Source organism: Bubalus kerabau, chromosome 6, assembly GCF_029407905.1.
Source record: "Bubalus kerabau isolate K-KA32 ecotype Philippines breed swamp buffalo chromosome 6, PCC_UOA_SB_1v2, whole genome shotgun sequence".
In the NCBI taxonomy this organism is placed as follows: Eukaryota; Metazoa; Chordata; class Mammalia; order Artiodactyla; family Bovidae; genus Bubalus; species Bubalus kerabau.
Genome location: NC_073629.1, coordinates 12,502,530 through 12,574,618, shown reverse-complemented (window position 1 = coordinate 12,574,618; position 72,089 = coordinate 12,502,530). Strand labels below are relative to the sequence as shown.

At 41.4% G+C, this 72,089-nt stretch overlaps 1 protein-coding gene and 3 pseudogenes across 1 annotated transcript; 2 read left to right on the top strand and 2 right to left on the bottom strand.

Moving 5' to 3' along the window:
• The first annotated feature begins 7,086 nt into the window (after nt 1–7,086).
• Nucleotides 7,087–11,741, top strand: LOC129655987 (antigen-presenting glycoprotein CD1d-like). Its single transcript, XM_055586787.1, has 5 exons — nt 7,087–7,738; nt 8,032–8,310; nt 9,023–9,301; nt 10,059–10,158; nt 10,255–11,741. Exons 1-5 carry the CDS (start codon nt 7,171–7,173, stop codon nt 10,274–10,276), a joined length of 1,248 nt encoding a protein of 415 aa, XP_055442762.1. The 5' UTR covers nt 7,087–7,170; the 3' UTR covers nt 10,277–11,741.
• A 25,665-nt stretch (nt 11,742–37,406) lies between these two features.
• Nucleotides 37,407–37,877, bottom strand: LOC129655889 (deoxycytidylate deaminase-like; annotated as a pseudogene).
• Nucleotides 37,878–43,008: 5,131 nt separating this feature from the next.
• Nucleotides 43,009–59,508, bottom strand: LOC129655888 (phosphatidylinositol-glycan biosynthesis class W protein-like; annotated as a pseudogene).
• Nucleotides 59,509–64,214: 4,706 nt separating this feature from the next.
• LOC129655986 (T-cell surface glycoprotein CD1a-like) lies at nt 64,215–67,126 on the top strand (annotated as a pseudogene).
• Nucleotides 67,127–72,089: the final 4,963 nt, after the last annotated feature.

Sequence of the window (72,089 nt, the reverse complement as noted above, 5' to 3'; positions counted from 1 at the left end):
AACAGAATGGGAAAGACGAGAGATCTCTTCAAGAAAATTAGAGATACCAAGGGAACATTTCATGCAAAGATGGGCTCGATAAAGGACAGAAATGGTATGGACCTAACAGAAGCAGAAGATATTAGGAACAGATGGCAAGAATACACAGAAGAACTGTACAAAAAAAAAAAAGAAGATTTTCACGACCAAGATAATCATGATGGTGTGATCATTCACCTAGAGCCAGACATCCTGGAATGTGAAGTCAAGTGGGCCTTAGGAAGCATCACTATGAACAAAGCTAGTGGAGGTGATGGAATTCCAGTTGAGCTATTTCAAATCCTGAAATATGATGCTGTGAAAGTGCTGCACTCAATATGCCAGCAAATTTGGAAAACTCAGCAGTGGCCACAGGACTGGAAAAGGTCAGTTTTCATTCCAATCCCAAAGAAAGACAATGCCAAAGAATGCTCAAACTACCTCACAATTGCACTCATCTCACATGCTAGTAAAGTAATGCTCAAAATTCTCCAAGCCAGGCTTCAGCAATATGTGAACTGTGAACTACCTGATGCTCAAGCTGGTTTTAGAAAAGGCAGAGGAACCAGATAGATCAAATTGCCAACATCCGCTGGATCATCAAAAAAGCAAGAGAGTTCCAGAAAAACATCTATTTCTGCTTTATTGACTATGCCAAAGCCTTTGACTGTGTGGATCACAATAAACTGTGGAAAATTCTGAAAGAGATGGGAATACCAGACCACCTGACCTGCCTCTTGAGAAACCTATATGCAGGTCAGGAAGCAACAGTTAGAACTGGACATGGAACAACAGACTGGTTCCAAATAGGAAAAGGAGTTCGTCAAGGCTGTATATTGTCACCCTGTTTATTTAACTTCTATGTGGAGTACATCATGAGAAAAGCTGGACTGGAAGAAGCACAACCTGGAATCAAGATTGCCGGGAGAATATCAATAACCTCAGATATGCAGATGACACCAGCCTTATGGCAGAAAGTGAAAAGGAACTCAAAAGCCTCTTGATGAAAGTGATAGAGGAGAGTGAAAAAGTTGGCTTAAAGCTCAACATTCAGGAAACTAAGATCATGGCATCTGGTCCCACCACTTCATGGGAAATAGATGGGGAAACAGTGGAAACAGTGTCAGACTTTAATTACGGGGCTCCTGAATCACTGCAGATGGTGATTGCAGCCATGAAATTAAAAGACACTCCTTGGAAGGAAACCTATGACCAACCTAGATAGCATATTGAAAAGCAGAGACATTGCTTTGCCAACGAAGGTCCATCTAGTCAAGGTTATGGTTTTTCCAGTGGTCGTGTATGGATGTGAGAGTTGGATTGTGAAGAAAGCAGAGTGCTGAAGAATTGATGCTTTTGAACTGTGTGTTGGAGAATACTCTTGAGAGACCCTTGGACTGCAAGGAGATCCAACCAGTCCATTCTAAAGGAGATCAGTCCTGGGGTGTTCTTTGGAAGGACTGATACTGAAGCTGAAACTCCAATACTTTGGCTACCTTGTGTGAAGAGTTGACTCATTGGAAAAGACTGATGCTGGGAGGGATTAGGAGCAGGAGGAGAAGGGGACGACAGAGGATGCTGGATGGCATCACCGACTCAATGGGCATGAGTTTGAGTGAACTCCGGGAGTTGGTGATGGACAGGGAGGCCTGGCATGCTGCAGTTCATGGGGTGGCAACGAGTCGGACAAGACTGAGTGACTGAACTGAACTGAGAGTAGGACATGCAACCTCAGAAAGCAACCATGAGGGACAAAGAACCAGGAGTTAGAAGATTGAGTTCTAGGGCAGAATCTGAATCATTATTGTGCATTGCATCATTCTCTCTTTGACCTGGTTTCTTCATTTACAAAATAAGAGTAACGATCCCTATTTCTCACATTGTTACTGGGATTAAACAAAATGGTATACATGAAAGCTCTTTGGGAGCCAGAAACTCTAGAAATCAGAGACGTGACTAATCTAGGTACATGGATTACAGCCAGTTTCTGGGCAACATGAAACGTACTATGGCTGATTTCTCCCTACCATGGGCTGATTTTGAGGACCTGAGTAAATCACCACCTCACTATGCTCTGGTTTTCTGACCTCTAGTATGTGAGCATAAGTCTTGCCCCCAAAAGGTTCTCCCATGATTCCATGAATCTCTTCCCAGAGGAAAGCAGTGAAACCTGGAATAGATAAAAACTATCTGACTCAACTGACTTTTGGAAAAATATATTTATTTCCAATCCTAACTACTGAATGCCATGCTGTCTGCTTTTTTTTTTATTGTTGTTGTTGATAAAAAACAGTTCTTGTAGTTATTTCTGAAAGGATGATAGCATTTGCAAATTTTAAGATACAGATAAACTAAATAGAACTGTGCAAATTCTAAAAGGGAGGTAGGAAATTTCAAGAATGCAAAGTTGGATATTGTTCCATGATTCATATATAACCATTTTTCCTTTTACTTCCAGTTTCATAGCTTCCCTCCGCTCCAGGCTTCTATCCACTATTTGGACAATTTTGTATCCCGATTTAATCACTTGGCCTCTTACTTCAAATAACAGAAATAATTTTTCCACTTTATTGCAAACAGTTTTGGGGCAACATTAAGTATCGTAAGATAGGCTGGGAAAGGCTAGCTCCAAGACGCCAGCAGAAGCGGGAGCAGAAGTCTATTTTCTCTAGGGTTCTTACTATGGCAGAGTGAAGGAAGATGGAAACGTTACTGTTGGCAGAATGGGGAGAAAACATGATCTTTGAATTCTGGCCACTCTCTAGTGGATTAAGGAAAAGACAGAGAGACAGATGTGTGAACACTTCTATAGTTACAAGCTCTGGTATGTAATGGGAGGAAATGTTTACAAGGCTAGCTGGTGTACAAGGAGTGGAGGTGCAGCTGACCTAGTTCTTCTGCCTTGGTTCACACAGCCTGGGAGGCCTGGGGAACTCCTCTGAGAAAAGAACTTTCCAGCTGAGATCTGAGCAGGAAGGAAAAAAACTAGGCATTGTAAAGGGGTGTGGGGAGGAGGGGGCCAAGAGATTTCCAAGCAGAGAGAACTATTTGTGCAAAGACCTTGGGCAGGAAGAGGCTTTGCATATTAGAGGAAGTGAAAGCATGTCTGCTGGGTTAAGGTCAAAATTAGTGAAACTAGAGTGAGAGATGATGCTGAAAGGCAGAGCAAGGTCAGACTGCACACAATCTTGTATCCTGAGAAAGCTATTTCAGAAGATGAGGCAAAAGAATGGATGGTGGTGGAGGTGGAAATGTAGACAAGTGGGCACATGCAAGAGATATTTCAAAAGAGGTATAGTAGAGGAGATTTGTGATGGACTGGATAAAAGAAGGGGGCAGGAGGTGCCAGGTGCTGTCTTGAAGGCGGGACTTTCTTTTTCACGGTGATCTGAAGTTCTGAACCTCTACGCCTCATTGCTCTTATTTTCAGCGTGATAACTGGAGAGCTGGCTGCTCAGGAACACATCATAATCTTGTCTCTGTTCTTTAAAACAGAAGCTCATAATTGGAGAGTGAAGAGGCAGAGGAGAAAATGAGCAGGCAGAGACCAGGTGGGAGATAGAATGGGAGGAAGAGAGTCTCCCAGAAGGAGGCAGAGAAGACAGAGAGATTGGAGGAGTGGATTCAGGGACCATGACAGGAGGAAAGAGAGGTTGGGGATGGGGACAGTGAGATGGAAGGATCTTGGGATATTAAAGCTTGAAAATTTTTAGCCAACCCAGTCCAGTCCTGTCAATGTAGAGCTGAGACAATTAGGGCTTATGTGAATATTTTATTTGTTTATTTGGCTGTGTGCATTGGATCCTACTTGCAGCACATTGGGTCTTGTGATGTGGGATCTTTCACTGCAGTGCAAGGATTCTCTAGTTGTGTCTTGTGGACTCCAGAGCTCATGTGATTCATTCAGCAGTTGTGGCATGAGGGCTTGTCCCCCTGAGGTAGAGGGTAGATGACCTCCCCCTGCTTGCCAGGGTAAAGTGATTGGAGATTCATTCCTTGTGAATTGAAACTCCAAGACAAAAATAGCAGGTGTTTTGCCGAAAGTTTTCACTTTCATCTAAGGTTCAAAGAATTTGTTAACAAAATCAGCCACTCTTTATATACAAATAAGTAATACAAATATTTATCAGAGAATTATCTAGCTCACTTTCAATATACTAAATTAAGAGAAAACAGAAATAGAAACAGTAGAGGATACATCACCAAATTGGGTTTTGACCAACATCCAGACTCAAACAGTACTGGGGTGTCCCATGACACAGCACAACTGGAGTCCCAGTTGGGAAAAGGTCCCAGGCAAAGAGTCCCCTCCATGGGTGAGACTTCAAAGACTGCAGGTCAGGGTTCCTGTTTATAATCCCAGGATGCAAACTGATACCATCATCAATCTGTAAGCAAATTGCAGCTCTGATTTCATGTGAATGCAGTTTGTTTTGTCATGTAAAACTTGGAATTGTTGTTAAGCCTGGGGCCTGATTGGCCAGGTCCCCTCCAGGGGCTCATAATCTCAAGATTACTCCCCCATTTTATCTATGGTGCTGCAAGACTTGCATTCACAGCAGGCAGTCCCTTCCAGTCACTTCCAGACATACCTAGTTAGGGCAGTGTCCAGGCAGGTTAGAAGCAAGGTCACAGGCCTGCTCTGCTTTGTCTCTGAAGCCTAACTCAGTTTAGTTCAGTTCTGTTTAGTCACTCGGATGTGTCTGACTCTTTGCAACCCCAAGGACTGCAGCACGCCAGGCCTCCCTGTCCATCACTAGCTCCTGGAGTTTACTCAAACTTATGTCCATTGAGTCCGTGATGCCATCCAGCCATCTCATCCTCTGTCGTCCCCTTCTCCTCCTGCCCCCAATCCCTCCCAGCATCAGAGTCTTTTGCAATGAGTCAGTTCTTTGCATCAGGTGGCCAAAGTATTGGAGTTTCAGTTTCAGCATCAGTCCTTCCAATGAATATTCAGGACTGATTTCCTTTAGGATGGATGGGTTGGATCTCCCTGCAGTCCAAGGGACTCTCAAGAGTCTTCTCCAACACCACAGTTCTAAAGCATAAATTCTTCTGTGCTCAGTTTTATTTATAGTCCAACTCTCACGTCCATACATGACCACTGGACAAACCATAGCTTTGATTAGATGGACCTTTGTTGGCAAAGTAATGTCTCTGCTTTTTAATATGCTCTCTAGGTTGGTCATAGATTTTCTTCCTAGCAGCAAGTGTCTTTAAATTTCATGGCTGCAGTCACCATCTGCAATGATTTTGGAGCCTTCCAAAATAAAATCTGTCACTGTTTTCATTGTTTCCCTATCTACTTGCCATGAAGTGATGGGACCAGATACCATGATCTTAGTTTTCTGAATGTTGAAGCCAACTTTTCACTCTCCTCTTTCACTTTCATCAAAAGGCTCTTCAGTTCTTCTTCACTTTCTGTCATAAGTGTGGTGTGATCTGCAAATCTGACGTTATTGTATTTCTCTCGGCAATCTTGATTCCAGCCTGTGCTTCATCCAGTCCAGCATTTCTCATGATGTACTCTAATTTAAGTTAAATAAACTTATATTTAACTTATACAGCCTAACTAAGACCATTTATTTAAGTTCCCTAACAGCAGGACCAGAGAAGGCAATGGCACTCCACTCCAGTACTCTTGCCTGGGAAATCCCATGGACAGAGGAGCCTGGTGGGCTGCAGTCCATGGGGTGGCTAAGAGTTGGACACGGCTGAGCGACTTCACTTTCATTTCACACTTTCATGCATTGGAGAAGGAAATGGCAACCCCTCCAGTGTGCCTGGAGAATCCCAGGGACGGGGGAGCCTGGTGGGCTACTGTCTATGGGGTCGCACAGAGTCGGACACGACTGAAACAACTTAGCAGCAGCAGCAGCAGCAACAGCAGGACAATTAAGAGAGGACTGGGCCCTGTCCAGAGCATATATTTCCCAAAGTTAGGAGACCTCCCAGACCATACATGTGCAGAAAAGGCTCCTTGGAGGACAAAGGAGAGTTATGTCAAAGACTGTTCTACCCAGATGCCTTTCCAGTAAAATCCATCTTGGCTAAGAGATGCATGCTCACACATGGGAGGTTCTTGAAATATACCAAATATGGACTGTGAAACAGGCTAATTAAAATGATTGGCCAAAGGAAAAGTGGAAGAAATGCCCTTTATTATAAAAGTAATTCAAACTGCCAGGAGGGTGAAGACTTAGTGACTCTCTCCTTGAGTCGTATTCTCCCTGTTGTACTGTCCTTTTTTCCTCTCAATAAATACCCTACTTGCTTCACTATATTGTTTCTTTGTGGGAATTCTTTTCTGCAAAGCTGAAGGCCAGGGCCCTTGTCACTGACCACTGGTCTACTAGCTAGGATCTGGTGTTCTCACTGCTGCAACCCAACCTCAGTCTCTGGTTGGGAATCCAAGCCCTTTGGGAGCTGTTGCAGGCTGAGATCACCCTGACCGGGGATCCAACCAACACCCCCTGCATTGCAAGGTGGATTCTTAATCACTAGACCACCAGAGACGTCCCTTATTATTTTATCATTAACATGATGTTTGCACTCCTAGACATTTTGGAAAACAAAAAATGTAAAACAAATTAAATCTACCATAGTCCCTTTCTAGAGACATCCATTGCTTGCCTCCCACTCAAAAAACTTTGTTTTTAAAAACATGGTAGACATTATACCATAGATACAACTTTATGTCCTGTTTTAAAACTTAAATAGTAGTTGTAAAGTTTTTTCCACATACTGTCTGTAACTCTCCGTTGGAAAAAGAGAATTAGACAAGCCGGTTGTTAGAAACATGATACTTAAGTGAGTGGCTGTGACCGCGGCTCTTTGCAGCTCAGATACCTAACGAGAGGGACCATCTGGCAGATGAAAAAGGGATCCCTGGACTGAGGGGGTTGGAATAAGTCCCGGGAGAGTCAGAATGGGAGTCCTGCCTGCCTCCAGGCTTAAGAATTGGCCAGCAACAGGGTCAAGTTCAGGCTTTTGGCAGCCCCGGAAACCGGGGTGTGTGGGCGGTCGTTGGGGAAGGACGGAGGAGGTGGGGGGTGGGGCGGAGATTCGAGGTCCGAGAGCAGAGTTAGGAAGTGGGGTGCTGGCTGTTTCTGTTCTTCTGGGGGCTTCCGCAGATTTGGCGGAGTTTTGAGAATGAGTGGAACCGGGCTGAGGGCGGAGAGAGGGAGCCGAGCAGGGAAAGGGGACGACGCTCGCGGCGGGCGGGCGGAGACTGATGCACCTCGAAAAGCCGGGAGCTTGATCCACCAGCCCGAGAACCTGCTACTCCTTGCCTTCAGCTGCTTGGCCCCTGGAGACCGAGCTCGATTCAGAGCCAGCAGACATCAACCTTTCTTCCCAAACCTAACTGTTTCTTTCTTTCTTTTTTCCTTCCTTCTCCCTTCTGTGCTCTCCCTCCCGTTTCCCCGGCTCCTCGGATCTGTATTCTCTCCAGCCCCGCAAACGCCTTTCTCCTTCCAGGGTCTCCAGATCTCCTCGTTTGCCAACCGCAGCTGGACGCGCACAGACAGCCTTGCGTGGCTGGGGGAGCTTCAGCCCTATACTTGGCGCAATGAATCGAACACCATCCGCTTCCTGAAGCCTTGGTCTCGGGGCACATTCAGCGACCAGCAGTGGGAGCAGCTGCAGCATACACTTCTGGTTTATCGCAGCAGCTTCACCAGGGACATCTGGGAATTCGTCGAAAACCTGCACGTCGAATGTGAGCTGAGGGATGGGATCGTGGACAGCTGCCCAGGGGGAGACAGTGGATGCTGAAGCCCAACCGGGAGGTTCTGGCCCCACGTGATTGTCTCCTCTCTCCCTTTTGAGTCCCACTTCTGCCTGAGAGGTCCCAGCTTGAGTCCTCAAAATACCGCTTGTTCATCCTGCTGCAGGTCACCCATTCTCATTTATATGAACTTTGGGGTGCCCAGTATAACCCTCACACCAATTTCTTCAACTGCTTTCAGTCTTCTAAGCTCTTCATAGATCTCTTACCATTACTCTCCTCAGATCCACTTGAGATCCAGATAGCTACAGGATGTGAGTTGCTCCCGAGTAACATCTCAGAAAGCTTCTTCCGTGCAGCATTTCAAGGAAGGGATGTCCTGAGTTTCCAAGGAATGTCTTGGGTGTCAGCCCCAGATGCCCCGCCTTTGATCGAGGAGGTCATCAAGGTGCTCAATCAGGACCAAGGGACCAAGGAAACAGTGCACTGGCTCCTCCATGACATCTGGCCCGAGTTGGTCAGAGGCCTCTTGCAGACCGGGAAGTCCGAGCTGGAGAAACAAGGTCAGCCTGCCTTTTTTACCTCCTGCCCTCCACTCCACTCTGGGGCTCCATCTAGGGTTTTCATTCCAGGGTTCACATCCCTTTAAGCATCACGGGAAGAAGAGGGGATGGATAAGGTGTGAGGGTATTTAAACACTCCACAGACATTAACTAGGTACCTTTTGGGTTCCATGAATTGAATTAAATAAACCCTGGGGGTCAGTCAGGATCTGTGCTTGAGGAGGGAGAGAAGCAGATGAACAGTTAAAGTGGTGTCCTGGTGGCTCAGATGGTATAGAGTCTGCCCACAATGCAGGAGACCTGGGTTTGACCCCTGAGTTGTGAAGATGCCCTGGAGAAGGAAATGGCAACCCCCTCCAGTATTCTTGCCTGAAAAATTCTGTGGACAGAGGAGCCTGGTGGGCTACAGTCCATGGTGTTGCAAAGAGTGAGGCATGACTGAGTGACTAACACTTAGAAACATGCTACATATGTTACAGCTGAACACAGGGTGCCCTGGGAGTACAGAGTAGGGGCATTTACTGGAGACCGGACCAGGGAAGGGAATGGGGATCGGAGAAGGCTTTCCTGGAGAAGCTAATACAAACGGATTGAAACGGTGGGAGTTCATCTTCAGAGGTAGAAATGTAGGACTGATGAGCCTGCCGTGAAGTCCAGAGCCTCTGATGTGGAGTCTTCACTCTAAGATGTCTCATTCTCCTATCGAATACAGTGAAGCCGGAGGCTTGGCTGTCCAGTGGCCCCAGTCCTGGGCCTGGCCGTCTGCTGCTGGTGTGCCACGTCTCAGGATTCTACCCAAAACCCGTGCGGGTGATGTGGATGAGGGGCGAACAGGAGGAGCGTGGCACTCTGCAAGGAGACGTCATGCCCAATGCCGACTCGACTTGGTATCTGCGAGTAACCCTGAATGTGGCGGCTGGGGAGGCAGCTGGCCTGAGTTGCCGAGTGAGGCACAGCAGTCTAGGAGACCAGGACATCATCCTGTACTGGGGTGAGAAGGAACTGGGGCCCAGCTGGGGATGGGAGGAGGTGGTCCTCAAGCACAGAGGGAGAGCCTAGGGAAGGGGAGGAAAATGACACACCTTGGATGGAGGAAATGAAGCCCCAGCCAGGAGTGATAGAAGGAGGGGATTCTCAAAGGGGAGGAACAAGGGTCTGAACTCAACAAGGATTGAGACAAGGTATTCCCTATTCAGGAAAGAACAGACTAAAATCCCCTCAGATCCAGAAATAGGCGGCAAGTACAGAATGCCAGGAAGATTTGTTTTTCAGAGGCGGCAACTGGGGACTTTGAAAGGCAGGGTAACAAAGATAGCTGTGGTTTGTTGAGTGCTTTCTCGGTGTCAGCTGAACACTCTGCGTACAGCAGAGTATGTATGAACAATCATCCCAGCTCTCCTTTGAGCAGGTACTATTGTTTTCATGTTACAGATGAGAAATTGAGGCGAAGCTAGGTCAACCTGTCTGAGTCTCATCATTAGAAAGTGGAAGAGCTGGATTTAGACTCAGGTTTGGACTAGCTGTGAAACTAGTGCCTTCCTCCATATGAGTACTAGCATATGCTGAAGTGAACCGAATTATAGATGCCCAGACCCCAAGAAAACATGGGGCGTCTAAAAACTTCAGAGGAATACAAGTGGTCACATTAAAGAGGATAACAAATAAGCATCTGGCACACTCACATGTGCTTATAGTAGGGGATATATGTAGATTCCCAGACTGAGACACATCCTGTGTCCCCCACACAGATGGGAACCGTGTCTCCAGGGGCTTGATTGTCGCCCTGGTACTACTGGTGTTCGTCCTTCTGTTTGTTGGAGGCTTAGTCTTCTGGTTTAGGAAGCACCGGTAAGTCTCTCCTTTCCATCTCCTCCCTACCTCAACCCCTCTGCCCAGGTTTTCTCCTCTTCCCTTTTCCTTAATGGTCTCTGTTTTCTCTCACAGCCGCTATCAAGATATCCCGTGACTCTCCTCACCACACCTATCTGTCTGGACTTCAGGATCTCAGGGCTTTAGCCCTCAGAATTTGAGGGTTACCTTGAAGAAGCGGAGAACAGGCAGCTCTTTTCACACACTTTGAACATTTTATCTAAGAAGTGTTAAGTATGTTTTTTTTTTTTTTCTTTTAGTATACTGCAAGTGTATATGTCCAAGTAGCTCTGTAAAAAACAGAAGTGCAAACTCAGATACCTCTCAGGGACAAGCAGTTAAAGGCTGCAATGTAACTGTGTGTGGTCATTGTTTGAATGATGGAATATGCAGTCAACTGGAAGATCCTTTTCCTGTTCCAAGGAAGCAAGTGCAACTGTTCCTTGTGAAGTATAAAGTAAGACTTTTGCTTGGCTGCAACCCAACTTTTTTTCAAGAAAAACAGAGGTCTAGCATTATATGTGAACAAGCCTATATTAATGTGTTGATAGAACTTTACATATGTGGGGTGTTGTTGTTCAGTGGCTCAGTCGTATCTGACTCTGCAACCCTATCAGTTCAGTTCAGTTGCTCAGCATACCAGGCTTCCCTGTCCTTCACCATCTTCTGGAGCTTACTCAAACTCATGTCCATTGAGTCAGTGAAGCCATCCAACCATCTCATCCTCTGTCACCCCCTTCTCCTCCTGCCTTCAATCTTTCCTCGCATCAGGGTTTTTTCTAACGAGTCAGCCAAAATATTGGAGCTGCACCTTCGGCATCAGTCCTTCTAATGAATATTTCAGGTTGATTTCCTTTAGGATTGACTGGTTTGATCTCTTTGCAGTCTAAGGGACTCTCAAGAGTCTCCTCCAACACCACAATTCAAAAACATCAATTCTTTGGCACTTACCCTACTTTATGGTCCAACTCTCACATCCATACATGACTACTGGAAAAACCATAGCTTTGACTAGATGGACCTCTGTTGGCGAAGTAACATCTTTACTTTTTAATACGCTGTCTAGGTTTGTCAGAGCATTTCTTCCAAAGAGCAAGCATCTTTTGATTTCATGGCTGCAGTAACCATCTGCAGTGATTCTGTGTGGGAACCATGTTTTACTGATTTCTCAGTAAACCATGTTTTACTGATTCTCCTGGAATTTAATACTCATTCCCTCTTCCTTGCTTGCTCTCCGCCACCCTTAATTTAGACATTCTGACTGACACGTCAGTGTTAGCTAGATGCTGTTCTGTACACAGAACAAACCCCCTTATCTTCAAAGACCTTTCCTTATGACTCTTATATAATTACCTCCAGACCTCCAGGAGGAAGCCTCTTTGATCCCTGAATTCTAGTCTCTGTCTTGCTTTCCTGAGCTTAAAGATTACAAGATAAGTTACCAATAAAATATGTGCTCTGTAGGTTCTTGGGGAGTTGCTTCTCTGAACGCTCTCCCTGTGCTGTCTGTCATAATACTGTGTGTTTGTATTATTCAGTGCGAAACCACCACAATTTTGGAACCCAAGAAAATAAAGTCTGCTGCCTTTTCCACTGTTTCCTCAAGTTTTTACTTCATGTAACTTGATTAAAAGAGGAGAAATCATAGTGTGGGTGTATAATGTAGAAAAAGCTACTTTTGGTAGTGATATTTCTCTCACGTGGTCAGTTGTTTTTTCAAAGTGGATGGAGACAGATTCTGCCACTTATAGCTATTAAATGAGACTATACATGAGCTGGGCTGAACCCATTTGGACAGGCATGAGCGCTAGTGGAGGCCCAGCTGTCTGCTCTATTCTTAGCCTAGATAAAAGAAGCAGGAAACGTTGAGGAACAGCAGCCCTTCCCGATGTGAAGAAATTTGAAGGTCAAGATAAAATCATCTGTAGCTACCAGGGAAGTAGTCACTTGGCACTCAAGGCCCTTGAACATGCAGAAAAATGACTAAGCTTTTGAAGTCTTTGCTTGAGAAAATTAAGAATTGGCATCTTCTGTGTTGGACTTGCAGATAAAATCTAGGATATGTGTGGAAATGCAGCTAGTTTCTAAATCTATAGTTTCCAAACTGGTTTCCTAACCTGTAGCCTCATCACCTGGAAAGTTGCAAATTATGTTAAGCTACTGCCTGCCAATGAGCCCTACTAAATGAGAAATCTTATGAGTGGGGCCCAGTCATCTGTGTTTTATCAAGCCCTCAGGTGATTCTGGGGGCTTCATAGGTGGTCAGTGGTAAAGAATCTGCCTGCCAGTGCAGGCAGTGCAAGAGACGTGGGTTCGATCCCTGGGTCAGGAAGATCCCCTGGAGTAGGAAATGGCAACCCGCTCCAGTATGCTTGCCTAGAAAATTCATTGGACAGAAGATCCTGGTGGGCTACAGTCCCTGGGTCACAAACAGTCATACGTGACTGAAAGACTTGGCACACACATACACACACACACAGAGTTAATTCTGATGTTCAGTTAAAGTTAGAGAATCACTGTTCGTAAGTACTGTACATTGCTATTCAACAGATTCCTCAGAATGCTAAATGAAATGTTGGCTTGAAGTTAGTTAGGGAAGGCCTCCTTAGAGGGAGGGGAAATTGAAGCAGAAAGTAGAGATCCACTGAGGTGAACCAACAAGTGCACTGGATCAGGAGACAAGGATCTCTTTATTCACTCACTTTATTCCTGTGCCAAAAGGAGATACTAATGTCTGTTTTGATCATGCTACAGATTGAATGTCTATGTCCTGTGTCCTCTGTTGAAAACTGAATACCCAAGGTGATGGTTTTAGATGGTGAGTTCTTTGGGAGGAGATTAGACCATGAGGTCTGAGCTCTCATGAATGGGATTAGTGAGTGAACTTATAAAAAAGGGTCCTTATCTATATATATACAGAGAAGGCAATGGCACCCTACTCCGGTACTCTTGCCTGGAAAATCCCATGGATGGAGGAGCCTGGTAGGCTGCAGTCCATGGGGTCGTGAAGAGTTGGACGTGACTGAGCAACTTCGCTTTCACTTTTCACTTTCATGCATTGGAGAAGGAAATGTCAACCCACTCCAATATCTATATATAGCACACATATATAGTTCCCTATATATATAGGGAACTCTACTCAATACACTGTTGTCATATATATGGGAAAAGATCTCAAAAAGAATAATATGTATATGTATAATTAAATCACTTTTCTGTACACCAGAAACTAATGCAACATTGTAAATCAGCTATAAAAGTGAAGTGGCTCAGTCGTGTCCGACTCTTTGAGACCCCATGGACTGCAGCCTCCCAGACTCCTCTGTCCATGGGATTTTCCAGGCAAGAGTACTGGAGTGGGGTGCCATTTCCTTGTCCAGGGGATCTTCCTGACTCGCGGATTGAACCTGGATCTCCCGCATTGCAGGTGGACTCTTTACCCTCTAAGCCACCAGGAAATCCCCAATCAGCTATACTCCAGTATAAATAATTAAAAAGGTCTTTTTCTCCTCTGCCACTTGTGAAGCAAGACACAGCTAGAATATGTGGTCTACGACCCAGGAAGTGGACTCAGTTGATCTGGTAGTTCTCAGCCTCCAGAACTGTGAGAAAAACATTTCTATCGTTTTTAAGCCACTCAGTTTATGGTATTTTGTTATGGTAGCCAAGTGGACAAAGATAGATCATCTTACAAATGCCATGGGAAGCAATGTGTACAAATGGGTGGCACTCCACAATGCTTTTAAAAATATAGCACCTGTTCACAGTTTTTGGTACTATGCTGACTTCAGGGGATGCTCTTCAGCTTAGCTTCCTTGAGCAGTGTCTAGCTTCTGAACAATCCCATTGGTCTTCTACAGTTTTCAGGCATGTGTGTTAATGTCCTTCCTGAAATCTTTTTTGGAATGTGTCAGCATGAATTTACCATAGCTCTGATTCTCTTTTTTTTTTTTTTTCAATCAGGGCTGCTTTTATTTTTTATTTATTTTTATTTTAATTTAATTTAATTTTATTTTTAAACTTTACATAATTGGTTTGTTTTGGAAGTAAATATTTATTCTCCAGGAAACGTTGTCTCCTTCCTTTAAATACTCAGCTTAAAATATCCCAGAAAATCCTTCGAATTCATTTCAAAATGCTTATTCTCTTTATGGATATTGTGTTCCTTATTGAGTACTGTGCTGAAAGTCAATTTATTGACCTTTAAATCATGCTTCATTTCATACTCTGATAATCGGTGAAATTCTTCTAATTATTTCTTCTTGAGAGTTAGCACAATGTTAAACACTTTTTCAGTAGAGCACCCTGGAGAGGTAGTGTTGGAGGGAGGTGCTCTCCTGTAGGTTCCAACTTTTGCAGGTCAGGTCAGCGGAGTGGGTGAGAAGGCACCCTGTGGGGTGCTGCCCAAGCCATGTGCCCAGAGCTTATGGACACTCGGTAACCTTGCAGCTTCAGCCTGGCAATTACCTTCCCATAGAAACCAGCACTCTGAAGGCTTCCTGCCCCTCCCAGTGCCCCATCCTCTCTTCGGATGCTCACATGGCCTATGCTATTAGGTTCATCTTCTGCCCAGAGCTTTCTGCTGAGTTTCGCTCTCTCTTGCTGCCCTCACCAGTGGTCTGGAGAAAGGCTTTCAGCTTGTCTGGTGACTGCAGACCAGCTATGCCCTGAACAAACCTGTGAACTCTTTTGTTACCCAAGAGGCTAAACTGCACCTTCTTTGTCAGCATTATATTAAGGTAATAAAATCAACAAAGAGTTGAATAGAGGAGTAGAATAGAAAGGTAAGAAATAGATATCAGTTTATATTGAAATATATGAGTTTTATTTTATATCACTGGAAAAAATAATGAGTGGGCTGGCTTCTCATCTACAAAAAACAATATTGGAACTCTCCCTCATAAAATAAATCTAAATAAATTCCAGATGTAGTAAAGCCTGAGGTTTTGAAGATTTTTTAAAACCAAAGTATGAATTCAGAAACTATAAAATATACACGTTACAAAATAAAAGTTTGCATGGCAGTAGATGACATAAATCAATTTTAGGTTGGGGGAATGTCTAAACTGCAGAATACAAGTAATGTTAGCTAACATAAATACTGAGAAAAGTATAAATTTATGAGAAAACGTGTAACACTCAAACAATAAATTGGCAAAGACTGAATAGATAAATCATAAAGAGCAAATCTAAAATGGCTAGTAAACATAAGAAAAGATAATCATCCTTATTAATAGTCACAGAAAAGGAAATTAAAGTAAAAATGAAATATGCATTCTATCACAGCAGACTGACAACAATGAAGGAGAGTACCACATATATGATTTTTAAAAGCAGCCTTTTGGGAAGCTATTTGATAAAATCTCTTCACATAAAAAATTTGCAGACTTCTCAATTCAGAAATGCTACTCTTGACACTGTATTTTATTAAAATAAGAGCATCAGAATGTGAGGCTGTATGTTCAAGAATGATTGTTGCTGCTCTTTCATAGGCATGTAGGCGTATATGCATTTTGTTTTGGCAAAACACAGAAGCATACGTTAATTAGGATTAGGTGTACTTGGTTAAAGCATAAACAACTCAAATAAAGGGAGCCAAAACAAAGTAAAAGTTTATTTCTCTTTATATGTATTTTGTTGCAGTAAAAACCTGAAGCTAGCATGAATTAGGATTTGGTACAGTTGCTTAAAGCATAAACAACTCGAATAATGGAGACTGAAACAAAGGAAAAGTTTATTTCTCTTTCACATAATACAAGTCCAGAAGTAGGCACTCAAAGGTTAACATGAAGTTAACAGAAACTCAGGCTTCTTCCACCTCATTGCTCTACTTACTGTCAGGCTTCAACATGAAATGCTACTGTTTTATCAGGATACATTTCTGGGTAGCCTCCTGGAGGAAGGGAAAGACCTCTTCCCTTCTCCTTACTTTAAGGTGAATTCTCAGAAGTAAGACACATCCACGACCCTCTTGCTGCTTCTTGGTAAGTAGTCACAGAAGCACACCAACCAAATTTACAAGTGAAGCTGGGGCATGTATTTAGTTTGGTGATAATGTGCCTAGCTAAATATCCGGTTTTGTCATTAATGAATTTGGGGAGGCACCTAGAAGCCTTTGTTGAGGGCAAACCATAGAACAACATACGACTTCCCTGATAGCTCAGTTGGTAAAGAATCTGCCTGTAATGCAAGAGACCTCGGTTCAATTCCCTGGTCGGGAAGATCTGCTGTAGAAGGGATAGGCTACCCACTCCAGTATAGCATTTCATGTTGAAGCCTGACAGTAAGTAACAGAGCAATGAGGTGGAAGAAACCTGAGTCTCTGTTAAGTTCATGTAGCTATATAGGCTACTGTATAGTCCATAGGGTTGAAAAGAGTTGGACACGACTGAGCAACTTTTACTTTCACAGAACAAGGAGTTAATGAATGAAATAAATCAGATATATTAAAGGTGACTAGGAAGAGCTAAAACAACTTTATGAAGCTTTAAGAATCCTTTATCTTAAATTTTTTTGTTTATTGAAAGAATAAATAATATCTATGTGTCCAGTTCAGTTCAGTTCAGTCGCTCAGTCGTGTCTGACTCTGCAACCACATGAATCACAGCACACCAGGCCTCCCTGTCCATCATCAACTCCTGGAGGTCACTCAAACTCACGTCCATCGAGTCAGTGATGCCATCCAGCCATCTCATCCTCTATCATCCCCTTCTCCTCCTTCCCACAATCCCTCCCAGCATCAGAGTCTTTCCAATGAGTCAACTCTTCGCATGAGGTGGCCAAAGTACTGCAGTTTCAGCTTTAGCGTCATCCCTTCCAAAGAACACCCAGGACCAATCTCCTTTAGAATGGACTGGTTGGATGTCCTTGCAGTCCAAGGGACTCTCAAGAGTCTTCTCCAACACCACAGTTCAAAAGCATCAATTCTTTGGCGCTCAGCTTTCTTCACAGTCCAACTCTCACATCCATACATGATCACTGGAAAAACCATAAGCTTGACTAGACAGACCTTTGTTGGCAAAGTAATGTCTCTGCTTTTTAATATGCTACCTAGGTTGGTCATAGCTTTCCTTCCAAGGACTAAGCGTCTTTTGTAGAGAGATTTAAACGAAATAAAAAAATACAAGTTAGAAGATGAAATGATAAAAATACTATGTTCATTTGGCAGTGTTTTTCCTTTTCTAGTGGTACCTAAAATAATGGTGTGCTTAAACTGATGACGGAGAAGGCAATGGCACCCCACTCCAGTACTCTTGCCTGAAGAATCCCATGGATGGAGGAGTCTGGTAGGCTGCAGTCCCTGGGGTCGCTAGGAGTCGGATACGACTGAGCGACCTTATTTTCACTTTTCACTTTCATGCATTGGAGAAGGAAATGGCAATCCACTCCAGTATTCTTGCCTGGAGAATCCCAGGGACGGAGGGCCTGGTGGGCTGCTGTCTATGGGGTCGCACAGAGTCGGACACAACTAAAGTGACTTAGCAGTAGCAGTAGCAATTTGATGACATCTTTTGTAACATAGTATGATGAATGTTATCATCAGATCAGATCAGATCAGATCAGTTGCTCAGTCGTGTCCGACTCTTGGGACCCCATGAATCGCAGCACGCCAGGCCTCCCTGTCCATCACCAACTTCTGGAGTTCACTCAAACTCATGTCCATCGAGTCAGTGATGCCATCCAGCCATCTCATCCTCTGTCGTCCCCTTCTCCTCTTGCCCCCAATCCCTCCCAGCATCAGAGTCTTTTCCAATGATTCAACTCTTCGCATGAGGTGGACAAAGTACTGGAGTTTCAGCTTTAGCATCAGTCCTTCCAAAGAAATCCCAGGGCTGATATCCTTCAGAATGGACTGGTTGGACCTCTTTGCAGTCCAAGGGATTCTCAAGAGTCTTCTCCAACACCACAGTTCAAAAGCATCAATTCTTCCATGTTTAGCCTTCTTCATAGTCCAACTCTCACATCCATACATGACCACAGGAAAAACCATAGCCTTGACTAGACGAACCTTTGTTGGCAAAATAATGTCTCCGCTTTTTAATATGCTATCTAGGTTGGTCATAACTTTCCTTCCAAGGAGTAAGCGTCTTTTAATTTCATGGCTGAAGTCACCATCTGCATTGATTTTGGAGCCCTGAAAAATAAAGTCTGACACTGTTTCCACTGTTTCCCCGTCTATTTCCCATGAAGTGATGGGACCGGATGCCATGATCTTTGTTTTCTGAGTGTTGAGCTTTAGGCCAACTTTTTCACTCTCCACTTTCACCTTCATCAAGAGGCTTTTTAGTTCATCTTCACTTTCTTCCATAAGGATGGGGTCATCTGCATATCTGAGGTTATTGATATTTCTCCCAGCAATCTTGATTCCAGCTTGTGTTTCTTCCAGTCCTTTCTCATGATGTACTCTACATATAAGTTAAATAAGCAGGGTGACCATATACAGCATTGATGAACTCCTTTCCCTATTTGGAACCAGTCTGTTGTTCCATGTCCAGTTCTAACTGTTGCTTCCTGACCTGCATACAAATTTCTCAAGAGGCAGATCAGATGGTGTGGTATTCCAATCTCTTTCAGAATCTTCCACAGTTTATTGTGATCCACACAATCAAAGGCTTTGGAATAGTCAATAAAGCAGAAATAGATGTTTTTCTGGAACTCTCTCGCTTTTTCCATGATCCAGTGGATATTGGCAATTTGATCTCTGGTTCCTCTGGCTTTTCTCAAACCAGCTTGAACATCAGGAAGTTCACGGTTCACATATTGCTGAAGCCTGGCTTGAGAATTTTAAGCATTACTTTACTAGTGTGTGAGATGAGTGCAATTGTGCAGTAGTTTGAGCATTCTTTGGCATTGCTTTCTTTGGGATTGGAATGGAAACTGACCTTTTCCAGTCCTGTGGCCACTGCTGAGTGTTCCAAATTTGCTGGCATATTGAGTGCAGCACTTTCACAGCATCATCTTTCAGGATTTGGAATAGCTCAACTGGAATTCTATCACGTCCACTAGCTTTGTTCATAGTGATGCTTTCTAAGGCCCACTTGACTTCACATTCCAGGATGTCTGGCTCTAGGTCAGTGATCACACCATCGTGATTATCTGGGTCATGAAGATCTCTTTTGTACAGTTCTTCTGTGTATTCTTGCCATCTCTTCTTAATATCTTCTGCTTCTGTTAGGTCCATGCCATTTCTGTCCTTTATTGAGCCCATCTTTGCATGAAATATTCCTTTAGTATCTCTGATTTTCTTGAAGAGATCTCTAGTCTTTCCCATTCTGTTGTTTTCCTCTATTTCTTTGCATTGGTCTCTGAGGAAGGCTTTCTTATCTCTCCTTGCTCTTCTTTGGACCTCTGCATTCAAATGGGTATATCTTTCTTTTTCTCCTTTGGTTTTCACTTCTCTTCTTTTCACAACTATGTGTAAGGCCTCCCCAGACAGCCATTTAGCATTTTTGCTTTTCTTTTCCATGGGGATGGTCTTGATCCCTGTCTCCTGTACAATGTCACTAACCTCATTCCATAGCTCATCAGGCACTGTATCTATCAGATCTAGGCCCTTAAATCTATTTCCCGCTTCCACTGTATAATCATAAGGGATTTGATTTAGGTCATACCTGAATGGTCTAGCGGTTTTCCCTACTTTCTTCAATTTAAGCCTCAATTTGGCAATAAGGAGTTCATGGTCTGAGCCACAGTCAGCTCCTGTCTTACTTTTGCTGATTGTATAGAGCTTGTCCATTTTTGGCTGCAAAGAATATAATCCATCTGATTTTTGTGTTGACCATCTGGTGATGTCCATGTTTAGAGTCTTCTCTTGTGTTGTTGGAAGAGGGTGTTTGTTATGACCAGTGCATTTTCTTGGCAAAACTCTATTAGTCTTTGCCCTGCTTCATTCCGTAATCCAAGGCCAAATTTGCCTGTTACTCCAGATGTTTCTTGACTTCCTACTTTTGCATTCCTGTCCCCTATAATGAAAAGGACATCTTTTTTGGGTGTTAGTTCTAAAAGGTCTTGTAGGTCTTCATAGCACCGTTCAACTTCAGCTTCTTCAGCGTTACTGGTTGGGGCATAGACTTGGATTACTGTGATATTGAATGGTTTGCCTTGGAAACAAACAGAGATCATTCTGTCGTTTTTGAGATTGTATCCAAGTACTGCATTTCAGACCCTTTTGTTGGCCATGATGGCTACTCCATTTCTTCTGAGGGATTCCTGCCCACAGTAGTAGATATAATGGTCATCTGATTTAAATTCACCCATTCCAGTCCATTTTAGTTCGCTGATTCCTAGAATGTTGTCATTCACTCTTGCTGTCTCTTGTTTGACCACTTCCAGTTTGCCTTAATTCATGGACCTGACATTCCAGGTTCCTATGCAATATTGCTCTTTACAGCATCGGACCTTGCTTCTATCACCAGTCACATGCACAGCTGGGTATTGTTTTTGCTTTGGCTCCATTCATTCATTCTTTCTGGAGTTATTTCTCCACTGATCTCCAGTAGCATATTGGGCACCTACTGACCTGGGGGAGTTTCTCTTTCAGTATCCTATCATTTTGCCTTTTCATACTGTTCATGGGGTTCTCAAGGCAAGAATACTGGAGTGGTTTGCCATTCCCTTCTCCAGTGGACCACATTCTGTCAGATCTCTCCACCATGACCCGCCTGTCTTTGGTTGCCCCACAGGCATGTCTTAGTTTCATTGAGTTAGACAAGGCTGTGGTCCTAGTGTGATTAGATTAACTAGTTTTCTGTGAGTATGGTTTCAGTGTGTCTGCCCTCTGATGCCCTCTTGCAACACCTACCATCTTACTTGGGTTTCTCTTACCTAGGGCGTGGGGTATCTCTTCAAGGCTGCTCCAGCAAAGCGCAGCCAATGCTCCTTACCTTGGACGAGGGGTATCTCCTCACCACCTCCCTTCCTGACCTTCAACTTGGGATAGCTCCTCTAAGCCCTTCTGTGCCTGCCACGGTGCGGAGTTGTTCCTCCCGGCCACCAGCCCTGGCCTCGGGTGTGGGGTAGCTCCTCCCGCCGCCGCCCTTGGCCTCCGGCTTAAGGGCGTGGGGTATCTCCTCCCAGTCGCCGCCCCTGACTTCGGACATGGGGTAACTCTTCTCATCGCGGCCCCTGACCTGGGACGCTGGGTATCTCCTCTCTGCCACCCCCCCAACCTCGGAGGTGGGGTAGCTCCTCTCGGCTGTTCCTGCGCCGTCGCAGTCTGGCACTCTCGGCCGCTGCCCCTGACCTCGGACGTTGGGTAACTCCTCTTGGCTGCCGCCCTTCGGGCATGCGGGCTAAAGTGCAGGCAGCTGCGATGGGCATGGTTATAACAATAACTAGTTAATATGAAATAGTATTATATAAAATAAGGCAACAGAATATAAATCTGATAATGCTGTTGCTGTTGCTAAGTTGCTTCAGTCGTGTCCGCCTCTGTTCAATCCCATAGATGGCAGCCCACAAGGCTCCCCCATTCCTGGTATTCTCCAGGCAGGAACACTGGAGTGGGTCGCCATTTCCTTCTCCAGTGCATGAAAGTGAAAAGTGAAAGTGAAGTCGCTCAGTCGTGTCCAACTCTTAGCGACCCCATGGACTGCAGCCTACCAGGCTCCACCATCCATGGGATTTTTCAGGCAAGAGTACTGGAGTGGGGTGCCATTGCCTTTTCTGAAATTTGATAATAACTGTACCCGAAATTTTGCATAATTTTCCTCTTTGTCATTATCCTAAACAATTCAAATCTTAATACATGGTTGTCCCTTGCTATCACAGCACATCTTTCTTTCTCCTGGTATCTAACTCTTTGGACTATTTGGGCAGCTCCATTCCTCAGCCTCCTGGAACCCATTGACCCATTGTTAGCTTTCCTGGTGTGTGTGTGTGTGTGTGTGTTGGCTCCCTTGCTCAAAAATCTAGTGATCAGTTGCAGTTCACTCTAGAGTTTTTCAAAGTGTGAAAGTGAAAGTTGCTCATTCATGTCTGACTGACTCTTTGTGACTCCTTGGACTGTAGCCTGTTCATGGAATTCTCCAGGCAGGAATACTGGAGTCAGTAGCCATTCCCTTCTCCAGGATACCTTCCAGACCCAGGGATTGAACCCGGGTCCCCTGCATTGCAGTCAGATGCTTTTCCACTTCAGGCAGCAGGGAAGTGTTAGAAAAATACATATATATTTGGGGGAGGGGTACAAATGTTATTTTTTCTTTTGTTTTCCCTATTGGAATCTAGCGAAAAAACCCCACTTTATTCAAAATGCAGAGTGGTTTGCTAAATTTTTATTTCATACCTTTTTTTATGGCAAAGTCTAGGAAGACAAAAACTACATTTCTTAAACTTTTTTGCAGCTAGACTTTGTAATTCAGTTCAGTTCAGTTCAGTCGCTCAGTTGTGTCCGACTCTTTGTGACCCCGTGAACCACAGCACACCAGGCCTCCCTGTCCATCACCAACTTCCAGAGTTCACTCAAACTGATGTCCATCGAGTCGGTGATGCCATCCAGCCATCTCATCCTCTGTCGTCCCTTCTCCTCCTGCCCCCAAACCCTCCCAGCATCAGAGTCTTTTCCAATGACTGAGCTCTTCGCATCAGGTGGCCAAAGTATTGGAGTTAAAGCTTTAGCATCATTTCTTCGAATGAACACCCGGGACTGGTCTCCTTTAGGATGGACTGGTTGGATCTCCTTGCAGTCCAAGGGACTCTCAAGAGTCTTCTCCAACACCACAGTTCAAAAGCATCAATTCTTCTGTGCTCAGCTTTCTTCACAGTCCAACTCTCACATCCATACATGACTACTGGAAAAACCATAGCCTTGACTAGACAGACCTTAGTTGGTAAAGTAATGTCTCCGCTTTTTAGTATGGTACCTAGGTTGTTCATAACTTTCCTTCCAAGGAGTAAGTGTCTTTTAATTTCATGGCTGCAATCACCATCTGCAGTGATTTTGGAGCCCCCCAAAATAAAGTCTGACACTGTTTCCACTGTTTCCCCACCTATTTCCCATGAAGTGATGGGACCGGATACCATGATCTTCATTTTCTGAATGTTGAGGTTTAAGCCAACTTTTTCACTCTCTACTTTCACTTTCATCAAGAGGCTTTAGAGATCGAATTGCCAACATCCGCTGGATTATGGAAAAAGCATGAGAGTTCCAGAGAAACATTTATTTCTGCTTTATTGACTATGCCAAAGCCTTTGACTGTGTGGATCACAAGAAACTGTGGAAAATTCTGAAAGGGATGTGAATACCAGACCACCTGATCTGCCTCTTGAGAAATTTGTATGCATGTCAGGAAGCAACAGTTAGAACTGGACATGGAACAATAGACTGATTCCAAATAGGGAAAGGAGTACGTTAAGGCTGTATATTGTCACCCTGCTTATTTAACTTATAAGCAGAGTACATCATGAGAAACGCTGAACTGGAAGAAACACAAGCTGGAATCAAGATTGCCGTGAGAAATATCAATAACCTCAGATATGCAGGTGACACCACCCTTATGGCAGAAAGTGAAGATGATCTAAAAAGCCTCTTGATGAAGGTCAAAGTGGAGAGTGATAAAGTTGGCTTAAAGCTCAACATTCAGAAAACGAAGATCATGGCATCCGGTCCCATCACTTCATGGGAAATAGGTGGGGAAACAGTGGAAACAGTGTCAGACTTTATTTTTCTGGGCTCCAAAATCACTGCAGATGGTGACTGCAGCCATGAAATTAAAAGACGCTTACTCCTTGGAAGGAAAGTTATGACCAACCTAGATAGCATATTCAAAAGCAGGGACATTACTTTGCCAAGTAAGGTTTGTCTAGTCAAGGCTATGGTTTTTCCTGTGGTCATGTATGGATGTGGGAGTTGGACTGTGAAGAAGGCTGAGTGCTGAAGAATTGATGTTTTGAACTGTGGTGTTGGAGAAGAGTCTTGAGAGTCCCTTGGACTGCAAGGAGATCCAACCGGTCCATTCTGAAGGAGATCAGCCCTGGGATTTCTGTGGAAGGAATGATGCTAAGGCTGAAACTCCAGTACTTTGGCCACCTCATGGGAAGATTTGACTCATAGGAAAAACTCCGATTCTGGGAGGGATTGGGGGCAAGAAGAGAAGAGGCTGGATGGCATCACTGACTCGATGGATGTGAGTCTGAATGAATTCTGGGAGTTGTTGATGGACAGGGAGGCCTGGTGTGCTGCGATTCATGGAGTCATAAAGAGTCGGGCACAACTGAGAGACTGATCTGATCTGATCACTTTCTGCCATAAAGGTGGTGTCATCTGCATATCTGAGGTTATTGATATTTCTCCCGGCAATCTTGATTCCGGCTTGTGCTTCTTCCAGCCCAGAGTTTCTCATAATGTACTCTGCATATAAGTTAAACGAGCAGGGTGACAATATACAGCCTTGACATACTCCTTTTCCTATTTGGAACTAGTCTGTTGCTCCATGTCCTATTCTAACTGTTGCTTCCTCACCTGCATATAGGTTTCTCAAGAGGCAGGTCAGATGGTCTGGTATTCTCATCTCTTGAAGAATTTTCCACAGTTTCTTGTGATCCACACAGTCAAAGGCTTTGGCATAGTCAATAAAGCAGAAATAGATGTTTTTCTGGAACTCTCTTGCTTTTCCTTTAATCCAGTGGATGTTGGCAATTTGATCTCTGGTTCTTCTGCCTTTTCTAAAACCAGCTTGAACATCTGGAAGTTCACGGTTCACGTATTGCTGAAGCCTGGCTTGGATAATTTTGAGCATTACTTTACTAGCATGTGAGATGACTGCAATTGTGTGGTAGTTTTAGCATTCTTTGGCATTGCCTTTCTTTGGGATTAGAATGAAAACTGACATTTTTCCAGTATTGTGGCCACTGCTGAGTGTTCCAAATTTGCTGGCATATTGCATGCAGCACTTTCACAGCATCATCTTTTAGTATTTGAAACAGCTCAACTGGAATTCCATCACCTCCTCTAGCTTTGTTCGTAGTGATTCTTTCTAAGGCCCATTTGACTTCATATTCCAAGATATCTGGCTCTAGGTGAGTTTGTAAATTAGGTTTCACCAATTGGGTGTACTCCTGTGACACTTGTGGGAAGGTTTTTTTAATCTACATTTGTAGCTAAACTTTCTTTGATAGAAATAAGCTTACTCAGCTGATCTCTTTCATTTTAAGTGAACTTTGATGGTCTATGTTTTTCAAGGAGTCTATTCATTTCTTCAGAGTTGTTAAATTTTATGACATAAAGTAATTTGTAATATTCTGTTATTGATCTTTTAGCATCTATAAGGTCTGTAGTTATGCCATTTTTTTCCTTTCCTTTCTGTTATTATTAATTTGTTTCTTTCCTCTTTTTTCTTTATTTACTGACTAGTCAGGCTAGAGTTTTATCAATTTTTTTGATCTGTTCCTTAATGTCCTTTTTCTATTTACTTCATTTTAACTCTGTTTTGGGTTAAAACTAAGTTACTTGGAAATTTTTCTGGTCCTTTAGAGGATTGATTTTAAGTGTTGTTAGGTAGGATCAGTGCAAACTTTGGGGTTAATTTTGACTCACTGCTTTAAATAATACCATCTTAACACTTTACTGAAGTACTGTTGTTCATTTGCTAAGTTGTGTCCGACTCTTTGCAACCCCATGGATGATAACCCGCCAAGTTTCCTCTGTCCTTGGAATTTTCCAGGCAAGAATACTGGAGTGGGTTGCCATTTCCTTCTGCAGAAGTACTGAAGTACTAGAGGGGTTCCAAATCTGTGGACTTCTCTGTGCAGCTTTTTCCTGTCTGCAGCTCTGCCCTGTGAAATATGACCACCTTGTTGCAACCCCATGGACTATAGAGTCCATGGAGTTCTTTAGGCTAGAATACTGGAGTGGGTACCTTTTCCTTCTCCAGGGGATCTTTCCAACCCAGGGGTCAAACCCAGGTCTCCCGCATTGTGGGCAAATTTGTCACCAGCTGATGCACAAGGGAAGCCCTTGGCCTTTCTGAATTCCTAACTCTGCATCCTCAACTCAGGGAGATTGCCAGGCTCTACATATAACCCTTTCCCTGGATGCAGCTTAAAAGCTCCCTTCCAGAAGTGAACTGGGGGTAATTGACTCACCTTGCTTATTCCTCTCTCTTAGAGTTCACTGCCCTGTGATGCCTGATGGTCAATGTCCAAACATTGTTGTTTCATATAGATTTCCCACTTTTTTATATTTTATTTTTAATTGTAAGATTATCACTTTACAATATTATGATTTTTTTTTGCCATATATCAACATGAAACAACCATAGGTATACATATGTCCTCTTTTTCTTATTCCCTCCTCCCACCTCCCTCCCCTGTCCACTTTTTTAGTTGTGTCAGGCCAGAATAAATATGGTTCTTGTTTTTCCATCTTGTCTGGAAGAGGAGTTCCACTTAAGTGACCTTTGGAGGTCAGGAATAAATAAAGAGCTTTTCCTACTTCATTTCTGTTCACTGGCAAATAGAGTTGTGGAGATGGCTACGGTTTTTCCAGTGGTCATGTATGGTTGTGAGAGTTGGACTGTGAAGAAAGCTGAGTGCTGAGGAATTGATGCTTTTGAACTGTGGTGTTGGAGAAGACTCTTGAGAGTCCCTTGGACTGCAAAGGAGATCCAACCAGTCCTTTCTGAAGGAGATCAGCCCTGGGATTTCTTTGGAAGGAATGATGCTGAAGCTGAAACTCCAGTACTTTGGCCACCTCATGAGAAGAGTTGACTCATTGGAAAAGACTCTGATGCTGGGAGGGATTGGGAGCAGGAGGAGAAGGGGACGACAGAGGATGAGATGGCTGGATGGCATCACTGACTCAATGGATGTGAGTCTGAGTGAACTCTGGGTGTTGGTGATGGACAGGGAGGCCTGGCGTGCTGCGATTCATGGGGTCGCAAAGAGTTGGACACGACTGAGTGACTGAAGTGAACTGAAGGTTTTTTGTATTCCAGTTTCCATTCTCCAAACCTTTGTGTTCATAGACAGTAGCTGTGGTTAGCAGTGATAGAAGAATCTCTCTAACTCCAGCTTCCCTGGATTACAACCGTTGTATTGAACTTGGATTTGAATTCAGTAGATTAAAGATCCCTCCTTCCCTTAATCACCACCATGACTCAGTTGTAAAGTGTCCTGTGTGCTAATCATGTTTTAAAAATTTTCTATATTGTATAAGGCTTTGGCATCTTGAAGTCCTTACCTGCCAAGGAAAGATTGCCCCTCCCAGGGATAGCTAATTCCTTGAGAGAGTAAACTCTCCTTTAAGTAAACCTTTCATGTGCAGGTTAACAAATCCAAATTGCATATTCCAACCACCTCCATTACTTACTCGCACATACCAGATCAATATTTCCCCTACCCCTAATCACCCCAAGACCAGGTGCCAAACAACTGGTTGTTGTTGTTCAGTCACTAAGTCGTGTCCAGCTCTTTGGAACCCCATGGACTGCAGCATGCCAGGCTTCCCTGTCCTTCACTATGTCCCAGACTTTGCTCAAATTCATGTCCATTGAGTCAGTGATGCTATCTGACCATCTCATCCTCTGCTACCCCCTTTTCCTTTTGCCTTCCATCTTTCTCAGTATCAGGGTCTTTTCCAACCAGTCAGCTCTTTGAAACAGGTGACCAAAATATTGGAGCTTCAGTCCTTCCAATGAATATTCAGGGTTGATTTCCTTTAGGATTGACTGGTTTGATCTTCTTGCTCTCCAAGGGGCTCTCAAGAGTCTTCTCTAGCACCATAATTTGAAAGCATCAATTCTTTGGCTCTCAGCCTACTTTATGGTCCAACTACCACCAGACAACTGGAGACCACCCTTATAACTCATTTTGTTTTTATTGTTGTTAGTAGCTAAGTCATATCTGATTTTTTTGTGACCCCCGCAGACTATAGCCTGCCAAGATCCTCTGTCCATGGGACTTCCCAGGCAAGAATACTGGAGGAGGTTGCCTTTTCCTTCTGCAGGGGATCTTCGCAACCCAGTGATCAAACCTGTCTCTTGCATTGGCAAGAGAGTTTGTTACCACTGAGCCACCAGGGAAGCCCATTTATAACTCATAACTCGCTGAAATTATTCAAATAACCCAATTCTAAACTATTTATTTTGCCCTGCCTTGCCTTTCCTGTGGAAATCACAATAGAGTCTTATGCCCATGCTGTCCCCTTATTCCTTCTCTCTCCTGACTGCTCTTGATTTTATCCGATGTGGTCTTGCATGATGTGGTATGTCCCCTTCTCTTGAGAACTGTAAGTAATAATTTCTTCCAGCAGAGGCAATTGTCTCTGTGCCTGTCACATTATCATACTTGATTAAATGAAATCCTGGCCCAAGTTAAAACATCCTGGGAGTCATTTCTGCAATTCTCAGCCTAGAGTGTTCTCTCCACCTTCCAACAGTTTTGTAACACTCCATTGCTTGTAATGAAATCTCTTATTGCCTAAAACACTTATTCATCTCATTCATCACTGACTTCATCATGCAGCCACATGAAGGAGACACTATAAGAAAAATATTCTTGCTATTAAAAGCTATATCCCATGGTAATATTAAAAGTCACATGCTTAAGAGTAAATGAGTGGTGACCTCCCTGGTGGTCCAGTGGTTAATAATCTGCCTTGCAATGATGCAGAGAATGAGGGTTCAGTTCCTTGTTGGGGAACTGAGATCTCACATGCTGATGGGCAACTGAGCCTGCAATCTGGAGCCTGTGCGCCACAACTAGAGAAGCCCATTCACCTCCAGGAAGCCAAATAAATAAATATTTTTAAAAAAGACTAAATGAGTAAAGGGAATGGTAGACTGGAGAGCATAAAAGGGCATAAAAGAGTTCGTTGGTAGAAAGCATCAACTACAAATTGGCCCTTTCCCTCTGCCTCTACAAGTATATCCCATGCTGCTGACCTTCAACACACTCTGAAAGGAGTTCAGGGATCAGGAAAGAAGCACTCTGTGTCCTGGGAAAAACTGGCATAGTAGGCCTTCAGATAGTTAGATATTTTCAGGAGAAGATTTTATGAGCCCAATTCTTACATCTCCTCATATCTAGAAAAGTACTAAAATCTTTCATGGTGATACTGCTACTTGTGACTAGCAGCAACTTTCTGCAAAAGCATGTGCTTGATTGCATGCATTCACCCTTCACCAAAATCACATGTATAATAATTCTTCCTTACTCCTTGCTTCTTTGGAGCAGTCAAAGCTATCTGAAATGCTGCCTCTTGGGCTATAGGCCTCATTTTGCCACAGATAAGATTTAATTCACAACGCACTCTCACACTCTGCATTTTTTTCAGTCAACAAAGCTTACGTAGTCACAGAATATTAAGAACAATGCTGACATGACGTGAGCTCACGTCCAAGGGCTTCAGTTAAGATCATGCTTCATTTTCCAGGATTAGCCAAGAGACCACTAATTCTCTCTGAAGTCTTTTAAAGTGCTTTCTGGAGTAACAGAGCTTCCTAGTGTTTAGCAAGACAGGGGATTGGGCCAGTTAAGTGTGTAAAATTGTTGAATCTCAAAAGTTTTTGCTATTATAGAATCTATCATATGGATATTCAGACAGATTCGTCACTTCTATATGGTATTCAAAAATTCCAGAAATATAAGTACTGCTATAATATTATGTGAAGGTTGAAGAGATTGTTAACATAATACCATTAGTAGCCAAAGTGGCCCTGGCCCATCTTTGGACTCAGGATGTGTGTGAGAAGGGTGGACTAGAGTCTTGACTGTCTTGAGTCAAAAAAAAAAAAAAAAAGCATTTCCAATCATGAGTACAGTGTGTCCTGGACAGCTGTTCCCTCTGGTGGGTGCACAGCCTCTTAGCTGACATCACTATGAAGGTCCTTATCAGCAAGGGCTTCCATCTTGGAGGTGGCTTGTAACCACATATTAGTTTGCTCCTACTCTAAATAAGGTCATATAATTCTAGGCAAGGCTGCAGCATAAGCAGAGTTCCTAGCAAGGCTAGGAGTGATTGAGATTATAGAATAGGCCAGAGACTGTTGATTTTTTTTTTTTTTTTTCTGTAGGGGGCCAGATGGTAAATATTTCAGGCTTTGTGGGCTGTATTGTCTCTGTTGCAATAGCTCAATCCTGCTTCTGTGGCACAAAAGCAGCCATAGTAAAGAAATGAATGAGTTCACCTGTGTCCTAATAAAACTTTATTTATAATATTAAAATATACATTTTGTATACTTTTATGAATTATCAAATATTATTCTTTTTCCCCCAATCATCTAAAAGTGTAAAAATTATTTTCTTTAACACACTGAATGTGTAATGGAAGCAGACAATTATTGTTTTAGGTGTGGTTGTGGTATTGTGATACGCTTCAAAATGCCTATAGATAAAAGAATAAGATGGCTGGATTTGGTTCAGAACATGAGTGAGGGTGTAGAGAGGCAGGCCAAGCCCAAGAGAGGAGGGAGGTGGGTCCAATTAGGTTCATCATGCCATTCTGTCTTTTTTGTATATGTTCAACCTTCCATAAGAATGCTTAAAAAATGGGGGAGCAGCAATATTCTGCCAAGTAACTTCAACTTTTTCAAGCTGTCATCTGCCAGGAGTATCATTTAACCCAAGAAAGGCTGGAAAGCTGTGGACTCAAGACCCTGGAGTGCCGTGCAGGCAAGTCATGGTCCTCCTACCCGGGCCTGGATACCATTGTCTTGTATCTTGGGCTGGCCAAGGAGCATCTAATAGAATATCTGGCTGACACTGCTGGCCAAGAGGCCATAAAACCATTCTTAGTCTATGGGCCATTCAAAAAGAGGTGACAGGCTGGAATAAGACTACAGGCTATAATTTGCTGACCCCTGGAACAGGGTAACTATCTATTTGTTAATTGTAGCTCTCCAGTGCACAGATGATCCAAAGTATGAAGAGAATAAAGAACATTCCTCATTATACCTGTTTTAGGTAAAAATTCTTCATGGTTTACAATTAATTTGGGCTATAAGCGATTGAATGGTAGTCTTAGGTGGTGATATAGATGGACTTGTGAATCTTTCTTACCTATTCTGATGGTAAATTTATGATATGATCAGAATTCATATTTGTCTTATTTTTACCAAGAAAGAAAACTCAACCAAAGTAGCAGATTTAGAAAATTCTCAGAATAGTATTGAAAAGATAAATCACACTTTATAGAAGAATATAATTGAAAAAATAAAACCATTTATTTGGGACACAGCTGCTAGTGTTATTACAATGAAGTCTATTTTTAAAAATTTAATTAAGCTAGTTGAATTGAAAGTCCTTAAATCTAATTTTAATGTTTCTCTGTTCATACTTTTTTGAAGTATGAAACTATGAATCTGCACTCAGCTTGCACTTCCTTCATGGTTCCACATATTTATTGCATACCACAGACAGCATAGAAATTCTAAATCCTGTATACATGGCAATTCTCATTCATGGTTTCTGTGACACCTTGCAAATATTTTATTATGGATTTGTGTTTGCCTGTTGGACTTCAGTTACAGATGGTCGAATTAGTTATATTCCTTAGTCGATGGCATATTAGCATGCTTGGTCTGGGAAAGAATTTTTTTTGTTTAACTGATTTATTGCCTTTAATCTCATTAGCCAACTCCATTCCCAATTTCATTCATAGGTAACTATTCATATGCTGCATGGGTAACTTTTTGTTTATTTATGTCCTTAAGAATTGTTCTGTGTGCATGTGTTTTAGAGAAGGCGAGGGTGGGATGACTTGAGAGAATAGCATTGAAACATGTATATTACCATATGTGAAATAGATCACTAGTCCAAGTTCAGTGCATGAAACAGGGCACTCAAAGCCGGTGCACTGGGACAACCCTGAGGGATGTGATGGGGAAGGAGCTGGGAGGGGGGCTCAGGATGGGGGACACACGTACACCTATGGCTGATTCATGTCAATGTGTGGTGCAAAAACCACTACAGTATTGTAAAGTAATTAGCCTCCAATTAAAATAAATAAATAAAAATAAAAAATTTCACAAATGGTGTTTGATATATCTGTCATCTCTATTTATCTATCTCTTACCTTTCTTACCTTTTTTCTCCTAAACATTGTTTTAAGATTTGTCCCTACTCCTGCATGCACATCTAATTTGTTGTTTCTAATTGCTGCATAGTAAGATGTACGTCCACGACATAGCACTTATCAGGACTATGTCCTGAAAAACAGATGTGCTAAAAAAAAGATGTGTTTTTTATCTAGGTTTTTGGGTGGGCAGGTGTGTTTTCCTAAACCCTCTAAAGCAAATTCTTCAATGCTGCTGTCATTTGGGCCCTAATTTTTCCCCCAAGGACACTACATATTATCTTCATTTGGGCCATACGTTCACATAGGTATGTCTGCTCATCCCACTAAGAACACAACAATCATTTAATTGTCCTTACAGCACACATAGCAGAAAAGAGCAATTGCTGATGTGCAGCAAATGCCAGATAGCTGATGCCCTTCTGCAGAACCACCAGCATCCCAGGAAACCAAGATACAAAAGAGGGGTATTACCCTCATTCAATCCATAGATGACAGACCTTTATTTTAAACCCTAAATCAATAGTTTAAATAGATGTAGATTTCATGTGACAGGAGAGAGAGGAAGATTTGAGGCTTTACATTTTTCAGATGTGCACTTTTGCTGTTCAGTTCAGTTCAGTCGCTCAGTCGTGTCTGACTCTTTGTGACCCCATGAATTGCAGCACGCCAGGCCTCCCTGTCCATCACCAACTCCCAGAGTTCACCCAGACACACGTCCATCGAGTCAGTGATGCTATCCAGGCATCTCATCCTCTGTCATCCCCTTCTCCTACTGCGCTCAATCCCTCCCAGATTCAGAGCCTTTTCCAATGAGTCAACTCTTCACATGAGGTGGCAAAGTCCTGGAGTTTCAGCTTTAGCACCATTCCTTCCAAAGAAATCCCAGGGCTGATCTCCTTCAGAAAGGACTGGTTGGATCTCCTTGCAGTCCAAGGGACTCTCAAGAGTCTTCTCCAATACCACAGTTCAAAAGCATCAATTCTTCAGTGCTCAGCCTTCTTCACAGTCCAACTCTCACATCCATACATGACCACTGGAAAAACCATAGCCTTGACTAGACAGACCTTTGTTGGCAAAGTAATGTCTCTGCTTTTTAATATGCTGTCCAGGTTGGTCATAACTTTCCTTCCAAGGAGTAAGTGTCTTTTAATTTAATGGCTGCAGGGACCATCTGCAGTGATTTTGGAGCCCAAAAAATAAAGTCTGACACTGTTTCCACTGTTTCCCCATCTATTTCCCATGAAGTGATGGGACCGGATGCCATGATCTTCGTTTTCTGAATGTTGAGCTTTAAACCAACTTTTCCACTCTCCACTTTCACTTTCATCAAGAGGCTTTTGAGTTCCTCTTCACTTTCTGCCTTAAGGGTGGTGTCATCTACATATCTGAGGTTATTGATATTTCTCCCAGCAATCTTTCAGCTTGTGTTTCTTCCAGTCCAGCGTTTCTCATGATGTACTCTGCATAGAAGTTAAATAAACAGGGTGACCATATACAGCCTTGACGTACTCCTTTTCCTATTTGGAACCAATCTGTTGTTCCATGCCCAGTTCTAACTGTTGCTTCCTGACCTGCATACAAATTTCTCAAGAGGCAGATCAGGTGGTCTGGTATTCCCATCTCTTGAAGAGTCTTCCACAGTTTATTGTGATCCACATAGTCAAAACCTTTGGCATAGTCAATAAAGCAAAAATAGATGTTTTTCTGGAACTCTCTTGATTTTCCATGATCCAGCGGATGTTTGCAATTTGATCTCTGGTTCCTCTGCCTTTTCTAAAACCAGCTTGAACATCAGGAAGTTCATGGTTCACATATTGCTGAAGTCTGGCTTGGAGGATTTTGGGCATTACTTTACTAGCGTGTGAGATGAGTGCAATTGTGTGGTAGTTTGAGCAATCTTTGGCATTGCCTTTCTTTGGGATTGGAATGAAAACTGACCTTTTCCAGTCCTGGGGCCACTGCTGAGTTTTCCAAATTTGCTGGCATATTGAGTGCAGCACTTTTGCAGCATCATATTTTAGGATTTGGAATAGCTCAACTGGAATTCCATCACCTCCACTAGCTTTGTTCATAGTGATGCTTTCTAAGGCCCACTTGACTTCACATTCCAGGATGTCTGGCTCTAGGTCAGTGATCACACCATCGTGAATATCTGGGTCATGAAGATCTTTTTTGTACAGTTCTTCAGGCTTCATCAATATGTGAACCGTGAACTTCCTGATGTTCAAGCTGGTTTTAGAAAAGGCAAAGGAACCAGAGATCAAATTGCCAACATTCCCTGGATCATGGAAAAAGCAAGAGAGTTCCAGAAAAGCATCTATTTCTGCTTTATTGACTATGCCAAAGCCTTTGACTTTGTGGATCACAATAAACTGTGGAAGACTCTTCAAGAGATGGGAATACCAGACCACCTGATCTGCCTCTTGAGAAATTTGTATGCAGGTCAGGAAGCAACAGTTAGAACTGGGCATGGAACAACAGACTGGTTCCAAATAGGAAAAGGAGTACGTCAAGGCTGTATATGGTCACCCTGCTTATTTAACTTCTATGCAGAGTACATCATGAGAAACGCTGGACTGGAAGAAACACAAGCTGGAATCAAGATTGCCGGTAGAAATCTCAATAACCTCTGATATGCAGATGACACCACTCTTATGGCAAAAAGTGAAGAGGAACTCAAAAGCCTCTTGATGAAAGTGAAAGTGGAGACTGAAAAAGTTGGTTTAAAGCTCAACATTCAGAAAACGAAGATCATGGCATCCGGTCCCATCACTTCGTGGGGAATAGATGGGGAAACAGTGGAAACAGTGTCAGACTTTATTTTTCTGGGCTCAAAATCACTGCAGATGGTGACTGCAGCCATGAAATTAAAATACTCTTACTCCTTGGAAGGAAAGTTTTGACCAACCTACATAGCATATTCAAAAGCAAAGATATTACTTTGCCAATAAAGGCTCATCTAGTCAAGGCTATGGTTTTTCCTGTGGTCATGTATGGATGTGAGAGTTGGACTGTGAAGAAGAATTGATGCTTTTGAACTGTGGTGTTGGAGAAGACTCTTGAGAGTCCCTTGGACTACATGGAGGTCCAACCAGTCCATTCTGAAGGAGATCAGCCCTGGGATTTCTTTGGAAGGACTGATGCTAAAGCTGAAACTCCAGTACTTTGGCCACCTCATGCGAAGAGTTGACTCATGGAAAAGACTCTGATGCTGGGAGGGACTGGGGGCAAGAGAAGGGGACGACAGAGGATAAGATGTCTGGATGGCATCACTAACTTGATGGACGTGAGTCTGATTAAACTCCGGAAGTTGGTGATGGACAGGGAGGCCTGGCGTGCTGCGATTCATGGGGTCGCAAAGTGTCGGACACGACTGAGTGACTGATCTGATCTGATCTTATCTGCATATTCTTGCCATCTCTTTTTAATATCTTCTGCTTCTGTTATGTCCATACCATTTCTGTCCTTTTTCAAGCCCAGCTTTGCATGAAATGTTCCCTTGGTATCTCTAATTTTCTTGAAGAGATCTCTAATCTTTCCCATTCTGTTGTTTTCCTCTATTTCTTTGCATTGATCACTGAAGAAGGCTTTCTTATCCCTTCTTGCTATTCTTTGGAACTCTGCATTCAGATGCTTATATCTTTCCTTTTCTCCTTTGCTTTTCACTTCTCTTCTTTTCACAGCTATTTGTAAGGCTTCCCCACACAGCCATTTTGCTTTTTGCATTTCTTTTCCATGGGCATGGTCTTCATCCCTGTCTCCTGTACAGTGTCACGAACCTCAGTCCATAGTTCATCAGGCACTCTATCTATCATATCTAGGCCCTTAAATCTATTTCTCACTGCCACTGTATAATCATATGGGATTTGATTTAAGTCATACCTGAATGGTCTAGTGGTTTTCCCTACTTTCTTCAATTTAAGTCTGAATTTGGCAATAAGGAGTTCATGGTCTGAGCCACAGTCAGCTCCTGGTTTTGTTTTTGCTGACGGTATAGAGCTTCTCCATCTTTGGCTGCAAAGAATAGAATCAATCTTATTTCGGTGTTGACCATCTGGTGATGTCCATGTATAGAGTCTTTTCTTGTGTTGTTGGAAGATGGTGTTTTTTATGACCAGTGCATTTTCTTGGCGAAACTCTATTAGTCTTTGCCCTGCTTTATTCTGTATTCCAAGGCCAAATTTGCCTGTTAATCCAGGCTTTCTTGGCCTCCTACTTTTACATTCCAGTCCCCTATAATGAAAAATACATCTTTTTTGGGTGTTAGTTCTAAAAGATCTTGTAGGTCTTCACAGAACCGTTCAACTTCAGCTGCTTCAGTGTTACTGGTTGGGGTATAGACTTGGATTAGTGTGATACTGAATGGTTTGATTTGGAAATGAACAGAGATCATTCTGTCGTTTTTGAGATTGTATCCAAGTACTGCATTTCGGACTCTTTTGTTGACCGTGATGGCTACTCCATTTCTTCTGAGGGATTCCTGCCCACAGTAGTAGATATAATGGTCATCTGAGTTAAATTCACCCATTCCAGTCCATTTTAGTTCGCTGATTCCTAGAATGTCGACATTCACTCTTGCCATGTTTTGTTTGACCACTTCCAGTTTGCCTTGATTCATGGACCTGACATTCCAGGTTCCTATGCAATATTGCTCTTTACAGCATCGGACCTTGCTTCTATCACCAGTCACATCCACAGCTGGGTATTGTTTTTGCTTTGACTCCATCCCTTCATTCTTTCTGGAGTTATTTCTCCACTGATCTCCAGTAGCATATTGGGCACCTACTGACCTGGGGGAGTTACTCTTTCAGTATCCTATCATTTTGCCTTTTCATACTGTTCATGGGGTTCTCAAGGCAAGCATACTGGAGTGGTTTGCCATTCCCTTCTCCAGTGGACCACATTCTGTCAGATCTCTCCACCATGACCCGCCCGTCTTGGGTTGCCCCACTGGCAGGGCTTAGTTTCATTGAGTTAGACAAGGCTGTGGTCCTAGTGTGATTAGATTGACTAGTTTTCTGTGATTACAGTTTCAGTGTGTCTGCCCTCTGATGCCCTCTTGCAACGCCAACCGTCTTACTTGGGTTTCTCTTACCTTGGGCGTGGGTATCTGTACTGACTGTTAAAAAGTTATGTGTAAATTCAAGAAGAAACGCATTAGGAATTTCTTAGCAGAGAGTAATCCCAGTTTCCTGGAGATTTAATGAGATGTGGCTCACAGAAATTTCTGGTTCCATCTGCTTTTAATTAAAAAGTCAGTAACACTCTTGTTGTGCTTCAGTGTGAATTTCCTGAATGTGAACCTAGCCATATTAAATATGAGCCTCACAGCTGTTGTCTTATCACTATCATGGTATTTATCGGACATGGAAATAGCTTCTTTTATATTGGCCTGGATGACAAGCTTATGCATTCATTACATGGGAACAAGGCAACACACACACTTTCATATCAGCCAAACATTTGTTTGTGCCGTTCAGCTCATAATGGCACATGTAAAGATATTTGGTACCCAGAATACTCTCCAAGGTAGCAGGTCATTGCTATTGTATCTAATCCCTACTGTCTTGTTTTCTGCCTTTGGGATTCAGGCTCTGACTTGGGAATTCGGATCTTTGCTTTTCTGTGCTGATAATAAGCAGGACATTGCCATCCAAAATTCAGACCGTTACACATAGTCATTCTTTTTTTTCAGGAAATTTCACTCAAGCTGGGTTCTCATGCTGACCCCCACTCATCCTCCTGTCCAGGTCCTGCAAACCTGCAGGTTCCTGTTACCATAATCAAAGCATGCCCAGGCAATTAGCAATTTCTTAAACAGGTCATCTAGCTCACAAAATTTCAGTGTTTCCTTGTTCTAATACAAACATTTTAAAGTCTACAGATTTCTCTTGAAATTCCACTTTACTCAAAAATTGATGGACTTTCAAGGGAGGTTTCAATACAACTCTCGCAATTATTAGTAAGTACAGTAGCCGAAAAAATCAGCATAGGCATAAAAGATTTGAGCAACAAAAGAAAAATATTAATCTAATTTACATAGAATCTACCTTCAGAACCCAGACAGTAAAACTGTATATCTCACAGGTTTTGATGTGTAATATTTTTATTGTTCTTTGGTCTTAAGTTTTTTTTTTTTTTCAGCATATTTTCTCTTTTGACTAGTAAATTCCCCAGAAGTAGGTTTGTAAACCAAGTATATGGAAATTTAAGCACTTACTTTTTTGTTATTAACTTTAGGTTAGTGATGCTATGGTCAGAGAATGTGAACAGAGTTTATAAGCTACCTGTTCATTGAAAAGTATTGGGACTTTATGTCTTAGAACATAGCCATTTATATATTTGATTCTTATATGCTTGAGGAGCTCATGTACTTCCTAATTTTTAGATGTAGAATTTTATACAGACCCAAATAACTTTTCTCAGGTTCATTGAGCTTTGCTTGACAAAATTATAATATATTTAAAATGTGAAACATGATGATTTGACGTACATACATATTGTGAAAGTCTTCCCACAACTGAGTTGATTAACACATACATCACCTCACATTTTGATCTTTTTATGTAAGAGAGCTAAGTTCTACTATCTTAGCGAATTTCAATTATGCAATACAGTATTATCAACTCAAGTCACCATACACTGCCTTAGATCCTTAGACTTTATTTATCTTATAATTCAAAGGTTGTATCCTTTTACCAACTTCTCATTCCTCCATCCTGTAGTTACCGGTAACCACCATTTTATACTCTGTTGCTAATAACTTTTGCTATGAACTTGGCTTTAAAAAAAATATTCCACATATGAGTGATACCATTCAGTATTTTTCTTGTTTTTGTCTGGCTGATTTAGCATAATGCTTTCTGTGCTTACCTGCTAAGTCGCTTCAGTCGTGTCCGACTCTGTGCAACCCCATAGACGGCGGCCCACCAGGCTCCCCCATCCCTGGGATTCTCCAGGCAAGAACACTGGAGTGGGTTGCCATTTCCTTCTCCAATGCATGAAAGGGAAAAGTGAAAGTGAAGTCGCTCAGTCGTGTCCGACTCTTTGCGACCCCATGGTCTGCAGCCTACGAGGCTCGTCCGACCATGGGATTTTCCAGGCAAGAGTACTGGAGTGGGGAGCCATTGCCTTCTCCATGTGCTTACCTATGCTGTCACAAATGGAAGGATTTCCTTCTTTTTAAAGGCTGAATATGTTCCATTATATGTATTTTGTTATGATTTTTTTTTAAGTTTGCCCTTGTTAAGTGGAGCATAAGGTGAGCTGATGTTCAACAACAGACCAGGAGAGAAATTGAAATAGAGGTTTACTACTCACAGGTCCTGGAGGTATTTGGCAAGCCTAGAGGGACCACGAAGAAGGCAATGGCAACCCACTCCAGTACTCTTGCCTGGAAAATCCCACGGGCAGAGGAGCCTGGTAGGCTGCAGTCCATGGGGTCGTGAAGAGTCAGACACGACTGAGTGACTGCCCTTTCACTTTTCACTTTCATGCATTGGAGAAGGAAATGGCAACCCACTCCAGTGTTCTTGCCTGAAGAATCCCAGGGACCGGGGAGCCTGGTGGATTGCCGTCTATGGGGTCGCACAGAGTCGGACACGACTGAAGTGACTCAGCAGCAGCAGCCAGTATTCTTGCCTGGAGAATCCCAGGAACAGAGGAGCCTAGTGAACTGCCATCTATGGGGTCGCACCGAGTCAGACAGGACTAAAGTGACTTAGCAGCAGCATCAGCAGCAGAGGGACCACATCAGGAGGTCAAGGTAGAGTGCAGACCGAGAGACAGATGTGGGGTACATGCCTTTATTAGGGTCTTTGGGTGGCATGCTTTGGGGTTCCCAGGTTAAGGCTAACTGGGCAATTAGAACCGAAAGAGTGGGAGTCTGGAAAGCCCCTCTAGGGTCATATTAAGGGGAAAACTAGAGGAAGGTTTTTCCAGTAGTCATGTACGGATGTGAAAGCTGGATGATAAAAAAGGCTGAATGCCGAAGAATTGATACTTTCGAATTGTGGTGTTGGAGAAGACTGTTGAGAGTCCCTTGGATTGCAAGGAGATCAAACCAGTCAATCTTAAAGGAAATCAACCTTGAATATTCATTGGAAGGACTAATGCTGAAGTTGAATCTCAAATATTTTGGTCACCTGATGCAAAGAGCTGACTCACTGGAAAAGACCCTGATGCTGGGAAAGATTGAAGGCAGTAGGAGAAGTGGGTGACAGAGGATGAGGTGGTTGAATGGCATCACCGACTCAATGGACATGAGTTGGAGCAAACTCCAGGAGATAGTGAAGGACAGGGAAGCCTGGCATGCTGTGGTCCACCGGGTGGCAAAGAGTTGGACATGACTGAGTGACTGAACAAAAACAAAGAGGAAAGCACTGGGAAGCAAGCAAAGAGAACTGCTGATCCCAGGCATTGCTGGAGACGTCATATCAGGAATTTACATGTGACTCTATGGGCTGCAAATCAGGACATGTGCTTTCATGGGTTTAAGGTTACTGCAGGCCCTGTGGTCAAACAAAATTTAGATTTTCATTTTCTTGATGATAAGTCAGGTTGAGGAACTTTTAAAATACCTGTTTTCTTTGGAAAAATGTATATTCAGGTCCTTTGCCTATTTTTAATTGATTGTTATTTTTGCTTATGAGTTGTATGAGTTCTTTGTATATTTTGGATAATAACTTCTTATTAAATATATCCTTTGCAAATGTTTTCTCCCATTCCATAGGTTTTATGTTCATTCAGTTGATGGTTTCATTTGCTACTTAGCAGCTTTTTAGTTGATGTAGTCCCAGATGTTTATTTTTGCTTTTGTTGCCTTTGCTTTTGGCACCATTGGTGTTTTTCAGTGACTAAGTTGTGTCCAACTCTTTGCAACCCCATGAGCTGCAGCATACCAGGTTTCCCTGTCCTTCACTATCTCTCAGAGTTTTCTCAAATCATGCCCATTGAGTTGGTAATGCTATCTCATCCTCTGCTGCCCTCTTCTCCTTTTGTTTTCAATCTTTCCCAGCATCAGAATCTTTTTCAGTGAGTTAGCTCTTCACATTAGGTGGCCAAAGTATTGGAGCTTTAGCTTCAGCATCAGTCTTTCCAATGAATATACCAGATGAATTTAGAATTGACTGGTTTGATCTCCCTGCTGTCCAAGGGACTCTCAAGAGTCTTCTCAAGCACCACAATTCAAAGACATCAATTCTTCAGTGCTCAGCCTTCTTTAACGGTCCAACTCTCACATGTATACATGACTACTGGAAAAGCCACAGCTTTGACAATATGGGCCTTTGTTGGCAAAGTGATGTCTCTGCTTTTTAATACACTGTCTAGATTTGCCATAGCATTTCTTTCAAGGAGCAAGTGTCTTTTAAATTCATGGCTATAGTCACTGTCCTCATTGATTTGGAGCCCAAGAAAATAAAATCTGTCACTGCTTCCACTTTTCCCCCAATCTATCTGACATGAAGTGATGACACCTGATGCTGTGATCTTAGTTTTTTGAATGTTGAGTTTTTAGCCATTTTTTTCACTCTCTTCTTTCACCCTCATCAAGAGGCTCTTTATTTCCTCCTCACTTTCTGCCATTAGAGTGATATCATCCACGTATCTGAAGTTATTGATATTTTTACCAGCAATATATTAAAAGATATTATTGCCAATACCAATGTTAAAGTGCTTATCCCTGTTTTATTCTGTGTTTTTAATAGTTTTTGCTCTTACATCCAAATCTTTAATTGATTTTGAGTTGATTTTTATGTGCAGTGTAATATAGAAACCTAGTTTCATTCTTTTGCATGTAGATATCCCAGCACCATTTATTGAAGAGACTATCCTTTCCCCATTGTATAGTCTTGGTGCCTTCATCAAAAATTAATTAACCATATATGCATGAGATTACTATTGGGATTTCTATTCTATTCCACTGATCTATGTGTCATTTTTATGCCAATGCCACACTGTTTTGATTACTAAAACTTTGTAATGTAGTTTGAAGTCAGGAAATGTGATGACTCCAGCTTTGTTCTTTCTCAAGTTTGCTTTGACTACTCAAAGTGTTTTGTGGCTTTATATAAATTTTAGGATTGTTTGTTGTATTCCTATGAAAATTCCAATGAAATTTTGATAGGGATTTCACAGGATCTATTGATTATTTTGGGTAGCATGGATATTGTAACATTATTAATTCTTCCAATCTATGAATATGGATTATCATCCCATTTATTTTTGTATTAAATTCCTTTTACCAATGTCTTATAATTTTTTTTCACAATTCCACAATTTAGATATTTTAATGTAAATATTATAAAAGTGATTCATACAATAAAAATACATACTCATAATAGGTAACATAAGATGGAAAGTAAAAATCTTCCTTCCCACTCCTTTAATCTTCTAGCATCACAACTATAAATACAACAGTTTCTTTCTTTATTTTAAAAAAAAATTTTATTTTATTTTTTAACTTTACAATATTGTATTGGTTTTGGCATATATCAACATGAATCCACCAGAGGTATACACGTGTTCCCCATCCTGAACCCTCCTCCCTCCTCCCTCCCCAACAAGAGTTTCTTTAATATATTGGAATTTACATAGTCTAAGAAGTCACAAGGCTTTGTTCTGTGTTGGTTTGTTTTACATAGTGTTGAGATACATTTTAAAATCTTAAGCATCATTACTGTTAGAGTAGTAATGAAACAATTTTATAATAATTTATAGTTAATGTTGGGTTGCCAAAAGTCCTATTTTCTTCACATTTTATGTTTTCTCTTCCTCATTAAAATAATGTTGCTCAAAACATATCTGACCCCTGTTGATCACCAAGATTTTATAGTCTTGTCTTGCAAATGCAATAGATATATAATTAAGCAGTTGATACACATACAGAGGTTGAGCACAAATAAAGCCCACAATGTACTTCTGTGTAATGTATGTACTAACAGGTTGATTTTGTCATTGTTACATTTGACAGCAAGAAAAAATTAATTTGTTTCTGTTCATTGCTGTAATTAAACAAAGAGTGGGTTTTCTTTCAGCTTCAGAGAGTAGATATTCTGAATGCTTTTTATTTGCAGCATGTGATGGAATAAATTTTCAAGAACATGGTAATACTGTACCCTTAATTAAAAATTTGGCAAAACTCAAAATTTTATCACCCAGTGTTAAACTACTAAGGAGGATCAGGTAAGAAGCAATTACCCAAATATAAAAGGCTAAGCTGTCCATTCTTTAGGATGCTACTTCTACATTTACCTGAACTATGTAAAGTGATATGAAGAGGCCAATAGATGTCAGCAGATTATATGTTACTTTTATCCAGTCTTTGATAAGTAATTTCTTTTTTTAAGTTCATATGACCCTGTTTAAACACTATCTTTGACCCCAAAGATAATTACAAGATGCTCAAGGAGAACAAATGTAGAGAAAATGGTCAAAATTGTTACCAGGGGAACTATCAAGAACACAAAGTCAATGAAGAATCAAGTTCTCCAAGTGTGTGAGGAAAAAGATAAGTGCTGTGAGAAAATGATCCCGAGCCCTCTGCACAGGATAAGGAGTGTAGGCAAGCCCAAGCCCTCAATGATTTCCAGCATGCTTGTTCCACTGTGGTCACTGACAAAAGATTCCTTCATCTACTTTTGAGAATTTTTCTTCTTCTCCAGGGTTTCAAAATACTTTGTGAACCAGAGAGCCCCCAATTCTGGATCCTCATGTCCCTGATAAGTCAGGGATGCCCTGCGCTGAATGTGTGCTCTGCCCCAGGAGAGGAGCTGTGGGTTCTGGCCACTTAGCCAGAGTGTCAGTTCATGGCTCAAGTGTCTCATGGATCTGAATATACTGATCTTTTACCTCCTTGGTTAATTTATTCTCAAGTGTTTATTCTTTTTAATTTTATTGTAAATGGGATTGTTTTCTTAATTTCTTTTTCTAAGAATTCATTGTTAATATTTGGAAATGCAACTGATATTTTGTATATTGATTTTTGTACCTTTCAATTTTACTAAATTTGTTTATTAGTTCCAGTTTTTTGGTTGAGTTTTTAGGGTTTTCTATATATAAGATTGTCATCTGCAAATAGATACAGTTTTACTTCTTTTCTAACTTAGATGCCTTTAATTTTTTCCTTATCTAAGTGCTCTGGCCAGAAAACTTCAGGTACTATGTTGACTTAAATTGGCAATAGTGTGTATCTTTGTCTTGTACCTAATCACAGAGGAAAAACTTTTAGAGTTTCAACATTGAGCATGATTTTAGCTGTTGATTTGTAGTACACTGCCTTTACTATGTTGAGGTATATTCCATCTGTATCTAATTTATTGAGAATTTTTTCCTTGTCATGAAAGGTTGTTGAATTTTGTCAAAGGCCTTTTCTGAATCTATTAAGATCATCATACAATTTTCAATTTTTATTTTGTTAATGTTGTGTATCACATTTATTGATTTGTGTATGTTGAACCATCTTTGCGTTCCAGGAGTAAATCCCACTTGATCATGGTGTAATATTCTTTTTTAAAAAATAATTTTATTTATTTATTTTTGGCTGTGTTGGGTCTTTGTTGCTGCTTGGGCTTTTCTCTAGTAGTGGCTAGTGGGGGTCACTCTTCGTTTTGGTGCCCCAGGCTTTTATTGCAATGACTTCCCTTCTCGTGGGGCATGGGCTCCACAAGGGTCAGGGCTTCAGTAGTTGCAGCACATGAGCTCAGTAGTTGCAGTTTGCCGGTCTTAGAACACAGGCTCAGTAGCTGTGGTGCACGGGCTTACATGTGGGGTCTTCCGGGACCAGGGATCAAGCCCATGTCTCCTGCACTGGCAGGCAGATTCTTTACCACTGAGTCACCAGGGAAGCCCTGTGTAGTCTTATTTTAACACACTATTGAATTTTGTTTGTTCTTATTTTGTTGAGGAATTTTGTATCCATGTTCATAAGAGATATTGGCCTGTGGTTTTCTTTTCTTGTAGTGTCCTTGTCTGCCTTTGTTGTCAGAGTAATGTTGGCTTCATAAAGTGAGCTTGGAAGTGTTCCCTCTTCAATTCTTGAGAAGAGCTGGAGAAAATTAGAGTTAATTGTTTTATACATTTTTGGTAGAATTTATCAGTTTTTTTTTTTTTTTTTTTTTTTTTTTTTTGGTGGAGGTTCTTGATTACTGATTCAGTCTCAGTTGTTATTGGTCTGTTCAGATTTTCTATTTTTTATGATTCAGTCTTGGTAGGTTGGATGTTTCTAGAAATGTATTTGCTTCTTCTTAGTATCTTGGAGAAGGCAATGGCAACCCACTCCAGTACTCTTGCCTGAAAGATCCCATGGACAGAGGAGCCTGGTGAGGTGCCATCTATGGGGTCACACAGAGTTGGACATGACTGAAGCGACTTAGCAGCAGCAGCAGTAGCAGTATCTAGTTTTCCATACTACTATTGTATTGCTGTCTATTTTCCCTTCAGCCCTGTTAATATTTGTTTTAAAAATTTTGGTGGTCTTTTGCTTATTTTTTCATTTTCTACACATTTTGTTTGTTTCCATTTGAAGGAGAGGAGTTAGACATATTTTAACTTTTGTGAGTCATAGACCCAGAGGATCTATCCCATCTGGGTTATATTTTTATCATAGGCTCTCTTAGGCTCATGACAGAAAAATGGAATTTTTGATCCCACACTAAGTTTTAACAGAACTACATTCTTTTCTTCTTTCTTTTCTTTTTACCTAGGAGGAGATAATTATGGAAAGAACCAGATAAGTTATAGATAAAGAAACTATAATTTCCTTCACTATTTGGCTACAATTCAAATACAATAAACAGTTTTCTGACTAGGATATGAGAGGATGTAGAAAATCTTTGTTCACATGGTAACACCAAAAAATTAGATATTATAAAACTTGTACTTATTTATGAAACTATTGAAGAGAGGTGGCTGTACAAAACCCCAGATAGACTGATTTTTAGAGAGAAGAGCTCTTTATACATAACTATCAAGAAATGGCAGTTTCTGGAGGCAGCATTGGAGAAGAAAGCCTGCCAAGACTGAGACAGATGAAAGATTAACAATAGTGGGAACATGTTGGAGAGACTGCAGTCTTGAAGATTCTCAAATGTTGTGATACTTTACTTGGACTAACAGTTCTCCCTGGCTTACCCTTCCTGTCTTGCTGGGTAAAGGACAGTGATTGTGGACCTAGTCTAGAGAATACACGAGACTAGAGGATATAGTAGGTGCCTAGAGAAAAGGGCTCTCTACCATGGATTCAAAATGATGAAACTGGAATCTGACTTCCAGCAGGCCCCAGGACTCCAGAGCAGGGGGGCTTCAGTAGTTGTGGCATGTGAGCTCAGTATTGGTGTATTGATAAGATCAAAGAGATTAGACTTGGACAGAAACAGCTCTGGCACTGGGAGGAAGGCTAACCACAGATGAAGTCAATATTAAAAATTGCTTCTTTAGGCTAAAATTAACTTGCTACATAGTGATATATGAATATGATTCACATAGTGATTATATGAATAATTGCCTCTTTAATAGTCGCATGTTGGAAAGAGATTTCACATTCTTGGAAATAAATATAAAGCAAAGAGTTGTGTAATTATATCTCCACTGCTATCTATAAACAATGTCTAGTGTATCACGAAGCATTGTGAGATATGTGATAAAAATGGAACACATAAAAACAAACCAAGGAAACATATTCATAGAAATGCAGATATTGGAATTAACAGAGCAGCTTAAAACTAGTATTATAAATATATTTGACTTGTGGCCCTAGCTGGATTCTGTCCCTCAAATAAAGATCGTTGCTGCTCTCAATTTGGCCAACTCTGTATGACTTTTTCTCTTCCCAGGCTCTAGTAACAATCCCTTCTCTTAGGTCATTAAAGCATTTTGGTAGAAATAATGGCTACAAGAAGAGAAAACCTGATAAAAGCAATACTTTTACAGGCAATATTTAACATTTGACTTTACAATTAGTTTTTACCATGTATAATATTTTTTATATGAAAAATTGATCCCAATGAATATGCTTCTAATAAATATATAAATAAAATTGGGAAACTAATTTATTTAACTGTGATTTTATTTTATTTTATTTTTTTGTGGACTGTGCTTTAATTTTTTTTTGTTGTTGTTGTTGGCAAAGCAATATCTCTGCTTTTTATTTTTATTTTATTTTTTAACTTTACAATATTTTATTGGTTTTGCCATATACCAAAATGAATCCACCACAGTATACATGTGTTCCCCATCCTGAACCCTCCTCCCTCCTTCCTCCCCATACCATCCCTCTGGGTCGTCCCAGTGCACCAGCCCCAAGCATCCAGTATCGTGCATCAAGCCCGGGCTGGCAAATAATGGAATTAAATGGGCTTAAAGGAATTTACTTGGTATACTTTCTCATAGATATTTTAATTTGAAGATTTAACTAGAGTGACTCCCCAAAGCTGGAGAAATTAGGATCTTTTAGATCACAAATGCAATGTAGAGATCATATTTAAGGCTGATTGTAACCATGGGAAAAATACGGGGGAATTAGAAAAAAGTCAGATAAAAGTCTCCACTTACAGCAAAGTCTTACTCCCCACATTAATGAACTGATAGTTAATTACACGGTACCAAAGTGAGTTTGCCTGCTCTTCTTGAAGTGGTGGGTTAAAATAAGTGTCCCAACAGATGAATAGCTGTCACTGAATGTGTCTGTCTACATCAGGTACTGAGCTTTTGATTCAGAATGGAGTGAAACTAGGCTACATAGAATTTACTGAGGAATTTCCTTTTAGACACCATTAAAAGCTGTAAACTGAATCTTGTGAATGTTCATATTTCACCACTAGATGTCACTGGGAGATAAACAGTTACTGACCAGACTGGTGTATTGTAAGTTTTCCTATGAAAAAAATTGATTGATCTTGTGAATATATTTTTTGTTTGCTCAGAAAAATCAGAGTGTCAGACGCTTCTTATGCTTCACATCTTCTCAGCCGAGTATTTTTTCCCCAGCCATTGCTAAGATGAAAACTGGTTAGAGAACCTAACATCATCTGCACTGTCTTCTGCATTTTTACACTAAGGCTTTTCTTATGATGTGGTTGGGACATCTGTGAGCAGCTGCTTATCATGTTTGGATGCTCAAAACTGCAAGTGTGGGGGAATGAACACTCCTTGGTGCACAGGGGAACATGGCTCTTCGGGGACATGAGTCAGGTCATGGATATGTGCTACCCTCGTAGCCCTCAGGCTTACAGCACTGAGCCCCAGTCTGTGGAAATCCTCAGACGCTTCCAGTGGGATCAGATTCTAGTTTTCTGGAGTGGTGACCACTCTGATAATACACCACTGTTTGGACTTTCTCTCCTGTTGTACTTGCCAAGTCTCCCACTCCTAATACCTGGTATCATGTCCCTAAGTAAAGTCTTACCTATAAAGCTTCCTTTGTCATTGCAGTGTCCTTTGACTTTCTCGCCTTTCCTATTTTAGATCTGCTTTCTGGAAGGAACTTAAACACAACCCCCAGCCCTGATAAAGAATATTTTTAGCCCCTCATAGCTCCACTTGCAGTCAACATCTTTTCAAAACAACAAATATTCTGATCTCTATGTCCAAAGTTTAATTTTGATTCTGCTTTTGAACTTCATGTTACTAGAATCATATAGTAAGACCTATTTGTGTCTATCTTCTATCATTCAACAACTTTTTTTGTGAGGTTTATTCATGATGTGACATTCAGCAGTAACATTATTTTTCATTGCTATATATTATACTGTTTTAAAGTCTATTTTATCTGATATGAGTATTGCTACTCCTGCTTTCTTTTGGTCTCTATTTGTGTGGAATATCTTTTTCCAGCCCTTAACTTTCAGTCTGTATGTGTCCCTTGTTTTGAGGTGGGTCTCTTGTAGACAACATATATAGGGGTCTTGTTTCTGTATCCATTCAGCCGGTCTTTGTCTTTTGGTTGGGGCATTCAACCCATTTACGTTTAAGGTGATTATTGATAAGTATGATGGCGTTGCCATTTATTGTTTTGGGTTCGAGTTTATACACCCTTTTTGTGTTTCCTTTCTAGAGAAGATCCTTTAGCATTTGTTGGCGAGCTGGTTTGGTGGTGCTGAATTCTGTCAGCTTTTGCTTGTCTGTAAAGCTTTTGATTTCTCCTTCATATTTGAATGAGATCCTTGCTGGGTACAGTAATCTGGGCTGTAGGTTATTTTCTTTCATCACTTTAAGTATGTCCTGCCATTCCCTCCTGGCCTGAAGAGTTTCTATTGAAAGATCAGCTGTTATCCTTATGGGAATTCCCTTGAGTGTTATTTGTTGTTTTTCCCTTGGTGTTTTTTAATATTTGTTCTTTATATTTGATCTTTGTTAATTTGATTAATATGTGTCTTGGGCTGAATGCAGAGTTCCAAAAAATAGCAAGGAGAGATAAGAAAGCCTTCCTCAGCGATCAATGCAAAGAAATAGAGGAAAACAACAGAATGGGAAAGACTAGAGATTTCTTCAAGAAAATTAGAGAAACCAAGGGAACATTTTATGCAAAGATGGGCTCGATAAAGGACAGAAATGGTATGGACCTAACAGAAGCAGAAGATATTAAGAAGTGGTGGCAGAAATTCACCAAATTGTACAAAAAAAGATCTTCAAGACCAAGATAATCACGATGGTGTGATCACTCACCTAGAGCCAGACATCCTGGAAGGTGAAGTCAAGTGGGCCTTAGAAAGCATCACAAAGAAGAAAGCTAGTGGAAGTGATGGAATTCCAGTTGAGCTATTTCAAATCCTGGAAGATGATGCTGTGAAAGTGCTGCACTCAATATGCCAGCAAATTTGGAAAACTCAGCAGTGGCCACAGGACAGGAAACAGTTTTCATTCCAATCCCAAAGAAAGGCAATGCCAAAGAATGCTCAAACTACCGCACAATTGCACTCATCTCACACGCTAGTAAAGTAATGCTCAAAGTTCTCCAAGCCAGGCTTCAGCAGTACGTGAACCGTGAACTTCTAGATGTTCAAGCTGGTTTGAGAAAAGGCAGAGGAACCAGAGATAAAATTGCCAACATCTGCTGGATCATTAAAAAAGCAAGAGAGTTCCAGAAAAACATCTACTTCTGCCTTATTGACTATGCCAAAGCCTTTGACTGTGTGGATCACAATAAACTGTGAAAAATTCTTCAAGAGATGGGAATACCAGACCACCTGACCTGCCTCTTGAGAAACCTATATGCAGGTCAGGAAGCAACAGTTAGAACTGGACATGGAATAAGAGATTGGTTCCAAATAGGAAAAGGAGTATGTCAAGGGTGTATATTGTCACCCTGCTTATTTAACTTATATGCAGAATACATCATGAGGAATGCTGGGCTGGAAGAACATGCTGGAATCAAGATTTCCAGAAGAAATATCAATAGCCACAGATATGCAGATATGAATACCACCTTTATGGCAGAAAGTGAAGAGGAACTAAAAAGCTTATTGATGAAAGTGAAAGAGGAGAGTGAAAAAGTTGGCTTAAAGCTCAACATTCAGAAAACGAAGATCATGGCATTTGGTCCCATCGCTTCAAGGGAAATAGATGGGGAAACAGTGGAAACAGTGTCAGACTTTATTTTTTTGGGCTCCAAAATCACTGTAGATGGTGTAGTGGCTTGTCAAAGTTTTCTGGTTAGGGAAGTTTGTGTCGGTGTTCTGGTGGGTGGAGCTGGATTTCTTCTCTCTGGAGTGCAATGTAGTGTCCAGTAATGAATTATGAGATGTCAGTGGGTTTGGAGTGACTTTGGGCAGCCTGTATATTGACACTCAGGGCTGTGTTCCTGTGTTGCTGGAGAATTTGCATGGTATGTCTTGCTCTGGAACTTGTTGGCCCTTGGGTGGTGCTTGGTTTCAGTGTAGGTATGGAGGCGTTTGATGAGCTCCTGTCGATTAATGTTCCCTGGAGTCAGGAGTTCTCTGGTGTTCTCAGGATTTGGACTTAAGCCTCCTGCCTCTGGTTTTCAGTCTTACTTTTACAGTAGCTTCAAGACTTCTCCATCTATACAGCACTGTTGATAAAACATCTAGGGTAAAGGTGAAAAGTTTTTCCACAGTGAGGGACACCCAGAGAGGTTCACAGAGTTACATTGAGAAGAGAAGAGGGAGGAGGGAGATAGAGGTGACCAGGATGAGATGAGGTGGAATCAAAAGGAGATAGAGAAAGCTAGCCAGTAATCACTTCCTTATGTGCACTCCACAGTCTGGACCGCTCAGAGATGTTCACGGAGTTACACAGAGAAAAGAAGAGTGAGGAAGGAGACAGAGGTGGCCAGGAGGATAAAGGGGAGAATCAAAAGGAGAGAGACAGATTCAGCTAGCAGTTAGTTCCGTAAGTGTTCTTCACCGTTCGGAACACACAAAGAGATTCACAGAGTTGGGTAGAGAAGAGAAGGGGGAGGGAGTAGATAGAGACGACCTGGTGGAGAAAAAGGAGAGTTCAAAGAGGGAAGAGAGCAGTCAAGCCAGTAATCAGCTCCCAAGTAAAAATGGGTACTGAAGATTGCATTCTTAAAGGCACAAAATTGATAACAAATACCAAAAAGCAAAGATTAAAAATCTAGAGTAGAGGTTGGTTTTTTTTCTTTCAAAAAAAGAAAGGAACAAAACAAAACAAAGTCACAAAAATGATTATATATATATATATATGAAGTTTGCTATATATATATATATATATATATATATATGAAGTTTGCTTTAAAAAATAGGGTCTCTCTTTTTGTGAAGTAATAGTAGGTTATAAAAATGAAAATTAAAGGAGTAATATTGGACTTAAAAAATTGAAAAAAAATTAAAAAAAATAAAGAATGATAGTAAAAATATATCTAGGACTTTCTCTGGTGTTGTTGTGAGTATTGTGGGGTCAGTTCATTTTTGGATACTTCCTTGATCTGGCTTATATTTCTCAAGATCCATAGGCCCCTTCCTATGTAATTGGTACTAACTACAGGGTTTTAATCTATTGCACCTGTCACTTCCAATGAGGTTCCCTCTGGTTTAGCTTCTTCTGTTTGCTGGTCTCTTCAGTGTCTAATTTCTGCCCTGACACAAGTGGGTGGTGGTGGACACTTTTTTAGGCTCACTTGTTCAGTCGTGCTGTGGGGAGGGAGGGACGCTCAAACAAATAACACTGGTGTGTGCTTGCAGTGTCTCAGCCACACTGGGTTTGCCCCTGCTCACGGCGTGTGTGCTTTCCCTGTCTACACTGCTTAGGCTCTAGGTTGCTCTGCCAGGAACTGTCTGAAACTAGCCCTGTGTTGTATGCACTTCCCAGGTCTAAGCTGCTCAGGTTCAGGTACTTGGGTAGTCCTCAGAGGGGCAGACTCAGTTGGGCCTGTGGTTTGTGCTCTTCCCAGGTCCGAGCAGCTCAGGTGACCAGGTGTTTGGTGAGCATGGTCGCTGCGACTTATCGCCTCCCGCGTTCCTGCCGCTCAGTTTTCTGGGTGTACAAGTGGCACACCTTCTCAGGCGGATGTTGACCATCTAGAATCTCAAGAAGTCTTAGTTAGCAACGAAGTCTGCTTGCAGTTTGGTAGATAATGCCTCTCCGGGGCTGCGATTGCTCCCTTCTGGCTATGGCTGCCTGTCACCAGAGGGGGATGGTCTGCAGCTGGCTAGCTCTGCTCAGTCCTTTGTTCTGTGAGTGGGTCTGATGGTGTGTTAGGTTAGGGCTTTTCGCATAGCTCTAGTTAGTCCTTTGTTCTGTGAGTGGGCCTGGTGTTGACTAATGGTACTTAACATCTTTTCATATTCCCCTTAACCATTTGGATACACTCTTTTGTGGAGTACCAGTTTAAGGCTTTAGCTATTTGTGTGTGTGTGTGTGTGTTTGTGTGTGTGTGTGTGTGTGTTGGTGTGTGTGCGTGGTGAGGAGGAGACCACACCACCATTTTTTCCCACCATATTGAAAAACAATTCAGTATTTAACTTACTGAATTGAAGTTCTTTATAAGTTTTTATACTAGTCTTTTGTTTGATATGCATTGTGAGTATATCTATCAGTCTCTGGATACTTTTCACTGTCTTCAAGTTGCATTTTGATGAAAAGTATACCTTATTAATGGATTGCAGTTCATTGATATCTTTATTTATGATTATTTTATTCTACTCTTGTAAATTATTTACCCAAACCTGGTGGTCATGATGAAATAGTCTCAGTCTCTGGTTCTCATACTTGTGTGGACATCAGAATCATCTAGAAGGCTTTTTAAAGTACATATTGTTGAGACAAACTTCCAGAGTTTTTAATTCTTTAGGTCAGGGGTAATGTTTAAGAACTTAATTTCTCATTACTTCCAGGTGATGCTGATTCTGCTCATCTGGGAATCCCACCTTGCAAAGCACTTTACTATTTTATCTATAAGAAACTTAATTACCTTTTGTATTTATATCTACACTATACCTGGGCGTTCTCAGGTGGTGCTCAGTTCAGTTCAGTTGCTCAGTCATGTCTGATTCTTTGTTACTCCATGGACTGCAGCAGACCATGTTTTTCTGTCCATCACGAACTCTCGTAGCTTGCTCAAACTCAGGTCCATCAAATCGGTGATGCCATTCCACCATCTCATCCTTTGTCATCCCCTTCTCTTCCTGCCTTCAATCTTTCCCAGCATCTGGATCTTTTCCAATGAGTCAGTTCTGCACATCAGATGGCCAAAGTATTGGAATTCAGCTTCAACATCAGTCCTTCCAATGAATATTCAGTGCTTATATCCTTTACAATTGACTGGTTTGATCTCCTTGCAGTTCAAAAGACTCTTAAGGGTCTTCTCCAACACCACAGGTCAAAAGCATCAATTATTCAGTGGTCAGCTTTCTTTATGGCCCAACTCTCACATTCATCCATGACTACTGGAAAAACCATAGCTTTGACTAGACAGACTAGTCAAAGCTAGTGGTAGTGCTAGAGGTGAAGAATCCGCCTGCCAATGCAGGAGACACAGGAGATGTGGGTTTGATCTTTGGGTCGAGAAGATCCTCTGGAGTAGGAAATGGCACCCACTCCAATATTCTTGCCTGGAAAATTGCATGGGCAGAGGAGCCCGGTGGGCTACAATCCATAGGGCCACAGAGAGTTGGGCAAGACTGAGCACACAATACAATATACTTAGACTTGATTTTTGTGTGTGGTGTGAAATGGAGGTAAAATTGCATTTTCAGTGTTAGTTATTGATTAATAACACTGATATGAAGTATTAATTATGGTGTAATATGTGTCCCTATGTATATATTGTTCTGTTGTGAAGTCATGTCTGACTCTTTGCAACCCCTTGGAACCCATCTGTATATACATAGGTCTGTCTTTGGGCCCCTTATTCTGATCCTTTCTTCTATAAATCTATCCTTATGTCACTGCAATGTAGTAATTTTAATTACTCTAGGTTTATTATAAATCTTGATAACCAATAGAGTGACTCTTTCTACTTTCTACATTTCAAAAAGAAAATGTATTGTTTTCTTTTATATTTCATGAAGAAAAGTCAGAAAAAGAAATAAATAAAATTCAGAATTATTTCTACATTTTAGAAAGCAGAGATTTCTATTTAAATGTAAATACTGGAGTAACAATTATTAATAAGAAACAATACAGAGTTACAGACATCTTGGAAGTTACAGGTTTCTTTCTTAAGCCATACCAACAGTCTCTGAAGTCTGGATATCTATAAGACACTTCTGTTAAAAAACCAAATTTGAAAGTCAATAAGAAGTAAAGTGAAGAAGATTTTGAAAGTGAATGTATCCGGTGTTATGGGCTGAATTGTGTCTTCCTAAAATTCATATATTGAAGCCCTAATGCCTAGTGTCTCATAATACAACTGTACTTGGAGAGAGGGCCTTTTAAGAAGGTAACTAAATGAAGATGAGGCTATTAGGGAGGTCCCTAATCTAATCTGAATGATATCCTGACAAGAAGAGGACATTTGCACATACACAGTCAAAAGGGATGTGCATGCACAGAGAAAAGATGGTGTGAAGACACTGATGTGAGAAGATGGCCATCTATAAGCTAAGAGAGAGACCTCAAGAGAAACCAAACCTTCTGACAACTTGACCTTGGACTTCTGGCCTCTAGATCAGTGAGAAAGAAATTTTTGTTGTTTGAGTCACCCAGTCTGTGGTAACTGTTATGGCAACACTAGCAAACTAATACATGCAGTGTTGGCAAACTTTTCTTCTAGATGATTAGTCATGAGGCAAAGTGGACAAGTAAACAAGCACATAAGCTTTGTAGAATAATAGTTAAAAACATAGAATTTTCAGAACATATTAAAATCAACATTGTCTTAAAACAGTTTTTATAGAGGATGCTCTTAAGGCGAATTCTGAGTAGGCATAGAGCAAAAGTCATCTTTGCCTACTATCCATCTGATCATGAAAGAGTTAGTCACTCAGTCGTGTCTGATTCTTTGGGACCCCGTGGACAGTAGCCCACCATGCTCTTCAGTCTATGGAATTCTCCAGGCAAGAATACTAGAGTGGGGTGCCATTCCATTCTCCAGGGGTCTTCCCAACCGAGAGAGTGAACGTGGGTGTCTTGCATTGCAGGCAAATTCTTTACTATCTGAGCCACCAGGTAAGTCCCCTATCTAATTATAAATGTCCTCAAAAATACAATGGGAAAAAAAGGGTATCAAATGCAATTGGTATAAGAATAGGCACCTAATAAATGTGTTAATTATCATCCATATTACCTAGTGATTGCTGAAACAAGTAAAATCCAGAAAGCACTATGGCCAAGAAAATGTTCTCTGACTATCCAAGATTCTCATCAGTTTCCTGCAGAGAAGTTAGAAGTTGATATCTAACATGCCAGGTGTTATACATGGTGCTCATTATGTAGGTTCAATCTCTAATATCTTGATATCTTCATCAGTTTCCAAATTGAAAACCACTTGAAACATTCTAATGGATGTACAATCTCACTGCTCCTGCTTGGTTATTGTAGCCAGTATTTGGGGCTCTGAATGAACAAGACCATGTAAGCAGCAAAACTATAGGTAAAATGACTTAATGAGGACTTAATGAGGCTCATTGCATCCCTGTACTTTCTCTCACAAGGGAAATACTCTCTACATTTATGGTTGGTTTACCCGTTTCTTTCTCTAGAGCTTCTGTATTCTCCCATTTCTCATTTTAGTGTTTAGCATGTCCCTTGGTATTTATTAACTACTGATTGAATTAAGACATATGGAAATCTAAAGGAAAGAGCTTTGGTTTAAATTGATTTATATTCTAAGCTGCCTACAATTCTGTGTTGTTCTTCACTATGAAAAATAAACATTGTTTTTCAAACTTACTAATTTGCTTTGGAGCTTTTGTCTTTCCTGAATCTAAAGATTTATGCCTTTCATTGATTCTGTAAAATTATCAGCCACAGTTTCATCAAATATTTGCTCTGCTCATTATTTGTATTCTCTCCTAATGAATTTCCTATTAGACTTATATTGGATTTCATGTTAGTGTTCATATCTCTTAAGTTTTTTGTTTGTACTCAAGAGCTATTTAGCTCTGTCTTGTGCTATAAAAAAATCCTTCAGCTCTCTTAATTTAGAAATATTCAAAAATTGCTTTCTCTGTTTTTTGCTTAATGCATGAGTCAAATTTTAAATTACAGTATTTGGAATATTCATGTCTAGAAGCTTAATCTTCCTTGTATTTTTTGATGTCACTTTCTCTTCTGGTGTTGTTTCTTTTCACATCTTTAAGCTTTAAAAATACAATTTTGTCAGTGTGTGATTTCTTGAGGGATCTAGCCTTTATTTGTTTGTCTGTCTAGTTTCTTTTATGCTGAATTATTTCTCTCCGTATCCTGTAATTTTGGATTATGCACTCATATTAGGAAAGGCTTTATGTGTAGGAATTTTTTACAGACTGCGTTGAGCATTCTCAAAATAAACTTTGCTTTAAATTTTACCTAGTGTTGGGAATTCCCTGGTAGTGTGGTGGTTAGGACAGGTGCTCTCACTGCCCATGGCCCAGGTTCAGTCCTGGGCCTGGGACCTAAGATCCCACAAGCAGGTGGGCCCTCCAGAATTTTCATTCACCAAGTGTCACAGAGATATCACAAACTTGGAATCATCTTTTAATTTTTTGGTTTGTGTATTCTAAGATCACACAAGGAGCTCCAGTCTCAGACTTGTGATTAGTAATTCTCAGAATGAGAGGCAAGCAAACCAGCCAATGTTCAGTGAATACCCAGCTAAGCACACTTCCTTCCCTGACAATTAGGTAGATATTTGTTAGTCCATTTTGTCACTGAGACCAGTGTATAGCAGGAAACTTAGTTTCAAATTTCACTTTATTTGAGACAAAGTCTCAAGGCCTTGTCTCCTTTTTTATTTTTTGGCTATCTGTGCAGAAATGGCAACCCACTCCAGTGTTCTTGCCTGGAGAATCCCAGGGATGGGGGAGCCTGGTGGGCTGCCGTCAATGGGGTCGCACAGAGCTGGACATGACTGAAGTGACTTAGCAGCAGCAGCTGTGAGATCTTAGTTCCCCAACCAGGGATCAAATTCATTCCCCATGCATGGGATCACAGAGTTTTAACCACTGGACTGCCAGGGAAGTCCCAAGGCCTTGCTTCCTGATCGAAGTAACCACAATAGCCAACCCACTAGGGAATACACAGGATGTCTTGAATGCCTGAGCATCATTTCCTGTTTGTATCTCTGGGTTTCTGTTTTTTTCTATGTTTGATTCCCTTATTTCATCAAAAGCACAGCTATGTATTCAAAAAAAGAATGAAAAGACATTTTTTTTTAATCTTGAATTTCTTAGTCTATTCAAGTTACACAATGTGCCATCTTGCCAGAAATAGAATCCATAACTATAGACTTCCCTGGTGACACAATGTATAAGAATTTGCTTTCTAGTGTAGGGGACATGCATTCAATCTCTGGTCCTGGAAGATTTCACATGCCACGGAGCAACTAAGACCATGTGCCACAACTACTGAGCCTGTGTGCTGCAACTTCTGAAGCCGTCACACCTACAGCCCATACTCCACGAGAAGAAAACCCACCACAATGAGTAGCCCCCATGCGCTGCAACTAGCGAAAGCCCATGCAAAGCAACCAAGACTTAGTGCAGTCAAATAAATAAATAAAAATTAAGAAAATAGTACCGGCATTTGTTGAAAAATATTTCTAACAAAATGAAACGAGTTGCCAGTCCAGGTTCGATGCACGATACTGGATGCTTGGGGCTGGTGCACTGGGACGACCCAGAGGGATGGAATGGGGAGGGAGGAGGGTTCAGGAAGGGGAACACATGTATACCTGTGGCGGATTCATTTTGATATTTGGCAAAACTAATACAATTATGTAAAGTTTAAAAATAAAATAAAATAAAAAATAAAATAAAAAAAGAAAAAAGAATTCATAACTGTGTTTCATGTTCTTATACACAGAAATCTAACAATCGTGATAAAACAATGCTTTAGATTTGAAAGTGAGTTAGAAAGGAATACTGTAATTGGGTTGAATGGGTAGGGACAATAAGAAGATGGAGAAGAGGACTGGGGGCTGATATAAAGGCTTAGATAAAGGAAAACACAGAAGAGTGAGAAAGAAGGAGAGAGTAGAGTGGCAAAGAGGAGAACACACAGGTGGGAAAGAGCAGGAGTCCAGTAAGGACCAAAAATGCTGGAGCCAAATTTCATATTAGAAAACGCTCAGTTTTTCCCACTCAGTCATTTTTACAGATAAGAAAACTGAACTCAGAATGCTGATATAATTTCTCCAATACACTGTGTCCAGCAGGTATCCACTCAAGAGTTCATCTTGACTCTCAGTGCAAAGCTCCTTTTGGGAAAATATTTTCTGTGGCGGGGGGTGGGGTGGTTGAGAAGCACACAAATGATTGAAGAAAGAAAAGGCAAGGGAAAACTTGATGCAGAGTGGGAGAGAAAATGAGGTCAGTAAAAGATAAATTGGTATAAGAGGCAGTGGATTTCTCTAGAAGGGAAGTTGGGGTTTCTTTGGGCAGGGAGAAGGATGTAAGATGAGCCTGTGAGGCAGTGTGGAGAGAGAAGTTCACATTTGGGTCCTGAGGAGAAGGAATTCAAGAGTTGTGACGGTATTTGTTGTTTGGAGAAGCACTAAATAAGAGATGTTAGAAAGAACAGGAGAATTTTGATTCACTGGCCTAAGCACCAGTGAATCAAGAGGGAGGAACCCGGGGAGGTCTGGTCACCCAGGGAAGAATACTTGACTCCCTTGTATCTTGTCAACTTGAATTCTAATTAGGGCTTATCTCACCTATTCTGGTTTTCTCTTCTGGAGTTTCTTGGTCCAGAGAGCACATAGTTATCAGGACTTATATGACTGCCTTATTTTCTCCCAGTTGCCCCCACCCCCGCCCCCCGCCTAGGTCATGGTCACCTTCCCTCTGGCCCCACTTTAGCCCTTGAAGTTGACCTCTGGTTCTGCTTTTCTTCAGCTTCTCTAGTTCTCAGAATTCCTTAGGCAGCTCCTGAGAAGCCCCTGTCCTTTCTCCTCCTTCAGATCTGTCCTTCATCCATCATAGCTGAGTTTATGCTCAGGAATGGAGTGGCTGGGGAAACTGCAGATCCCTGGTGGGGCCACGACTCAATTACCAGCTGCTTGCTGCCCCTGACTAAGATCAGCTCTGCTATAGAAGTTGACCTGAAGAATCAGGGGCTCTGCTCCACTTCTCTTTCCAGTCCTCTTCCCACTCTTCCCGTTTAGCTTCCTTTCCCTCTTCCTCCTACTTTTAGCCTCTGCCTCCCTCCTCTTCCCTTCATCCTCTTCCTCTTTTGAGCTTCCTCCTCTCCTCCTCCACCTGTTATGTCCCCTGGTGACTCTGCCCAGCTCCTCACCTGTTGGTCCCAGACTCCATTCCTCAGTTAATTAACTCTTGTTTCTCTTCTACCTATCCAAACTCAAACTGCCCCCTCCATGCTTTTCCCCAGTCCACAGTGAAGGGTGTAAGCACTGGTGGCTACACAGTTTTGGGGTCCAGTATTCTTGAGAGTCCCTTGGACTGCAAGGAGATCCAACCAGTCCATCCTAAAGGAAATCAGTCCTGAGTGTTCATTGGAAGGACTGATGTTGGAGCTGAAACTCCAATACTTTGGCCACCTGATGTGAAGAGTTGACTCATTTGAAAAGACCCTGATGCTGGGAAAGATTGAAGGCAGGAGGAGAAGGGGACGACAGAAGATGAGATGGTTGGATGACATCACCGACTCAATTTGTAAACTCCAGGAGTTGATGATAGACAGGGAGGCCTGGCGTGCTGCAGTCCATGGGGTCGCAAAGAGTCAGACACGACTGAGCAACTGAACTGAACTGAAATGAACGAAATGTAAACATGGGACCTCATATGTAAAAAGCAGGGAAAAAGGGTTTTTAATGGTTCTAAGACATAAATCTTTTCCCTTTCTTTGGAAATCAACTTCGTTCTGTCTCTCTGTCTTTCAAGCTGTTTGTTTAGTGTGTGTGTGTGTGTGTGTGTGTGTGTGTTTGGTTTGTTTATCTGTTTTAATTGGTTAGAGTCACTGTCTCTAGGGCAAAGGAAATCTTACGGCAAGTGCAGACTATCTTAGTTTCCTGGGTGCTTTACTTTCATGACTCTTTTGTGTGTGTTTAATAACTCCTGGTTAAAATGCAATTATATTGTGTACAAGAGACACTGAAGTAAACAGTTTTTTTTTTTTTTCAAGTTTTTGGTCTTGAAATAGACTTTTGTGAAACACTGAGTGCGTCAGTTAGGTGTTAACCGGATTCATGTTTTATTGTTGTTTAACAGTCTTCAAATTCCTGTAGCATTACTTTGTTCAGTGTGGATAGAGAATTTTTCCTAATGTCTCCTTCACTCACAGGCTTTGGTATTTCCTTTGTGAGGTGCTTCAAGATTTATGACCACACTGTTGCTTCTTGTGCAGCAGTGGAAAGTTCCTACTACTCCATGCTGGCTCATCTGGTTGGGAGACTGAGTAGAAGCATTATTTTTATTCTGACTCAGTCTCATTCTTAGGCAGGTGCCTAGTCTTTCAGTTTTGGGGGTTAGGCCCTCTAAGTGTTCCACCTTGCTCTCGGCAGGATGGAACCTCAAAAATTAAGGACAGGCTGTTTTAGTGTCGCTTCTTCACTTTTCTCCTTCCTCCAGCTGCTGTGTGTCTTCACCTATGTCCTGAAGACAACAGAGCTTTCTTCCCTTCCCCCTCCCACACTCCCACCCTCCCTCCTTTTCTGTGTGGGAGATAGTGGAGAAGATCTGGTTGGGACTTCTTGCCTATCTCAGATCTCAGTCTTGTACCATGAGGAAAGATTTCTGTGGCCTATATCCTTGATTCCAATCTTTCAGGAGACCCTGGTGAGGTCCATGGAAAAAAGTGAGTTTCCCTTATCTGTATGGAGAAGGAAATGGCAACCCACTCCAGTGTTCTTGCCTGGAAAATCCCATGGATGGAGGAGCCTGGTAGCCCATTGGGTCACCAACAGTCAGACATGACTGAGTGACTTTCTCTTATCTGTAATTCTCAGTGTGTAGCTACTCATGCCTTTAGGAGTTTATAAACAATATTATGTGAATTATTCTCACTGGCTTGTGTAGCATCTGACATCTGTCCCAAGTAAGCAAGGATTTGCATCTCATATTCCCTTGGAAGAATCTGTCTTTCCTTAAGTTTTGGGTTAAGTGGTGGCCCTGATACTTCAGTGATGTGATGGTTTCAAGAAAAGTTGTGATTTTGCTTGTTCAGCTTTTAAAAATTACAAATATACAATGAAGCTCTTTCTAGCTTTTTATTTTCTAATCTTAATTAAAAAAAATCTCTTCCTTGAATTAGCCTGAAATAATTTTTGTTTATTTATATACTAAGAATTAACAAAATAAATAGCCTAAATACATCTATCCAGGTTATAAGTAGCATAAATAAATATTTTAGTGACTTTAGACAGTTACAAACACCATGAATGAGGAAGATCAGCATTTCCAGCAGAGAGCAGCATATGATAAAGCAAGCATGAAGCATTCGGGTAAGACCAGTATGAAAATAATCTTGGATAAATGACTTCATTATATTCTATTAACTTTACTTCCTATATATTCCAGTGGCTTCTTATTATGTGTTGCCCTAAAACAAGTAGATGACCACATATATCCCCAAACAAGATTGGTTTATTCCGGATGAGCAGAGAATTGCAATTTGGCATCTGCAATCATGGTGTGCCATGTGAAAGCTTGAGAGTCCCCACTTTGGGTCTCCCAACTCCATTTAATTGAGGTTTCTGTTTATTATTTTTTTACATAATTAATAAGAGATTTACAGCAGGACCCTTTCTGTAAACTTCATGCTTATTAGCATATACTTTAGTCTGAAGTAAAACTCTAAAGTTTTTCACTTCATCAAGTAGGGGTAAGTAATGTTTTCTGATGTCTTGAATAATTTTATGTTGAAGAACACTATAACGTGCAATATCATTTGACGCCTGTATCAAATTATGCCAACACTCAAAAATATTCACTGAGCACCTACCACTTGCCAGGCACTCTGTTAGATGTTGGGGATCCAGTACAGTAGGGGTTGTTGAAGACAGAGGCCCATAGCAGAGTCACTTGGGTAAAGTGCATGATGCCAAATCTAGATTCAATATCTGACTTAACTACATTTCCAACCTTCACCAGAAATGTAATCTTAATCAACTATTTTGGGATTTTCTGATCAGCACCAATGGGATAATCTCCCTGTGAGGCCCTCTCCATCCTCCAGAGGAAGAAGAGGCAATCTACATGATAAAATTATCGTTATTCCCTTCCCTTCAAAAAGAAGATGTCCTGGTCTAAAATAATCTTTTCTGTTGATAAATAGCTCATCTGACCTGCTCTTTTTGTAAAACCTTCCATTTTCTGCTGTTTCTCTGAGTGTCTTTGTAGTTGCTAGATGGGATGTTGTCCAATTCATGAATCATTGAATAAAGCCAAAAGATCTTCAAATTTACTCAGTTAAAACGTCCCCCCCGCCCCCCCAGGCTATATATGTAACACCTCAGGACAATCTCTGAAGTCAAGATCCTGTTGGGTAAACAAAACAGTTAAGAGTCACCATTTTGGAAAATGTTGTTTCAAGAAGGCTTTGTGTGTGTGTGTTTTTGGTCTAGAATTTATACATTATAATAAGTCTCAGCACAGAAAGATTTACAATTCTTGTTTCAGTGTTTTAACCCCCAAGGAATCTAAAAAGTCTTTGAATAAGGTTATTGCATTGTGTGTAACATGATTCACAAATGTAACAGATACTTGTTCTTAGGCACGTGCTACGTGATTGTTTGATGAGTGACTATATGTCAATGCAGGTCAAACAGAGGAGGGTTTTCTTTATGCTGCAATGCTCCTGTGATCTCTGTAATGGCTACTGGCTGCTCCCTAAGAATAATGAAGAATATGTGTCAGTTTATACTGTTTCTCAGGGAAATCATAGGGGATCCTGAAAAAGCTAATAAAGCAATGAGTGAGAACTCAGAGGCGTGAATGAGGTAGGTGGGAGTGAGAAAGGGGGAGAGAATATTTGAGGAAATATTAAAAAAAAAAAAAAAGCAAGAGAAAGACAGAGTAACAGAAAAGAGCAGTGGCATGAGAACTTTAAGCAGGCTGCTGGGAAGACATTTAGTTTCATGCTTTTATTTCATGGTTGAGAAAGTCCTTACTGGTACATTGACTTTTCAATACCACATAAGACTTGGTCCATAACAGTTAGATTGGGGAAGATGAACATTATGGAAGCTGGTGAGAAGAGAACTTCCAAGAAGAGAACTTGGAAGCCAGAGAAGAGAGTCAGAACTAGAAGAGAAACTAGCATTTGGGTAGGTGGTGTGGGGATTAGGGAAGGAGCAGATTGTTTTTGTTTTTTTTTCTTCAGACAGTGAATAAAGGGAAGGTTCATTGGTAAGAGAAGGAAGTCAGAGTAGTGGTGTTGTGTGGTAGGTTTGCTTAGAACAGAAATCAAAGACCAACTTTTCTGAGAGAAAAAAACATCCGCAAATGAGATGCTGTTTCTGCAACTTCCATTGCTCCTGGCTCTCCTCGTGGGTGGAGACAATGATGAGAATAAGAACTCTGCTCCAGAAGGTTATATGTGTGTGTGTGTGTGTGTGTGTGTGTGTGTGTGTGTGTGAATGTATGTGTGTGTGTGCGTGCATGTGCATACCTGTGTGTATGGGGTGGTTTCCCAAACCAGAAGATTGAGAGTATCAGCCTAGTTTCATTCTGAGAGCCCCTGACCCAGACCCCTGTGCTCTCAGAGCACATAGGGCCCTGGGGCAGGCATGTGTCTGCTGAGATATCTTGCCTTTCATCTAGATTCTGAGTTTCCTTTCTTTGGCACCTTTCATTCTCCAGTCTCTCCTTCCCAATGCCCCTCCTCATAGTCTTTGTCCTTTTCCCACAGGCTTTCAGGAGCCCGTTTCCTTTGAAGTCATCTGTGTCTTATCCTTTCACAACAGTTTTTGGGTGCAAAGTCTGAGCTCAGGCTGGTTGGGTGAGTTGCAGACTCATGGCTGGAAGAGCAACCCTGGCACTTTTATTTACCTGTGGCCTTGGTCCAAGGGCAACTTCAGCAATGAGGAGTTGATGGAACTGCAAAATTATTTTCACATGAGCTTCATTAGATTTGTTCAGGCATTTTACAGCCATGCCAGGAAATGGCAATTTGAATGCAAGTTCATTTTCCTTAACAGGGATTGGGGATGTGGTAGGGGGTGTGTGGGTTTTACTGAGTTTATTTCTCTAAGAAACAGCCTCTGATCAATTCTGAAACTTAACTCTCCACACCATAGAATTACAATTGTATCCTTTTGGACAGAGGGTATAATCCAGACCCTGATTTCTCAGAAGGTTCAAGACTTCTGCTATTTACAGACTCCTCTCTCATTGACTGCAGGCTTGTGCCTTATTATCTTGCACCATTGGTCACTTGCAACAGCCCCTTTCCCCAGTTTTCCAACTAGGCATCTATGTCTATATATTCAGTGTTATCTATATATTCAGTGTTATCTATTGCATTTCATTCATCCTGGGTTATTTTAACCCCCAGTTTCTCACATTAAGTCCTTCCTCATTTTCTTGCTCACATAATTTACACTGCCTCCTTTAAATATTTTACCCTCCTCCTTATATCATTCATCTCTTCCTATATTTCCAATTGCCAATAATTCCCCTTTCTCTGAATATGTGATGAAACCAATCTTGCTTCATTTCCTCAAATCATCTGAAATTCTCCCTTCTGTTTCCATCATTCTTTGATTAATTTTATCTTTTTTATGCCCTCTTTTCTCTAATTTTCTTTGCCAGATCCCTTTGAGGTACAGATAGCAAAAGGCTGTGAGCTGCATGCTGGGGAAGCCCCAGTAGGCTTTATGTGGATTGCTTATCAAGGATCAGACTTCTTGAGCTTTCAGAACAAGTCATGGGTGTCCTCTCCAGAGGGTGGAAAGAGGGCTCAGGTCCTCAGAAGACTATTCAATTTGTTCCAAGGAATCCAGGAAATAATACACAAGCTGCTCAGTGATACCTGCCCACGTTTCCTCTTGGGTCTTCTTGATGCCGGGAAGGCATATCTCCAGAGACAAGGTTAATCCCACACCCTTTTCCATTAATATTTTGTTCTAAAATCATACCTTTTCATTTCCTAAAAAGGAACTAAGAGGGGGAGGGGACAATGGGTGACAATCCTATTTGATTCTTTGCAACCCCATGGTCCATGGAATTCTCCATGCCAGAATACTGGAGTGGGTAGCCTTTCCCCTTCTCCAGGGGATTTTCCCAACTCAGGGATTGAACCCAGGTCTCCTGCATTGCAGGTGGATTCTTTACCAGCTGAGCCACAAGGGAAGCCCAAGAATCCTGGAGTGGGTAGCCTATGCCTTCTCCAGAGGATCTTCCTGATCCAGGAATCAGGCCAGGGTCAATGTGGGAAAGTGTGTCTATCTAAATTGATGTGAAAATCTGAACTTGTGGGTCTGCATTAGAGTCCTCATCTGACTACCTTCCCTGTCCTCTGCAGTACGACCAGAGGCCTGGCTCTCCCTTGGTCCCAGTCCTGGCCCTGGCCAACTGACGCTGGTTTGTCACATCTCTGGCTTCTACCCAAAGCCTATTTAGGTGATGTGGATGCGGGGTGAGCAGGAGCAACAGGGCCCTCAGAGAAGTGATGTCTTACCTAATGCTGATGGGACATTGTATCTTCGGGTTTTCTTGGATGTGGAAGCCAGTGAGGCATCTGGCCTGAGTTGCCGGGTGAGGCACAGCAGTCTAGGAGGCCAGGATGTCATCCTCTACTGGGGTCAGGAAGAACTGGAGCCCTGCTGGGATGGGAATAGGTGGTCCTCAAGCAGACTAAGAGAGCCAGGTGAAAAATTGGGGATTCTAGGGACTCCAGACCCAAAAGGAATAAAAAATAAAATAAAAAAATATAGGAGTTTAAAATGAGAACCCTAGAGACATAGGGAAATCTTGAGGTTAGATGAAGGAGGGATGAGAGAAGAAATAGGGAAGAAGGAGAGGGTGAGATGACACTCCAGTAACAAAGGAAGAGCACAGAAATGCAGTAAAACAGTGGGTGGGTTTGTGAGGACACCTGTGTGTGTCCTGTCCACAGATCATCACAGCTCTGTGGGCTGGATGGCCTTGGCAGTGAGTGTGACCCTGGTGCTCATGGCAGGTCTTGCATTTTGGCTTTGGAAGCACTGGTGAGTTCTTTGTGTGCATCCTTCCTGCCCCTTTTCAAGTGTCCACTTGCCTGTCCATCCTTTTTCTTCTCTCTCTCATCAGTTTTCCTCTTCCCAGCCCTCTTCCTTCTTAGCAGTCATTTCTTACCTCCACTCCATGTAGAGTAACTTCCATCTTTGTTCTCATTAGGACACACTGTGAACCCCCAAGTTCTGTTCTCCCTTTGGAATGAGATCCCAGCTGCCCAGGAACTCAGGACACATCTAAACAGACTTAGGTGATGATGGCCTTTCCACTCTCCTTACAGAGAGTTTTTAGTTGTGTTTTTTTTTTTTTTTGCTTAATGATCAGTTGTCAATTAAGCTAAATGCATTTTTGCAGAATTTGTCATTCTAACCTGTGTTTGGGATTTTAAATTCTGAATGGAATAAGGTCCTAGGATCCTTCACGTATTCAAATGTGAGCGCATCATCAGGCTTATTTCAGATGTTACTTCCTCCAGAGGGTCTTCCCTCATTCACAAGTGAAAGCTGTCTCTGCCTCGTCTGAACTGCCATTGTAATTTAACTGAACTTTTAAAAATCCTCCTCACTTTAGACCCTTTGTTGTAGCTATTTATTTCCCCTTTCCCTTCTATTTTATAAGCTTCTTGAGAACAAAGTCCATGTCTTTTTACTATTTGTATCTATGGCAAAATGTCTTATCTGTATGTAGTATATTGTAAGTAAAAATCTGGGTTGAATTTATTCTGGATTTATGATCTTTAAAAAAATTTTCTTCCTTCCTGTCATCTTTGTAGTAGTTGAGACATTTGATGCTCTTCTAGTTAAAAGTCTTTTCACTTGGCCAAGAGACTGCATTTAGTGATCTTAGTTTTTAGTCATTTCTCTGAGCCCTTGAGGAGAAACACAGTTTTATATCTGACCATACTTAGTTTTTTTTTTTGTTTTAAATTTTATTTTATTTTTAAACTTTACATAATTGTATTAGTTTTGCAATTCTTATTTTTAACTCCAGAGATTAATTTTGAATGAAAATATTTCTTTATATTGAGAGTCCATTGTACTGCAAGGATATCAAACCAGTCAATCCTAAAGGAAATCCATCCTGAATGTTCATTGGAAGGACTGATGCTGAAGCTGAAGCAACAATACTTTGGCCACCTGAGGCGAAGAGTGTACTCATTGGAAAATACCTTGATCCTGAGAAAGATTGAGTGTAGGAAGAGAAGGTGATGACAGAGGATGAAATGGATTGGATGGCATCACTGACTCAATGAACATGAGTTTGAACAATAGTGAGATAGGGAAGGACAGGGAAGACTGGGCATGCTGCAGTCCGTGGGGTCGCAAAGAATTGAACATGAGAGTGATTAAACAAATTGATTTATAAGTATTCTAAATAAAAAGCAGAAGGCAGAATGTAGACTCATATTATTTAAAATATTTCAGTGATAAGGTACAGAGTTATCAGCTTGTTAGACATATAGAATCTTGGACCTCAGCTGAGAATTCCTGAAACATAATTTGTATTTCAGCAAAATTAGCAGGGTTTATAAAAGCATTAAAAGTTTAGAAGCACTGATATCGGTGACATCTGAGAGGTAGTAGTGTGAGTATGTCCCTGAAGTGAAAAGAAGATGATCAAGAAAAGAAAGCAAGAATGTTTATCCTGAGGTTGAAGTGAGGTCAAGGCAAAGAGATTACATAGAACACATTCTTATGGATTTTTGAGAATATGTCTTGCAATTCAGAGAACATGGGTTTCATGTGTCCCATCCCTGGTCAGGGAACTAAGATCCCACACGCCATGGAGCAACTAAGTCCATGCACCACAACTAGAGAGCCTGGGTGCTGGAATGAAAAGATTCTGCATGCCACAACTAGGACTTGACCCAGCCAAATAAAAACAAACAAACCAAAACTGGTCATCATCTCATGAATCTACAAGTCTAGTTCCTTTCTCACATTTTCCATATCTTCATCTTAGCATTATAGATAGTATGTTATATATAACGTTTCTTGTTTCAATATAGTTTACTTTGATGTTCTCTCCTCTCCAGATTTAGGTCTGCTTTCTGGAGGGAATCTAAGCATAATTCACTACCATGGTATAGAATATTTTCAGCCCCTAGAATTTTTCTCCCTCATGCTTCTAATTCCCAGTCAATATCCATTTTTTTATTCAGTATCTTTTTAAAGACAACAAATATTCTAATTTTTATGACCAGAGTTTAGATTTGTTTTTGAATTTCATGTTACTAGGGTCATATTGTAAGACCTATTTTGTGTCTGCCTTCTTTCAGTCAACATTATTTTTGTGAGTTCTATTCATGTTGTAACATATAGCAGTAATTCGTTATTTTCCATTGCTGTGTAGTATTCCATTGTGTGATTGTACCACCATTTAGCTGTTCTACTGTGGATGGACATTTTCATTGTTTCCAGATTTTAGTTATGTTGAATAATGTTGCTTTGAACACTTGTATACATGTCTTTTTGCAAACATAAAGAGCCCTTTCTCTTGGAAATAGACATACAAATGAAATTGCTGAGCCTGGTTTATACGTATTTTTCACATTTAATAGATAAGTGGCAAACAAGTTTTCAGTGGCTATACCAATCTACCTTTCATCTTCTCAACATTGTCACTCATATTTGATGTATTTACCCTTTAAATTTTAACCTTTCTAATGGGGGTATAGTGTATCCAAATTTTTTTGTTCATGTTTCCATGGTGGCTAATGGTACTTGACATATTTTCACATGCCTTTGAGCATTTATATACACTGTTTTGTGAAGTACTAGTTTAAGGTTTTAGCTGTGTGTGTGCGTGTGTGTGTGTGTGTGTGTATGGGAGAGTGTGTAGTGATAGGGAAGGGATTCAATTTTTTCTTATTTATACTTTCTTGCATACTACTCCTTTGTTGGATATGCAATGGGAATATTTTCTATGTCTTGGTTCACTTTTCATTCTCTTAAAGCTGAATTTTGATTAAAATAATTTCTTGCTGATGGGATACAGTTCATTGATATTTTTTCTTATGGCTATTTTATTCTACTCTTATAAATTACTTACCCCTACCCCACGGTCAGTTTTCATTCTAATCCCAAAGAAAGGCAATGCCAAAGAATGCTCAAGCTACCACACAATTGCACTCATCTTACACACTAGTAAAGTAATGCTCAAAATTCTCCAAGCCAGGCTTCAGTAATACATGAACCATGAACTTCCAGATGTTCAGGCTGGTTTTATAAAAGGCAGAGGAAACAGAGATCAAATTGCCAACATCCACTGGATCATGGAAAAAGAAAGAGAGTTCCAGAAAAAACATCTATTTCTGCTTTATTGACTATGCCAAAGCCTTTGACTGTGTGGATCACAGTAAACTGTGGAAAATTCTGAAAGAGATGGGAATACCAGACCACCTGATCTGCCTCTGGAGAAAGCTATATGCAGGTCAGGAAGCAACAGTTAGAACTGGACATGGAACAACAGACTGGTTCCAAATAGGAAAAGGAGTACTTCAAGGATGTATATTGTCACCCTGCTTATTTAACTTCTATGCAGAATACATCATGAGGAATACTGGACTGGAAGAAACACAAGCTGGAATCAAGATTGCTGGGAGAAATCTCAATAACCTCAGATATGCAGATGACACCACCCTTATGGCAGAAAGTGAAGAGGAACTCAAAAGCCTCTTGATGAAAGTGAAAGTGGAGAGTGAAAAAGTTGGCTTAAAGCTCAACATTCAGAAAACGAAGATCATGGCATCTGGTCCCGTCACTTCATGGGAAATAGATGGGGATACAGTGGAAACAGTGTCAGACTTTATTTTTGGGCTCCAAAATCACTGCAGATGGTGATTGCAGCCATGGAATTAAAAGACACTTACTCCTTGGAAGGAAAGTTATGACCAACCTAGACAGTGCATTAAAAAGCAAAGATATCACTTTGCCAACAAAGGTCCATATAGTCAAAGATATGGTTTTTCCAGTAGTCATGTAAGGATGTGAGAGTTGGACCATAAAGAAGGCTGAGTACTGAAGAATTGATGCTTTTGAACTGTGGTGCTGGAGAAGACTCTTGAGAATCCCTTGGGCATCAAGGAGATCCAACCAGTCCATCCTAAATGAAATCAGTCCTGAATATTCACTGGAAGGACTGATGCTGAAGCTGAAGCTCCAATACTTTTTGTCCACCTGATGTGAAGAACAGACTCATTAGAGAATACCCTAATGCTGGGAAAGTTTGAAGGTGGGAGGAGAAGGGGATGACAAAGGATGAGATGGTTGGATGGCATCACCAACTCAATGGACATGAGTTTGAGTAAACTGTGGGAGTTGGTGATGGACAGGGAAGCCTGGCGTGCTGCAGTCCCTGGGGTCACAAAGAGTCGGACACGACTGAGAGACTGAACTGAACTGAACACTGGAATCCAAGAATCACATGATAAAAGAGTGCTTTAGATTTGAAAATGACTCAGAAAGAAAGGTGAGATTAGGTTGTAGGGTAGGGACTATGAAAAAATGGAGAGGAAGACTAAGAGTTGAGATAAAGGCTTAATGGAGAATGAAGGGAAGACACAGAAAAATGAGAGAGGAGGGAGAGGCAGAGTAGTGAAAGAGGAGAACACACTGGTCAGAAGGTGTAGGAGCATAGTAAGGCACAAAATTGTTGGAGCCAGATGTGTTGCTGGGCATATTCAGTTCTTTTCACTTAATCATGTTACAGATTAAGAAAACTAAGACCAGAATTCTATGATCGCTCCAATATACTGCTATACCCAGCAAGTGTCTATCCTGGAGTTTATCTTGCTCTCAGTCCAAAGCTCCTTTTGAAGTGTGAAGTGACAGTCACTCAGTTGCATCTGACTCTTTGCCAAACTGTGGACTGTAGCTGGCCAGGTTCCTCTGTCTATGGAATTCTTCAGGCAAGAATACTGGAGTGGGCAGCCATTCCCTTCTCCAGGGGATCTTCCTGACTCAGGGATCAAACTGGGGTCTCCCTCATTGAAACCAGGTTCTTTACCATCTGAACCACCAGGAATGCAAAGTATTTGCTGTGAGGGGTGAGAAGCAAACAGACCAGATGCATGAAGCCAGAAAAGTGAAAGGGAATCTTGAAGCAGAGTGGGAGGGAAAATGAGGCCAGTAAAAGGCACATCATTGTAAGAGGCAGTGGATTTCTCT

What these genes read in the sequence shown, in the direction of transcription:
- LOC129655987 (XM_055586787.1), top strand. Translation starts at nt 7,171, where the DNA reads ATGAGTGGAACCGGGCTGAGGGCGGAGAGAGGGAGCCGAGCAGGGAAA. An exon ending in CGAAAACCTGCACGTCGAAT is followed by an intron (nt 7,739 to 8,031) that starts GTGAGCTGAGGG and finishes TACTCTCCTCAG; the next exon opens with ATCCACTTGAGATCCAGATA. An exon ending in GTCCGAGCTGGAGAAACAAG is followed by an intron (nt 8,311 to 9,022) that starts GTCAGCCTGCCT and finishes TATCGAATACAG; the next exon opens with TGAAGCCGGAGGCTTGGCTG.